The sequence below is a fragment of the Catharus ustulatus genome, chromosome 3, assembly GCF_009819885.2.
Source record: "Catharus ustulatus isolate bCatUst1 chromosome 3, bCatUst1.pri.v2, whole genome shotgun sequence".
Taxonomy (NCBI): Eukaryota; Metazoa; Chordata; class Aves; order Passeriformes; family Turdidae; genus Catharus; species Catharus ustulatus.
Window position 1 is genome coordinate 100877158 of NC_046223.1, and position 72089 is coordinate 100949246.

Sequence of the window (72089 nt, forward strand, 5' to 3'; positions counted from 1 at the left end):
TTGAGTCTCTATACAGAAATAAAATGCTACAGTAGAAGCACTTGCTAAAGTGCAATTTGAAGGGTTTTTAAAATGTGAAACTAGGAGTCCTAGCCATTAGCATTTTGAGTGCTTCTTCTGAAGAATAAATTGGACTGATTCCTTCTTACTTCAAATTGGCCTAATTCCATAGACAACAAAGAGCTGGATTAACATTAGCAGCAATGAAGATCAGTTGCAGAGTTGCAGCAGTACAATGTATTGTGAGTGTGGAGAGGAAATTCCCCATGTACACATCCTTAACATAATTAGACCATCTGCATGTTTTTTAAACTGTTTCTGGCTCACTAAAAGTTTACATGTGTATTAACAATTACTTCATAGTAATTGGCATAAGGTAGATATTGGTAATTGATATAAGCAACCAATGAGTAGGAACATGCTCTGGGATATCTGGAGCTCCTCTCAAGGCTTATTTTGTAATGATACACTTGCAGAGAAAGGAAATAGTTGCTTTCAAGATAAACAGAGCAAATGATGAAGAAAATCAAGCTGAAAGATTAAAATTCTTTTGGATCTCTAAAAACTCAATTTTGAAATGCAGTCTTGCTTAAGGAGCATTAAACTAGCTTTGAAGAGGTACAGGAATATAGCAGGCTTGACAGATACAAGCTGTACGATGGGGACAACTGAAAGTACCATCCAAATAGCAAAATTACACTTGAGGGGATACCTCCAAGTACAAGCACCAAGGATGTAACCATGAGACAGGACTGTTGGGGTCTCCTTTTGACCGAATGGGATGTTGACACACTCAAACACTTCTATAAAGTGCCTGTACACCAACGCACGCAGTGTGGGGAACAAACAGAAAGAACTAGAGATCTGTGTGCTTTGATCTCAATGCAGTTAGAGATGTGGTGGGACAGCTCACAGGAATGTTGTCATGAAGGGTGTCCTGGGGTGGATGGAGAGTGAGTTGAGAGCTCGTGGCTTAGGACAAAAGGGCAGACTAGTAAGGGTGATGCTGTTGTGGGTGTTTGCTACAGGCTGCCTCATCAGGAGTTGGGAGTGGAAGAGGGCTGACACAGGCAACTCGGAGCAGCCTCACAGGCCCTGGTTTTGTGGGGGACAGTAACTTCCTGACTTGGTCTAACCTGGCCAAGGATGTCAAGGACAAAAAAGAAAGTTTTTTGCAATACATTAAATACAAAAGGAAAACGCGGAGCACCTGGAGTGAGTCCAATGGAGGGCTACAAAGATGATTAAGGGACTGGAACATCTCTCTTGCGAGGAAAGGCTGAGGGAGCTGGGCCTGTTCAGCCTCCAGAAGAGATGACTGAGAGGGGACCTGATCAATGCCTGTCACTGAATGAAGGGAGGGTGTCAAGAGGATGGACCAGGCTCTGCTCAGTGGTGCCAATAGGACAAGAGGCAATGGGCAGAAACTGATGCCCAGGAAGTTCCTCCTGAACATGAGGAAGAACTTCTTTACTGTGAGGGTGACTGAGCACTGGAAGAGATTGACCAGGGAGACTGGGGAGTCTCTGTTCCTGGGGATATTTAAGAACTGTCTGGATGCAATCCTGTGCCATGTGCTCTATGATGGCCCTGGTTGAGCAGGGTGGTTGGACCAGAATACCCACTGTGGTCCCTTCTCACCTGACCCCTTTTGTGTTTCTGTGAGAAACACAATACAGTTTGTAGATTTTCTTTCTGTACTGGTAGATACATAAAATTACCAGTATTTTAGGGGTTGGTTTTTTTTCCCCCCACAATGTCTAGCCATAGAGATGGTGTAGCCCTAAAGTTGAAAAATGAGCATGTAAATATACTCTGTTCCACTCAAAAGAAAAATATATTTTTATTCTGACAGAAAATGTACAATTAATGACAAAGTAAAATTCGAACATTTTTAGTCAGAAATGTTAATCTGAAAACCTTTAATATGAGGTATATTTCCTGTCAAATATATTAGGTCCCTTCTTGACTCTTGATGAAAGTTTCTCCCATGGGATACTCTGCACTGTGGCTAGAATGATTCACTCTTTAGATGTCTGGGTCTTAAGCAATATTTCTCCCAGAAGGGTGCTTCAGGGATAGTCTATTCCAAGGATCATTCCCACTACACAGCATGGAAAAGCCTGAACTGGATTCAGGTCGCTTCCCAGGCCCAGGGTCATATTTTCATATTTAGAGCTTTGTGCTCTAAAACACCCACAGGCACATTCATTGACAGTCTGAGGTTAGGTGGATTGTGCCTTCAGTGTGTCATCACAAAAAAATTATTCAGTAGTACCAGGGAGGTGGAGGAACTGGACATTATATGAAATAATCACAATCAGACAATTGGAAATTTTTGCACCCTGGTTGAAACTGACTTGATTTTTTTAATGTCATTTTATATCATATATAGATTTTTGTTGGGGTTTTTTTGATGGAAGCAGATAATTTTAATGATGTTTTCTGATAAAAGAAATGTTCTTGTTTAAAAGTGTTTATAAGCCATAAGTGGTTAATTGCTAATTCAAGAAAATTACATTTTCTGAGGAAATTTTCATGTTAACAGTGATTATGGTTTCATAAACATGTTCCATATTCTTAAGAACTTTTTTTTCAGATACTTAAATTTGTTGTTCTGTTGTTCCAAGTAAATACAGTTATTAAAAGTCATGATCATTGGATGTGGTGCCCAATAATTACATTAACATAGCATTCCAGACCACTTAAAATCTTAGAGGAGTTTGTAAACTTTAAATCTCTTAATCTAGGCCCTACATAACATGAGTAGAATAGAGCCCAAAAACTGCAATGATACATTCTCTTGCCTCTGTCGAGAAGAAAGACTGCTGTTCTGGAATGCTGGTGGTGTTTAATATAGATGCAATTTATTTATTTAAAGTGCAGCAACTTCATTCTTTAAATGCTGAGAGTTGTAGATCTAAAGCCCTGCTCATGAACGTCAGCATGTCAGTGATATGTATTTCCAAAAAAAAGGGAATAGTAAAGGTTTAATTTTCATAATCATGGCTAACCAGTTATTCAGAAACCTGAGGCTGTGAGCTGTGGGCACAAAGGCTGCAGTCTGTCTTAATGACTGGAGAATGGACACCCTCACTATAGTGATGTGAAATTCCTGCTCTCTCCTCAGCAGCATCACTTCAGATATTGCAGGAGAAGTCTGCCTCAGTCAGCTACTCCTCATCCATATTCAGGCACTGAGAGCACTGTATTGTCCTGTGCTGAAAAATCGATACTGTGAATACTGTGTGTGCTGAGCCTATTTGATCTCTATGGTTGTCATGGCTACACTTCAAGGTATTGATTCATCCACAGGGATCTCAGGGTTGGATGGTCCCTGTATTGAGGCAGAAATCTTTTGTCCTGTGAAATCTAAGCACATTCTACACTGAAACCTATTTCACATATGCTCAGACCACCAAAACTGGTTTGCTTTTTTTATCTTCTTTCTCTTCTAGGGTTATTGGTGGAAGAAGCAATTTCTCAAGTATTTCCTGCAAATTCCAGCAGGCTCTATGACGGATGACATTGCAGACATGATAAAATGCACAGTGAAAATTGTATGGATAAAATGGAAGACACTCAAAATACTGCTGTTTTTGCTTCGTTGAACACAGTGAATCATGCAGACTGGGTGTATTCTCAGTGGCTCTTCCTTGGACCATTTTGTTCATGTATTGGATCTACCTCTCTGGTCAACTTAAAGTAAATCAATTGAAAATATTCTGATTAGAAAGGACTGTAATTTGCATTAGAACTCTGTATTAGAAACTGCATTTAATACAGTTTCATACCATTTATTAAGTATTTCATACTGTTTATTCAGTTTCCTTTTTTTTTTTTTTGTAGATGTATATATGTATACATAAGTGTATTTATAAACAATAGGTCTAAATTTGCCTATGAGATACATATGCCCTAATTTTCCCCAATAACCATGGCACTCTATTTAGATGCCTTTTTGTTTGTATTCACCAAACTAGCTGATCCATCTGTATTTGCTATTGGCTTTGATTCCCTGAACCAAGTGTAGCAATTTAGGTAATAATTTCTTAGCCAGTTTTACTGGCAGGGAACTGATTGAACTAATTGGTAACACAACAAGATTTTGTCTTGTCTAACATCAATACACAAGTATTTCAGGTCCAAACCTCCACCAAGTAAACTAATCTCCCATAGTTTTAGATACATTCTATTTTATATATTAGCATTTTTGAAATCAAATTATTAATGGATAAAAAGGTGAACCTATTATAAATTACCAAAAAATGTGGAAGATATTCAAACTGTATCTTATATCCATAATCAAGTGTTAGATTCTACGAATACGCAGTGTTGCCTTATGCTACAGTGTAGATCTTCCTGTAAAAACACATAAACAATGGAAAATTGTGTTGTTTAGCCTATTAATAGAAGAGGTGTGTTCCTAGTGTCTTGTACATGGAGAACACTGGGCTTCTCTCTTCTGACAGCTATGCAGATACATGTTTTGAAAATGTTGGCTTGGGTTTGGGTGAAAGGGTGCCCTGGTAAAGGGTGACATGCCATTCCTATTCACACCATAAAATTTATCAAATGTGAAACCCCTGTCTTGTGCAGAAATTGCTTTCTCAGTAAAATATTTCTATTCATTCTACCCACTGACTAGGTGGAAGTCAATGAAAAATTCTGAGGAATAAAGGGGAAGAAGGTTACCTCAGACTTCTGCTTCCTTTGGGAGCACACCTGAGCTTCTCTGAGGGACCACTGTTTTATTTGACTCTGATGTCCACCTGAATCCCTCTCCAAGGTGTGTCTTTCCTTCCTTCAGCCTTGCTGAAATTTATGGAATTTTTTCTTCAGACTGAGGTACTAAGGCCCCCTTGTCTCTATTTCTGATGTTGATAACAGTAAACTTACCCAGCTTCTGTCATCTCTGCTAAGAAGCAAGAAAAATGCCTTCATGGGAAACCTACCAGGTTTCCTAAACTTTAAGCAGTTCCAAAGAATTTTATACTGCATTTATATGAGCCTATATTCCCTCCTATTCCCTATCACATATGTTATTTTTCCATCTGTGTTTGCATTCTTTGAAATAATTGATGATGTATAAATATTGGAGATGGTTCTATGCATGAAGTACTCCTGAAGATTTCTTCTTTGGTTATCTTTGGATCTACCTGTTTGATTAATGTGTGCTGAATTTAATTTTTTTGTTAGATCTTTCAAAGGTGTTTCTGGAGAAAAAAATTGTTCTGTTTCTGATATCAAGAACAATTTAACCTCTCTTCTTATACACAACTGACTTTCTCCTTCCCTTCCTAGAATCTTCTGTACTTTTTAGCATTGTTTTCTAATAGGGTGAATACTACTTAATGTCTTCAGTTTTGAGCTCCTTTCTTATCTGGGTTTTTCAAATTTCAGTCATTTTCTATGAGATATTTTCAGTGAGAAGACAAAAACTCAATAATTGTTGTTGCCAAAACTATGTTCCTGAAAGAAGACTGACAGCATCCTGCAGTTAATCTCATCCTGACTTGAGCTGTACTATTGTATACATACCATTAAACTCAGAGCATAAATAGTTAGGCTTTGTATTAATGCACTCAGAGCCAGTCTGAGATGTTTCTTTTCAAAGTGTGTGGCTGGAATGGGGTGTCATGGTGACGAACACAGAGAATAAGACACAGATGATGCTGTACAACAAAAGAAACAGAAAACCTCGGACTGAGGGGAAATGAGGTAGCACTGGTTGCTGTGCCTCTGATAACTTCACCCCAAGCTCTGTATCTCCACATCTCTACTGCAAAATGAAATATGTAAAGTCATGTTGGAGTTACTGTCTAGTCTATTTTTGAAGAACAAACTTGGACATCTTGGGTGTTTTTTGGTGTTGTGTTTTTTCCGTTTTGTTTTGGTGTTTTGTTTGTTGTTTGTATGTTTGTTTTTCTTGTTTTTCTTGGTTTTTTGGTTTTTTTTTTGTTTTGTTTTGTTTTTTGGGGGTTTTTTGTTTTTTTTTTCACTTGAAGTACATACTACCAAGAGAAAGCAAAAATAGTTATATTTCAGATACTCACAACGCTCCATCTCTGATTACTGCAGATAGTCTAAAAAGGTTTCTAGGTGTTCAGAAAAACCTGTAGTTCGTCTTTTTGTAGGAGCCTGGGATTCATTTATGGTCTGTTTAGGGCCTGAATTTCAGCAGTAATCTGTTTAGTAGATTTTCCTGTAGCTGATGCATTTTTAAACCCTGTGAAAAGAAGCTGTTTGAGCCAGCTAGTGGCCACTTCTACACAAGTGGTACAGACTGCAATGTGTCTGGAGAATAGTTTAACTGCATGTTCTTTCTTGATTTATGCTTACTTCACAGGAATTAGTAACTTTAAACACATGTGTGCACACATATGCACACTGCCCACAGTCTATGCTGTTTTTAAAAGTCAGAAAAGGTATATCATAGGTGTGCGATAATTCAGTTTTTGTGAGGTTAGGAGAATAATCTACTCCACAGAGAAGAAAATATAGCCTAAACCTTGTTATTGAAGGACTACATGCATCTTTTTTAGCCTTTTGCTTCTCAGGGACAATTCATTATACACTGAAAACTCAGTGCCTGAGCCTATTTAGTGGAAATCCAACCAGATATACAATGCCATTGGCAAATGTCATACCTAAGTGTACGACTGTAAGGAGCAAAGACTTCCCATCACTTCTTACCTGTGGGATAAAAGGTGTAATGTTTTATTTAATACCTCCATGCTATATTAGAAAGTGGATTATGAAGGAGTTGTATTTCAACCAATTTAAAGCAGAACAATATAATTTAGTTTGATATGTGATGACAAAAATAGGCTGTCGCCTCATCAAACCCACCAAAACTTGTATTTTGTGATAATCTAGAGTTAAAATTCTTGCTAACAGCAGCAAGGTCTAAAGAAGAAAGAAATAGCTCTGAGGAACTCCTGCAGATTGGTTCTTCAGTTTTCTTAACAGCTAAGAGAGATATTAGAGTACAGTACAAATACAGTAAATTCATGAATACAAGCCGCACTGAATATAAGCCGCATCTCTGGGTGTTGGCAAATATTTCGGTTTTTGTCCATAGATAAGCCGCACCCGAATATAAGCCGCTTTGTCGTTCGCAGCGAGGACCCGCGTGCAATTAGTAACAGAACCGCGGGAGGGCGGGGTTTACTGGCTGAGCTAAGGCTGTGCAGGCTCGGCCCGCTAGGGGCCGCTGACAGGGCCAGATGGCCCAGCCCGGTGCTGCCACTCGGGGCTGGCCGCCGCTGCCCCTGGGCTCGGTCACCCCGGGTCGGCGCTGCGCTGCGGTGGCAGGCAGGGACGGAGCTTCCCCTGCTCCTACGGCAGCGGCGGCGGCGCCCGTGGCGCCAGCGGCGGGCAGGGACGGAGTTTCCCCGCTCCTGCCGCGGCGGCGGTGGGCGGGGACAAAGCACCCCGTCGGCTCCCCGAGCCACGGCAATGGCTGCGCGGGGCTCCCGTCGGCTCCCCGGGCCACAGCAATGGCGGCGCGCGCTTCCCCCCCCTCCCTGGGCCGCAGCAATGGCTGCGCGGGGCTCCCGTCGGCTCCCCGAGCCGCAGCAATGGCTGCGCACACTTCCCCCCCCCTCCTTGGGCCGCAGCAATGGCAGCGCGGGGCTCCCGTCGGCTCCCCGAGCCGCAGCAATGGCGGCGCCGGCTTCCCCCCCCCTCCCCGGGCCACGGCAATGGCGGCGCCGGCTTCCCCCCCCTCCTTGGGCCGCAGCAATGGCGGCGCCGGCTTCCCCCCCCCTCCCCGGGCCGCAGCAATGGCGGCCCGGGTCTCCCCCCTCCTCCCCGGGCCGCAGCAATGGCGGCGCGGGCTTCCCCCCCCCCTCCCCGGGCCGCGGTAGGGGCGGCCCGGGTCCCCCCTCTTCTCCCCAGGCCACGGCAATGGCGGCGCCGGGCCCCCCCCGTCTCTCCCCTGGGCTGTGGCAGAGGAGGAAAGAGAGCTCTCCCGCCTCTCTCCCCGCCCCCCGTGCTGCCTACAGGGAGCCAGGCTCCACCCGCGGTGCAACAGAGTAGCGATTTGTAACAATCGCAAAATGCCGACTTTGCAGCTGCTCAGCTCAGCACTCTGGCAGGCACTTCTGAGGTTGTATTAGCCGCTCCTGATTATTAGCCGCATTTCCGGTTTAGGAGCAAAATCTTAGTCAAATTGGTGCGGCTTGTATTCGTGAAATTACTATAATTTACTACTCAGATAGTTCATTTGCAATAAACATTTGATTATGAGGAACTGTTAGAGAGCATCTGTTAAATTGTTTTAAAGAACGATGTCACATAAGTGAAATAGCTTCTAGAGCTGTTAAGGTTTCCTTTAGGAAGATTTCAGCATTTGCATCTGCTGAATGATTTATATTCCTGACATTAGCTTAATATTACGGGGGAAAACACAGTTCAACCTCCGGCAGGCTGGCATGAGATGTGAAACTGTTCCAGGTTGAATTTTCCTTTTTAAATTTTTCATGAAATTCTCTCAGCAGGCCACTGTTCAGCTCTGAAAGGATTTTGAACCTAATAACCATAACTGCTTCAGTCCAGCCATCAGGAAAAAAAACAAAGGGGAAAAACCTGCTCCACTGGAAAACAAGCATTTAATCAAAACTCTCTTCCTGCTTTTACTGCACCATAATAACACTGAATAGGTTTGAGGCCATCAATTGTAAAATTATCATTTTTCACCAAAGCAACATTATATTAAATGCTTAATTATTCATTACTAATGCTTGTCATGGTGAAAGATTGGTCCCAGCAATTTTTAAAGCAGTGGGCCTGGGTTTTCTTCCTTGAAGGTTAATGGCTGAGCCCTTGGTTTCATTACCTTTGCTGAATGTATCACACCTCATATGTCACAGCTTAGCTTTTTGCTTGCTCTCCTCTCTCCGCCTTCGTGACTAAAAAGTGGCAACACTAAGGATTTTGTAGGGTCTGTTGCACGACTTTGTTTTGGTGCTTACATTGGGATAAATTGTTCACCCTGGCAGTAAGGATGGGTAACAGCAGAAGTGAGGTTGGGGACTTTGGTAGATATAATCATTCTTGGCTAGGCTGAATCATTCCTGCGGGGGCATTTTTAAAATGGTAGCACTTAGCTTTAAATGGAACAAGATGCACAGAGATTATGAGCAAATTATGCAACTTGCAGAAAGCTATTTACTCATTTGAAATTGCATGCATGAAATATTGATGGTGCATTAGTTACATGATGGCAATAAAAGTGGACTGCATTCAGTCTTACTAGGTACAAGGCCACAGGATCACAGCTTTAAGCTTTTTCTCTGTATGCACCTGAATGTTTAAGGTTTGTATTTAACAGGCCAATTTCAATATAGCCTGGAAATATAGGGTGAAGGTTGTTTGGAGTTTTTCAAAATCTTAACATCATCTAAAATCCCATGTAACAGAGAGGTTCATTCATTTCATGGACATGGAGAATGGTTGTATTTTTGCTAAGGGTAGAAGACATTACTCCTATTTTTTTTAATGCACCTTTACAGGTAAGGAGTTTGAAAAACAGGGCTGGGGTCACTGTATTTTGAGCTTTTCTCCACATCTTTCAAAGGAGCAAGGTAAGCTCAGGTAACAATATTATTAGAAGACTTAAAGAGCGAGGAACTAAAACAGTCACTGAAAATTGAAGAGTGACAAAGCAAACCTAGCAGCACTATTTCTGTTAATAGCTGGAGATTTTATACTTGATGCTAATTATTGAACCTTATTCCTATAAATAAAGCCATCACTGTATAAATAATGAATTTTGAACCTATCCATACATGTACTAGTGTTCTATAAATATAAACGTGGTAATTTTCAACAAAGCTATTCAGTGCACTTTAAAGGAGATAAATAATTAATATGAATTCCATTTAGTTATTAAAGAGGCACTGTCAAGATAAAAATCATTGGAGTTTTTTAAAAAATTTCCTGATTACTAGTAGTCAGATTGATAAATGAAACCAGAATTATTTGAAATATCTAGTTCAGGCCTCACCTTTTCTACCTCTATTAATATCCAATCTTTATATACAATGATGGAAAAGGTATATTTGGCCAGAGAGCAGATGAAGGCCCAGAATTTCCATTTTTTGCTGTTTATGTGCTTTTCACTCAATCTAGAAAAGAAAGTTGTTTTACTAGTTTCATTTGTGGTTAGGGGGCAGGATTATCTTTCCCTTGTTTTCCCCGTTCTTATAATAAAAAGAATAGGTTAGAAATTCAAAGTGATGTAAAGGATTGAAGTAATATCTTCAATTAAGGACATATATATGTTACAGTTATGATATCAGGCACCAGAATATTGTGGTACCCTCCTTTTCAGGAGTGTCTATTTTGGTAGCCTACCAAAAGTGTGGAACTGTCCAGTAGCTCTCATATTTTTAGCTACTAGGCAGTTTCAAGGAGCTGCAGAGGAAGCATATGTAACAGAAATGCAATTTTTTTTTTTAAACAAGTGACACTGGGAGCAGAAAAAACATTCAAAAATACATCTCAGGTTTTCCACTGAATACCAAGTTTTGAAATAAATCTCCTGGTGGTTTTCAGGCAGGTGTATGAAGATCACAGTGATATAATAGACTGCAATTGGAAAGAGCCACTTTCAGCAGGGCAGTGAAGACTTTAGAGCTGGGCATTTGGATTAGGAGTTCAATGGGAGTTCTTGGCTCTGTGCTGGGGTCTTGTTTGCCTGGGAAAAGAGCCAGACCTAATCTGTCCTTCCTAACTATGTGCAATACCACTGGATCAGATTTCCTGTCCTGAACAATCCTAGCCCGAAGTGTGGCTGCCCCTTAGAAAAAGACAGAAAAGCAATTAGGAGATGTTGGAGGCTACCACTTCTTACTTAATTCTTAAAAAAACTTTTTATTTGGTTTTTTTTTTTTTTTTTTAATTAAGACAACCAAGATATGCCTAATTCAGACACAATTTGGACTTCCTATCATATTTTTTAAAATGCTTTATCCTCATACTAGTATTTGGTTCTACTGTGGCAGCACATCAACACAGATCACATAATGAAGGCCTTTTACAGTAATAACATTTAGGATTCTAAATTATAAGTGCTTTTATTTTATTTAATTTTTAACTTATTACATAATATCTGTTTCAGCTAGGCTGCAAAAGTGTTACAAAAATGTCTTCTGAGAAGTTTACATAAGGAAACATAAGCATATTCAAGAATCCACATTCAAAATCAACAATTAATAAAAACTATTTTGAAAATAAATAAGAAAAGGTAGGAGGTGAAAATAATTATTACTGCATATCACAGAGATAGCTGTTGATTTAGCAACTATTGATGATAAAATTAATGTTTACTATCTGATTTTAACTCCTTAGCTACTTATTCTACAAAGAAATGGTAGAAGGGGCAGAGGAGAACAATAGATTATTAACAGCATCCTTCTGCTGCAGCAGAATTCAGTGTGTTGTTGGCCCAGCCATTGTTTCTTTATGAAGGTTGCACAGACTCTTTTGCTTATCCTTCTTTGGGAATATTTATACTTGTATATATGTTATTCACATTGTGACAGCTAAGCAGAATTGAAATACACAGGAAACCTTAGTCTCTCGTACATGTGTGGGTAAAATCCCAAACCTCCCTCCTCACAATATACAAACAGATTTACCTCTAAACACATGAAAATAAGAAATGCACACAAAATACTTAGGGTATTTTTCAGAGCTTTTAAATTAAGCATAAACTATACCATTTCAGTGTGGCATGTTTTCTCCATCTGTAAAGGTTAGGTCACATCACAAGAAAGTCAATAATCTGCCAGCAGCAATGCCTACTGGTTTTTTTTTAGTTGTTCAGCTCAAACATATGTGAAGTACCAGTGGATCCCAAAGTTATTCTGCACATCTGAGAGCCCTGTGAAGGGTTTAAGAGTAGCCTAAGAATAACTTCATGATTGTTGGAAATGGGAGGTAGGGACAACGTACAAAAACTGCTGTTCAGCTTATATTCAGAAATGACACTCCTAATAATAAACCTTGGTTGCTGTACCAGCTGTGAGTTTGTGCCTGCTGTACTCTCTGGGGAAATTTGAGCTGAAAGAGCAAGTTCCAGTCCCAGAAGAGTATTGCTGTACCAGCAGAGATGCTCAGCTCAGCTGGAGCAATGTCATGGTGCAGCAGTGCTGCTGTCACTGTGCCCTGCAGCTGCCTGGTGCATTCCTGTGCTGCTCTGCTTTGTGCAGTGTGCCCTAAGGGTGATAAGGAAGGACCTTTTGGGTCCAACATGATTTTGTTCAGGACAGGTGGGCCAGGGTCAAACAGTGCAATATGTATGTGAAGATTAGGGATTCAGGATATGAAATGAATATTCATCTGCTACATTACCATCCATTCTTGATAAATAACTGGTAGTATACATGGGGAAATATAACTGTGAGTACCATGATTTTCTGGTGTTATTCCAGGAATAATATTTTTGTTAGTGAATTCCTTCCCCATCAGCTCTTTATCTCCTTTCTTTCTTGCTTTCTTTAATTGTGCCTAATCGTCCTTTTAGAAAAAAGGGAATACCATATTTAATATAATATACATACTTGATAAATATCATGCTCTGAATATTTAATTATTTTACATGTAGAACATAATCAGCCATTTGTTTTCTAAACTATTTTGATTAGAGGTTAGTAAACAATATCAACACCCCCCTGACAATTATTCTCTCAAAGGAACACTGTATCATCTAAACTAGTTTATCACTGGCACTGAAAAAACACCTCATGCTATTGTGCTGAACTGACATTTCTTTCTAAAGGTCTATCCTTAGATAGTCAGCACACTGCACTGAGAGCCTGGAGAGTAAGGGATGGATTACATGGATTGTGTTCCTAATGAACACATCCGCCTCCATCTGTCTGCTTTCATTTTGACTGAATGGGTCGGCCAAGACTACAAGAAGAATTGGAGCAATGAAAATAAGTCAGTGTTTGCACAGAGTTTTCTTGCAAGCACGAAGGGAAAATTAGTAAGTGGAAAGTGTCTGTCAGTCTGGAGACTTGTTGTTAATAAAGATCATCCTTCCCAGAGCAGTTCTTTTCTTTAAACCCTACATTAAGACCACAGAAATGCCCTGTTTCCTTCAAAGGAACAAGGTATAGGGAAGATTAAGAGAGTTGTGGACAAACTTTTGGAGGAATTTTTGAGAGAATGTTACTTCCAATTTATAAAAGAGGAAATTTTTTTTTTCCCCACAGACGTCCTAATTTTGAGAACATTATTTGGGAATTGGTTTTGAGATCATGTATGTAATTTCCTATCAGAGCAGAATGGATTAAATACATTTCATAGTCAAGTTGTGAAAACTTTGTACCTGAAAGGAACAGCTGTGTTCAGGCTCCTGATCATGCCCAATATTTCAGCTTCTAAAAAGATGGGTGGTGTGGTAGCACATGAAAATATTTGTGCTGGAGATACCCATGCATATCACATCAACCCAGTGACATTTGGAAAGAGTGGAAGGCAAAATCCAAACGTTCAGGAAACTAATATCAATCCTGGGTAAAGTTCTATTTCTTTTCTTAACTCTGAGAGGGAAATGAAATCTGAGCAAATCAAAATCTCCACTTCTGAAATTCTGTTGACTCTGGGAATTTTTTGCCATAGTGTGAAGAGTTTCTACTGGAAAAGACTTACATTGATCTCAGGCTTGTATAAAATCCTTCAAGGTAATGGAGACTAAGTGGACCCTGGTTTCTGAGCCTTTGAATTTGAAACCTTAGGCACAGAGACATATTTGAAGAGAGGTTACAAAATGATGCTGTAATACACAAGGCACATCTACCATTTATATTGTGGTATTTCTTAAATGCAATGGCAAAATACTCTGGCAAAGACATTTTAATTGGGGCTAGGAGGAAATAATTATTAGACAGCCTGGTAGGTCTTGCAGGAAGGTGGAGAAGCTGAAATACCTGCAGGGGAGCAGGTATTTCTGAAAAGTTCTAATATGCAGAATAATTTATGATTTTCTGTCACAAACTGCTCTAAGAAAAAATTACAGTGTTATGATTACTACAAGGAATAGGATGTGATCATAAGGGTATGAGACACTTTTAACTTCTTTTTCCTTACATTTTATAAACCCTTATGCTTTAAAAACTCTTACGATTGATGTTGTATGCCAACAAAAGAGTCTTTAAAAGAAAGCATTAAGGCCACAGTGTCTTGGCCTAAAAAAACCAGATAGTCAAAGTTCCTTTACCATCCAAAATTATTGGAAATTTTACTTCAAAAAATAGTCTCTCCAATTTTCTTCTTGGTTCTAAATTTAACAGAAGCAATCCTGATAAATGCAATAAAATTCAAAGCCTGGGAAAGATGCCATTTCCCAGACATCACTAAGAAAAATAATCAGGAAATTGTTTAAAATTCTTCACTCCTCTCCCAAGTATCAATAACAAAATGAGTACAGCATTTCATTTCTGCTTGGCTAGAAGTCCTGGATATTCTAAGAGGCTATTAAACAGATAGCTTTAGCACATGAAAAATGCATGCAAGTCGTTTTGTTCTTATGTCAGTTATTTAGCACACTGTGTATAAATCAGCTTGCAAGATATAGAGTTTAATCTTTTCTGGTTTTATTGCTTTACCATTTCACTGTACTTATATTGCATTCTGTGAAGATGAAACTTTGATTTAAAATTTTGCATTTGTAGGCCTGAGTGTCAATACTGCACACACGACTCAGACAATCACTCTGATGGGAATCACACCATTAGGTTTTTACAGCCAACATCCCCTCTGTGAATTACTGTAATTTGTAGTCCCAAATGAGTTCACACTGAGTGTGCATACAGGACAGTAATATCCTTTGGACAAGAGCTACTTCTTGTTGTCTGTGCAATATCAAGCACAGTGTAGCCTTTCATGTTCAGAGCCTCCAGGTGCTATTATATAATTTATGTTCTTTTGTTTTGTTTCTTTTTTCCCCTCTGCTAGTAAAAAATAGTAATTTATTCATCCATTATATAGCCATTTTCTAATTCCTTTCTCTTTAAATACAACATAGGGACTTAAAATGGAATGGTTTTCTTTGGGCATGGAGGCCACTGTCCTCCCATTTTAGCCACTGAGCCCTAGAGACCCCTCAGAAAACAGATCAGACAGGAAAACCCCTTGAGCTCCACCTTGCTGGCAGGCAGTGACATTTACTCTCACTGTAATCTTCCCTGTACTGCTTTTGTTCTACCTTCCAAGTTCATACTTCCTTTTCCTTTTATTATTACAGACAGGTGTCCCTTTTCCAATTTTTCTTTCATTCTTTGTTTCTTTCTTATTCTCAGCCTTCTCCTAGGTTTCCTAGAATTATCTTCTTGTCTATGATGGTCCAAGCACCATCACTTCTTTAATACACAGTGTTTTGTGTTCAGATGTTTCAGGGTCAAAATATCATATCTCATAGGAAAATTCATAATCTTAATTTTAAAATATCCTGCCATGAAGTATATCCACCACTTCTAAAGCTTCCAGCCATTCTCTTTTATTTTAATAACTAATAATGTCTTTATCGCAATACATTTTTGTCATAGCCTGAAATCAATTTTCTCTTTTAAAGTGAACTTTGAATTTTCTGATTTTTGAATGTATACCTTCAAATATTTGGGTTTGTTGCATTACTTTCACGTTATGAGTTGTTACACATGAACATGTTATGTTACATTGCACAAAAGGTCCACAAACACCTTGGTCTGACTGACACTAGGAAAAAAGTTGGTCCCATTTCAAGAATGCCTAATTTCCACAACCTGTCTTATTTTTAAACAAAGGCTGATCTATATTTATACATCTAAATGCATAACTTCAGTGAGTAATTTACACACTCTGAATCCCATATGGCAGACATGCCCAGCAGTCCTGAACTGTAACCTCAGAATCAGACAGACCCTCTCTCCTGAATTCTCTGCCAGCTGTCTGAAGCATCCTGCTCCTCCCCACACACAGTGCAAGGAATTTATATCCCTAACAGCACCATGAATTCTACCCAGCTCTCAGGCTGGCTCTCAGGCCATTAGATTGCTAAGGATTCTACCTCCCAAGCCTCCTTTACATTTAGCCTGAAGTGTTTTTTCATAAGCATGTATTTGGTACAGATGGCAAGCCATAAACCTGTTAGAAAGGTTATTTATTTTGAGGTATTTCATCAGGAAAAACTCACCAAGATGACTCAGTTAATTTCCAAGGCTATCCTAAGGCAAAATATGTTGGTAGAAAAGTCAAATAAATCACACATACAAAAAACAATTAGAAACGGTTGTGATTATTTTGTGGAGAATAAATTTTAAAAGCTGTAAAATAGGAGCTAAAGTCTTCTAGCATTAAAGGTTGCTCATACATTCTCATCCAGGCCAGCTGTTAGCATGCAAAGCCTATTATCTTTCATAATCATTAGCCTGTGCATTGAAACCTAGTTTTTAATACTATAAATTACCAGATCACCCTTTGATAATTATGTATTGAAATATTAAAATTCTGCTAAGACATGCATGTCTCTTAGAGCTGTATTCACCCACAGGAAGGCTGCAGTGGCTTCATATAGAATAGCATGTCAAGGAGATCATATGGGATTCTTGTGTGGATTACATTAGTCTAAACTATTTGAATACTTATCAAATGTTCTTTTCCTGTGCCTGCACTTTACATGCTTTGCCCTTTACCATGCCATGAGAACTGCTTCTTGGTAAATGGCACCATATGGAATATATCTAAGAAGAAATAGGTGACTCACAGGAGATAGATGGACTTAGAGTTGCCTGCCCAGTCATCAGATACCATCTTCAGTAGATTCTCCTCAATTAAACTCCCTGCTCTGTCCCCTGAAATTCCCTATGAATTTTCTTGCCATATATAGAGAGACGTGAGCTTTCCTCACAGGGACACAGCACTACCTCCAGAGGTAAAAGTACAGCTTCTAGATGGTTGTCTGAACACAGAGGTACAGGGAAAGCTTAGGGTATCACAGCCTTACTTATTAAAATGTTTTCTACTCCAAGTGGATTTGAATTTATCCCTTTGTGGTACGTAGTTCAACACCACACAACAAGGCAGCAGAAGCATCGAGGCTATAAGTCAAGACAAGCATTCAGAAAAGCTGAACAGTCTGAGTGAGCAGTCTGGCCAAAGCATCAATGCACCAAAGATGAGTCATGATGCACACAGAACTCACATGTGATTATTATCACATGAACAAAAATTCCTGGTGCATTGTGGAGATCCTCATTCTTTCAGGCATCCTGTTGGGTACCTGTAAGAGTGCCCAATAAAGGTAAGCTACTTATATCAAATTTCTGAGACTCATTTCAAGACAAGAGACATCCTTGTCTCTCTTTATGGTCGTTTGAAAGTAACAGGATTATTTAAACTATGATTTCTAGTTTATTTTGGTCTCTGTGTAAGAATTATGTGAATCACAGTCTACAGCTGCCTGTTTCTGCATTCTCTCTAAATGAAAACTGTATCTAGCTCAGAGCTGAATATTTACACTAGAGATAACTGCATTTGGTGAGATGAATTTAAGCCTTACAGCTTAAACTGAGAAGACAAAGAATAGAATTTTAATAACACGAACAAAACCATGGCTTGCATCAGCATCTTGCAAAACAACCTGAGATTTTTATCTTTGTAAAAAAAGGATTTTCCAGAGGGACTTGGCCTTTTAAAAACATTATTGAATATTTGTTTGCTAAGTACAGGAATAGCAGGAAAAGAAAGGAAAGGAAGGACAGGTGAGGGACTAATGAATACAAGGACAAGGAAAACAACAGGAGAGCGTGCATGATTGGCAGGAGGTCAGCAGTGTGTGGGGCTTGAGAAGGTAAAAACAACAGCCAGGACTTTAAGGGTTGGCAATACCCAGCCAGAACTTCAGCATTGAGCCTGACAGCATAATCACCACCTGATGAGCCCAGATTTGTTATCCTGAGCTTTCACAGATCATGAATACAAGGCAATGACATGGACTTGAAAGACAATATGTAAATTTTCTGACATTTAAAAGCAATAATACCACTACATTTGTGAATCTGACAGCGTCTTCTTGATTTTTGAGCTGTCCTCCAAAACTCAGAGAAGGAATTAAACTCACTTTAGAAAAACTAAAGATCTTTGGGGTGCTTTACTGAGCAATAACTGAGCTTCTAACAGAAACAATAAAAATTGCTGGATTTTTTTAAAAACTTCTAGGAATTAACAAAACACTCTTTCGGATCACACTGTATGCCTGTCCTTCTTTGTTCAAAATTGTAGGGCCTCAGGCCAAAACCTCTCTTCTACTTTTTTATTACATAAGCCTACATGATTTAAGTGATTCCGAGCTGTCATATGAACTCTTCTCCTATTACAACCTTGACAGAAATATCTACCACTTAGTTCTTTATTGGGATGGTCTGAACTGAAAGGAAATTATTTTTCTAGTATTCTCTCCTAGAAGCAACAAAAGATCAGCATTACCTGACATAGACAAGAAACAGATGAGTTGCACAACTATTTCCTTTGTAAGGATTGCTGTCTTTGAATTTTTCCCATGCTTGAATTGAAGGCAACTTCTGCTGTGCATCTGGGAATGAGATCTCATAGGCAACATGGACACTGAAGTGCCTCATGATCACTTTTCCCTTGCAGGCAATTGATACCTGTCCTGAGCCCAGAATCACTACAAACCCTATCTTCTCCTGTAATTAGCAAAAACCACATCTAGATCTCTAACCATGCTCAGTGATCAGATTGTGGGGACAAAGCAAATAAGTGGAGACTTTTGGGATTGCTTAAAAATGTCCGTAAGAGGATAAGATAAAAGGATACCCAGGAGCACAGGGGGTGTTCCAGTACCTGGGTACTTAATTCAGTAGCTGAAGTTCACAACATGAGTACTGAAAGAGCCATGTGGAATGCTTCACAGGAAAGCAGCAGCAGTGAATGAATCAGGCCTCCAGCCACATCTCCTGCCCAGAGTGCAGAATTCATGTGAAAGTTCACAGAATTGAACAAGACAAGGCACAGCCACAGCTGCACACAGGGATGCTTTGGACTACGTTAAAAGACAAAAAGTGTCTTGTTCTGTCTGGTACTCAAACTACAGAGCACATGCCTGCATGTCACTGTCTCTCCCACCTGAGTTAAGCAATTCCTTGAGCAGTGATACTTAGCACAAGTAGCTTAAGAACAGAAATATGCTTTAAACCTTCTTAAACCTTCAGTGTTGAGGTACAGGTACCACAAATATTAAAATCTTTCTTTGTGACAGGTCATTTAAATGTTTTTCATTTCTACTATACCAATATTTTCTTATATTATCATACATATTATAAATTATTTGCTTCATTTGGCATTAAAAATTGTTCGTTTCAAAAGGAATAAAACCCCCAATAATGATTAATTCATTGTGATTTGGAAAATAATTCTAAGGAAACATTTAATTTGAATTTTAAAGATTTATGAAGGATTTTCTCAAATGCAATTTGCATCCCATAGTGGGTTGGCTTTTGTTCCTTGTTGTTTGTACAAAATACAGATCTTGGGTAACAACACAGCTTTCATGTAAACATACATCATGCATCCTGTTTTTTCATACATTCTGGATTAAGTCCTGAAGGAAATAAATGCCACAAAGTTAAACTGATTTACATCAACTGATACGGCAACTCATACTGTGTGATGATTTAGCTTGCCTTAATTATTTTGAATTACTTCAATTTATCCTGCACATCCATGGAAAATTAGAAACACAAGAAGTGAAACTTCCATTTACAGTCCCTTTTAGACTCTTCTGTACTACCCTGATTTGCCTGTAGTGAAGAGGATTATATCAGACAGGCTAAGGATGGATCAATACAGGCAAAATGACAAACTCCTGAATGTTTCATTCCCACAATGTTTGACAGTTCTGTGTCACATATTTTTCCATGTCCCCTATAAGGAAGCATAAGAGATAACTGTGAACCACCACAAGAAATTAACACAGCAGATTGTTTTTCTCAAGATTTTCAATATTAAAAAGTGGAATGAAATAAGAATATATTGGTTAGTCACTTGTGTGGTGTAGGTCAGTCTACCACCTTTAGTTTTAGTGTTGTCTTTTCAATTTACATCAGAAAATTATTTGTCATTGGAGAGTCTACCTAAGGAATTTAGATTCTTCTAATAAGCTTCTAAAGAAACTTCAGTGGTAGAATATTGACAAATATTTTCACATCAGAGTAGCACTTATTGCATAAATCAAAATTTCATAAATCAACATCTGCCAGGCTTCTGATACTAATCAATATGGCTGCTATATGAATTTTAATAAACAAATAATTGAATTAAAATATTTTTACATATATTCCTAGTTTGGGAATAGATGTGAATGTCTACATAATTGCTCAAGATTCTTCATGGCAGAAGAGGACAAATTTACAAATCACTACTTGTGAAAGACACTTCACCCCCTAAAGGTATTCAACAAATTTACATACAAGACTCTTTTACATATAACAGGATTGACAGAACAAAGGTCATCTTCTGCCTCTGAGATAAACCATTCCTGCCTCCACTTCCTGTAATTGGTCTGGTTCTAAACCAGCATCTCCTCCTGCGGCCCCGTTCTCTCTAAACTGTGTCACCAGTGTTGTCAGTCAGGAGCTGCCCATTGGTTAACCAGAGGTGAAAGAGATGAGGAGCAGAGGGCTTAAACTGAAGCAAGAAAGATTTAAATCAGAGAGCAGGAATAACATTGTTGGGGTAGGTTCAAAAACAGGGCAAACATTTCAAGAGCAAGGTTAGATAATTGCTGCAAAAAATATTGCCTGGAAGAAACTATGAAGTCCTCGTGCTTGGAGGTCTTTAAGAAAAGGCTACACAAAAGTCTCCCAGATATGAGAGAGATATAGCTGATTTGGCTTTGGGGCAGGTCATTAAAATATCTGTTAGCGTCTTTTCAGATATTATTTCAGATATTTTGATTTCTGAGTGTTTTGCTTCTTTTTCTGGACAGGTTTTTCAGGTTACAATATTTGAATGCAGCCAGACATATATTATCAGTCAGAGGTGACTGTGACAGCCTCTAAAAATATTATGTAAACTGGAATCTTCATTTGCAGGAAAATTCCTGTAATCGTGATGACAATGTAGCTGTCTGAGCTGCACTAAATTAGCAAAATTCTGCCAATCATAGAAGTGCAATTGCATCCTAAGGCAGTAGAGATGCATGGTCATAACTGATGGCTGAGATTTACTTATGTGTCCTTAGAATCTAGTTTCTGCTGGATGGCACAAAGGGAAAAAAATCTAATATTAATACAATGCCATATTCCATAGGAAAAAATTAATTTATTGAAAACTAAATACTCTATGTGGAGTGTATGTGGAAATACATTGTTTTCCTGTCCTAGGTTTTAGACCTTTGAAACTGGAACATATTATTTTAAATATTCAGGTAAATTAAAAGTTATTTATGTTGAAATGTCAGACAAAATAATTCTGCATATTTGCAGCCTGGCTAGAATACCCCCAGCTTTGCACAGAAAAGTACTGTTTCCAACACCAGTCTACTGGAACTGAGGGTCTTGAACCTTTGTAAGTCAAATTTGTTTGAAACAGAAATGTTTATTTTGTCATACAATCACATATTTTGATTGGAAGAATCAAAGAAACATTTAGCTCCAGGGAAATAGTGGTGAATTTGGATAATACCAAATCCTAAGTTTGGACAGGGTTACTTCAGAATCCAAAGCAGGCACAGGGAAGATGAAAACCACTGGTGAAAGAGTAATGTGGCTGTAAAAGGTCAAATTAAAATGCATATTGAAATCCACAAACCTGTAACAGTCAGCAGAGTAAAGTAGCTAAGGACATTGCTATCTAAAGTCACTTTGATCATATATTTGATACCACTGGCATGAAAGCTGCTGCTGCTGTCAATTTACAAACAAGGATATGAAAAAAAGTCTTCATTCTGATGAATTTTTTTAGCTGTATATTGAAATATTAATCTCTGATCAACTGCTTATCAGCTGAAATTTCAGATAGCATACAATCCACTTTATGTAATGCTGATTATATAGACATTTGTAGAAGCTATACAATATTGAAATGCTGACAAAAATAGCTTTCAATTTACCTGACTCTCCTTGTCAGACTGTGAAGGTGAATGCTCTTTTACCCAAACTGGTTCTGATCAAAACCAGGCTGAGGTCAACTGTGGGACAGGAGATTGAATGGGTTATCACTAACGTCGATTGAGAGTGATTTGGTTCAGCTGCTGCTGCATTTCAAAGGAGCAGCTGGTGATTGTGCAACATCAAAGAGCAGGAAGAAGTTTTAAATGAAGCTGTACCTCTTATAACCTTGCTAATGTGACCACACTCCATGTTTTATAAACAGAAGATGCCTCTGTGTTAAAATATCATGTATTAATGGTATTTTTGTTAAAAGTTCACTTCAATATGACATGACTTGTCACTAGTGTTTGCCCAATTAAACATTGAATATGGGAAAATTTTAATATTTGACCCCTGATATTGCTGGTGACGTGCCAATAATTTAAATGAACCATAATGTAGAAATCCTCAGTCACCATTTCACTGTGCAGTAGGTGGATCAACATGCACTCTGAAATTATGAGTTTTCTATATTGTGTATAGAAATAAGATACTTTAGTTTGCATTTAGGTATATCAACCATATATTGAAAATAATGAACTCAGAATAGCATGAGATAATGAGAAATATATATTTACTTCATTATATTCAATTTCCTGTCTCACTGTATAGATATAGGAGTTGGTGATTTATAGGCTTGAAATTGTATTCAGAGGAAGTTTTAGTATCTCCTATTTTATAATGCAGGAAAGAATATGTTGAAAGAAAAATTATCTGGAACTGAGCCTCATTTCCAATAAAACTATTAGTGAAAACCTAGTTAATTATTTATATTTCACATTTTAATTGGGTAGAATAGAATTTTACAAGTGTATATAGAAAAATTAGAATTTAGTGCCATGAATTTCGATTATGATGCTCATGTTTTCCATTTTGCTTGAATATCTTTTTCACAAATACTATGTTGAATTCAAGATAGATACAGGTCTTATTAATAAACACTGTGCCTTTGAATTTATGGACAATGATTTTGATCTCAAACTTCTTTTTCCCCCATTCATCAGCCATTCTACTACTACCAGTTTATCCTATTCTTTGCATTAATATCTGAAATAACTTAGGTTTTAAATTTAGATTTTTACTTACCTGTCTTATTTGTTAAAACATCAGTCATAAAAAGTCTTTGTTATAAATCAGTCTTTGTTGCATTGCATGTGAAAATCAGTGTTTGGGCTGTAGTTCTCTCCTTTTGTTTTGAGGAGAGCATTTTTGATCCTTCCTTCTACTGCTTTTCCCGGTACAATCTTCCTGAAGCTGATGGCATCTAAATAAAATAAATCTCATTTCATCTAAGCCAAGATGTAATGACTTTGCTCTCCAAATGAAGCACATGGAAGTAAAAGTACACTACTACCCAAATAACACTCTAGTGCTCAATTCATTGCTTCTTTCTTTCGGCAGATTTGTCAACTGGTGGCAGTACATTCAGTCTGCCAGATTCTGTCAGTTCTGAAACCATCTATTAAAATGGAAGAATAAAGAAGTCTTTTCTCTATGGTTTTCTAGTAGATGAATCAGAGCCCTTCCCAGAACACTGTGAGGCTCACCTCCACGAGCCTGAGTGGAGTCAAGAAGGAAGACATTCTTCATGCATTATCCTTATTTAGCTTCTTGCTTGATAGCAAGGGAAGGATTTGCAGTCTCAATCTCTTTCTCTGAACCACATAATTTGTCTCTAGAATTAGAACTATCCTGCTGTTTTGCTTTTTTTTCTTCTCAGAAGTGAACCCTCCAGTTATGGACAGCTGAAGTCCTAGACTTCCTGCAGTTTCTCTTTAATATGCTGAGATTAGGTTGCCCCAGAATAATATAAACCACATAACTCTCATCTCATTGCCCTTGATTACTAACCCTCTATGTATTGTGAAAAAAGCCAAACAAAACCAAATACAACTACTGCTTCCAAATTCATGAATTAATAATGATTACCCATTTTTCAATCCCCTCAACACAGTTTCTTATGTTTTTTGATATGGTTTCTTATTCGCTAAAATATTTCTCAAGATTATTTCTCTCAATAACAGTTCTTATTTTAAAATATTTTGTTTAGTTTCTTATGTTGTTTCTATAGCTTTAAAAATCAAGAGAATTGGGTTCCTCTTTAATCTTTGAAGATTCTGAACTTTTATAATTATAATTTAAAGGTTCACCAGTTTCCTAGAAAATATCTGATTGTGTTTATTGATGCATAATATATGGTCCTGCAGCTTTGTCTACTTTAAGTACACCTAATACTTATTCAGCCAATTCTTTTCTATGTATACTTCTGTTCTAATGACCTAAAGGATACTGATTCCTGATTGGTTCGTTACCAACTCCTTCTTCTGTAAAGACATGGACAAAACAGTTGCCCAAAAATACTGTGAAACTCAGCATTGATACAAGCTCTACACCGCTTTTTAGAGGCACAAAGCTTTTGTTGCTAGGCCTTTGAATAGATGTTACTGTAAATTAGTTAAAATGAAGAATCATAAGCTGGAATCATCAGCTCCTCAAACCCCTTTTTTGTATCTTGTTTATCTTGCACTATTTGGTTGTCCTAAAAGTTGCCAGTCCTATCCTTAAAGTTGCAGGGAATGCAAGACAAATTTGCAAAGAGGGCTGACTCTGTTGCAAAGAGGGCTGACTCTGTCTAAACTATAGACCATGAGCATCTATCTTAGTCTAGCCTATCACTTTTCTTTAACATTTCCCTCTGTCTTGGGAAAATATTTGCATACGATTTTTTCAAGTTTCGAGCATGCTAACCACATTTCATCTAGGGAGAAGCAACTGTATTTGACCCTATAATTTCCATACTGTTATAGCATCTGTTATGACGTTAATGTAACTTGTCCGTTTCTCTAATTTTACCCCCAGCCATCTTTCCTCAATTGGGTTTCATACCAAGGCAATTTGGTTTGAGTTTAGGAATATACATGAAGACATCACCTTGCTGAAGCATGAACTGAAATCTGTTGTACAGGGTGGAATATATTCTGAAATAATGTTCTTGAACTACTAGTGACTTTGTGTGACTCTATAAGGCTTGACCAGACCTAAAGCAGCTGTGCTGTTTCTAGAAGCTGCAACTTCGAAATCTTCCAACAAGGCTAAACTAAAGGTATTCAAATCTATACAGGTATCTGCATTTTAGGAGCACAGTGTCTTGTGCTGTTGGTATACTGGTAACAACAGTAATGGAAAAGGTTAAATTTGTCTTTTAAAACATCCAGAGAACAAACTCATTACTGAGAGACTCTTCTAACAATGTATGTTCCTGTTAAATTCATATAACTTACAGCATGGAAATGAACAATTACATTTCTGTTGCCAGAAAAATCACACACATCAGTTTTTGGTTTTTTAAAAATTAGATGTTCATACCATAGAAGAATAATTTTTATCTGCTCAGAAAGTGATAGATGCACCACTGTTATCTGTTGCCTTCAACATGAGTCTTTAGAAATGGTAAATTAGCTGATAAAGTATGCTGTAACTTAGCAACCTTAATTTTTAAACTGTGTTTTACATTCTGTATATTAATATCTTATCACAGGAGAGAAACACTAAACTATTTAGTCTAAATGCCTGTGAATTATTTCTTAAGGCAGTTCAGTTTATGCTAACAGATGTGATGAGCATTGCCTTCTGTTGTCTCCTTATAGTCCCACGTTTCCTTTTTTTCCATGCAGTGATATAATCCTAATTTGCAGCATGTTGTTTCTATGCTTTAGTATCTTAAAGTGTTCTCCATTATATACTAGGGTTTTTGATAAGTAGGTCTCCCTGATCATCTTCCCTGATGAGTTTCATAATAGTCTTGATTCTAAATTGTATTTATTTCCCCTTGTTTTAAAGAGTCTCATGGATTGTAAGTTTTATTTTAACTGGATCTTTTAATTTATAGACTTTGTAAGTGACCTCTTGTTTCTCATTTGACACTGTCAAGGATCAGACCTTGCTGCTGTCTTGGATCCAAGAATTTAAACCTACAGTTCACTTTTCTCAAAGATGATTTGGGCACAGTGAAGCCATTTACAAAGCTCCTGCTAATGACCATTGTTTGTGCATTAAAAAAAAAAAAAAAAAAATTATGTTCAGTACCCTCTGATTCTGTAACTCATCTTGGCCACAATAACAATATCTGCTTCAATTATAAAAAACAAATTATTAAAACAATTTAGGAGTAAAAACTGTTAAAATATTATCTTCAAATCTGCAAATAACTATTGAGAGTTGCATAAACATCAGTCTAGCTTGCATAATGCAAAAAGAAATAGGGAAAGCACGGCACCTTGATATGTTCAAGATATAATATTGTTTAATTCACACCGTGCCATCCAGAAAAAAGCTATAATGAAATATCTGTACATTTTGGATTCAATTTCTTATTAATGACATAATGCTGTTCTCTTTTTTCACAGTAATAACTGCATAATTGTGAAATGCATATGCAATGTGTCTGCTGTAACTCACACAGCACTTACACTTGTTATTGCTGTCCAGTTGGGGAGAGAACCCACAGAGAAGCAAACTGAAATTCCCGGTCAACATGAAGGATTTTACTGATTTATAAATTTCCTGATTAATTACAGATTGCAGTGTTTGAATGGCTATTATGCTTTGGTAAAATCTATTTTAGTGTTAAATACTCAAGTTAGTGTTATGTTCTCATGATTCCCATGATCTTTCAAAAATAAAGTTCTCAGTGTGCAGCTGATTGCTGTGTCAGTGTGGACTCTTTGAGGTGCTTCTGAGAAAAAATGGATTGGCAAATTCTTGCTCCTCAGAGGCTACAGGTTAAATATCAGAAAAAGATTCAACTACTGTTATGATAAGTCAACATGTATCAACTTTTAAACTATTTAATTAAAGATCACTCTAACAACATATTCAATTAAAAAGACAGTATTCTTTTAGAGGCGTATCACATGTATGTTGGAGGAGAAGAGACTGGTCCATGGTAGCCCTTTGCCTGCCTTATGCCCCTTTGCCTCTTCCCACCATTCCACAGCTTCTGAGAATGCAGCTGTGCTGCAGCTTCCGTTCACAGCATAACAAAAACCAGAGATATCATCTTCTTCATACCCTTGTATGATTTCAGAGTTTACTCAGCTTATTTGATTTCCTTGTCAAAGGTCAAATATATGTAAAAGTCCTGAGTTATCTTCTAAGAGATTTTTCTGTTTTTATAACGGGATAGTAAGAAAATAGTTTAAAAAAAATTTGTTTATTTTAGATTATAGCTTTTCCAACTTCCTGTAGCATATGTAGGGTGCTTATTCTTATAAATTTCTCTCAAATTTTAGCCACCTAAATAGTTCAACATCTAGGAAACTCATTGTTTATACAGTAATAATAGTAAATATTTCTGAAAGAAGAAACAGGTATTTTAAATTAGAGATTCTCTTGCCTTTGTTCATGATTTTAGAAAAGAATATTATCTTATATAAGGTTACTGATTCTACAAAATACTGATGAGCTAATGGAGAACACTAAAACAAAATTTGGAAAATCATACTATTTAGAACGAAAATTGTATGTAATAAGATATCCATGATCCAAAGATGACTTTTGGTTCCTGGGTGAATCATTAATGGCGAACGTGCCAAATCCAACCAGCAAGCTACTGGCAGCAAAGAGATTAATGAAGTCTAAAGACAATTGACATGTGTTGAAAAGATAGTGCTTAAGCAGGGGCATCTTGGAAAATGTAAGCTGTATGTAATGTAATTTGCTTCAAATGATCTGATTACACCTTAAAGAAACTGTGAGGAATGGAGAGACTTGTAAGAAAAGAACAGATTTCTTTAGTTTATCAGTTATTGTACCAGTTTGCTAATGCTTTCCCAGGACTTGTTTTTCATTTATGTCAACATGAAGAGAGCTGAAAGGAGTTAGTGACATTCAGGGTTGAAAACAACCTCTTGTGTTAACCCCAGTGTGATAGAGGTGAAGCTCTTGAATAGGAGTCTGCACAGGTGAATGAGATGATCCCAAGATTTGCCATACAGAATTGTTGATCTAACTATGTCTTTAATATAAAAAAATCAATAAGCATGTTTTATGTGGATATAGGATGGTGAATAAACCATACAGTAAAGTGGAACCTAATACTTACTGCAGACATGTACATTTCTATCTTGGTATGCAAGATGCTAAACAGCAATGAAAAAGATGGTATGTATGAAACAAATCAATAAAATTATCTCAAATTCCACTCAGTATGTTCCTTTGCACTGTGACTGTGGCTTTCCTTTCCTTTTTTTTTTCTTACAGAGATTTCATGTTGAGGTACATACAATTATTTGATATTTTTCCTTCACACAAGGAAAATTTTTTTCTTTTCAGACAACCTTCAAGATAGCAGTCTGGTAAAAACAGCAGAATGCATTTGATTAATTTTGTGGTGTGGGTTTTTATTAAAAAAAACCACCAACAACAAAACAACAACAACAAAAAAGCCTACTACATCTCTAAGTCTCTTGTGATGGTTGGATTGTTAATGTGATCAACTTCTTCTGAAATGAATGGCAGACTAATGACTAGAGATGTGTTCAGTGACCCACAAATAATTCCAGCCATTAGTTAAAAAGAAGAGGGCAGCTTTTTCTGTGGGTGAACCAGCAGTAATTAAAAGATGACAAATTCATGTAAATAACAGTGTAAAGGTTAATGCTGTCCTCGAACAGATCTAAGCTCAGTACCAGGTCTTTTGGAAAGAGGAATATGTTTTTATGTACCCAGGTCATTTGTACATAAAGCAAGGAAAATGGCTGTGAAATAGTTCTTTTGGGCCATGGGGTGCATTGTCTTCCATCTCTGGTTGAGAATTGTTATATACTGTTAAACAGGTAGTTGGAATGTTAGCTACATTGCAGAGTGGTGAGCACACTCAGGTTGCTAGGTGGCCAAGGAAGTACTAACCTGGAAGGGATATGGCTGGGGAAGTGCAGTGCTGAGATCTGCTGAAGTGTAGGATGTGATCGAGAGCACCCACTGCTATGGGAAAGTGACTGTCCTGCCTTTAAGTCTCACCTGGTTTATCTTCCCCAGGCCAGAGGGTTGGTCAGCTGAAATACTTTGCTGCCATGTGCAGTCTTCCCTAGTCCCTGCAGAGAAGAGGGCTAATGGGGGTCTTCTGGGCTTCTCATTAGTACACATTAGTACACATTAGCCAGCCAACCCGAAATCTCCCTAAGCACATCTACTTGGCTACCATCCATATTCAGATGAATCTTGGCACCCTTCTGTAGTGCAAACCACCTCTTTTTCCAAGTGTCCCCAGGAATTTGATCCAGTAACTGTTAGCAGAACTTAGCTGTCAGTGTTAGCTGTCCAACAAGTGCTGACAGGTCTGAATCAATTCAGAATGTGTGGTGGCAATCATTGCCAAGTAATCATAGCACTCATGCTGGTAAAGGAAAACCTTATCTCTCTTATCTCTGAAGAGATTTGAATCCTGTAATCCTGTTTCCATTTAGAAAGCCCTAATCACTACTTCTGGGAAGAATACTCCAATTCTCCTAGCAGGTAAAAGCTAGGCTTGGCTCCTGTCTGGCTCAGTATTAATTTTCTGAAATACTTTAGGAGCCAGAACTCATGTTTTCTCTACCTTATGCTATGCAGACATCACCTACTCATGTTCTCTCTTGTGGCCTCTTTAATTCCTGGTTGCAATTTGACATCGTTTCAATATGAGACACGAGGAATATTCTTATCAAGGATAGAACCTGAGGTTCAAGGATGCTTTCCTTGAATGTGTGATTATGGGAGTGGGAGGATAAGCTCTAAACAACCTGAAGCTGACTTTTATTTGTCACCTTAGGGAAATGCATACACCTTCAAGTGCTCACGCAAGGTGTAATTTTACACCTCCATAAGGAAGCCTGACCATGGCTCAATGAGGTACTGATTGCCAGGTTTTAGTTTCAGGACAACTGGGTTAGGAGCACTCAAGAGACAGAGAGGTGAGGGGTTTTTTTGGTTTTTGTGGCACTGAGGCTAAGGGTGCCAGTTTAGATGGTTTAGATCAGAAAAATATCCAGCAGGTCTGTAAAACCAGAGCATTTTGTCACGTGCCATGATTGTAGAATTATTCCTAATAAAAAGTTTGTGGTTTGCTATGACACTTAGTCAGTTTTGTATCAGCTACTGAGAACTGTTCAGACTTCTGCCAGGGACTGCCTGGAGTAGAATTTCTACAACAGTAAGCAGGAGCTAGGTAGCGCCGGTGAGTGAGCCAGAGCTGGAGGACTGGGACAGTTTGTACCTGGTGAGAGAATAACCAGGAGCAGCAGAATGGTGGGAGAGGAAAAGGGAGAAGGAATTTATGACTTGCTTTCCAAAACAGTAGCTTAAGCTAGTGCTTGACATGCTGATAGGATGTGTTAGATAGCACGGCAAACCTGAGTTACTGAAGGAGGATTACAGTTTCGGGAATTCCTGTTTGGTGCTAGCAAGAAAAAAACTTAGGTGAGAAAAAGATTGTTAGTAGTTGGAAGGGAGGAATACTAGGAAGGGACTGGTCTGCACATAAAACTAAAATAGATAATACCCTCTCATGTACTCATTAAACAACCATCTACAAAATACTTGTCCATTTTCTATATTAATCTAATTTTTTGATGAAAGACGAACGGTTTAAATTAGTTGGCTTAGTATCCTCAGGAGTCTTTGTCTGAAAGCATCCCCTTGTAGCAGCAGGGACTATTTCTACCTGGTCAGTTCACAGAAGTGCTCCAAAGAGAACAGCAGTGAGCAACTCACAGCTGGCTTTAATTTCACCACTTTAATGGTGGTGTAGATGCAGCTGGGCAGGTCTTAAGCTCCATCTCATCTCTGCAGAGTGGTGCAAGACATATTGGTGTCTTCACACTGAAATGCTGTTTCTCAGCTGCAGGGACAGGGTTTCCTTTTTTAATTTGAACTGTATCAGCATTTCTTGCTGTTATGAATATTTCTGCATGTGAAATTAAAATCGTCTAACACACCAGAGGGCATTAATTCTGGCCCTCAGTAAAATTAGATGTTACTTTTCAACAGAAAAATCTTTTTTCTCTTAAGGTGTTTTTTTGTGTTTCTGTTTTTTTTTTGTTTGTTTGTTTGTTTGGGGTTTTTTTTGGGGGGGAGGGGGTTTGTGTTTGCTTTGTTGTGTTTTAGTTTTTTTTTTTTTTTAATTCATTAATTTAGTAAAAATCTACATACTAAAATAAATTTACAGGATGTGCACATCTAGTATTTCTTACAGTCTACCTAATGGTAGCTGGTCTATTTATGCTCTTATTTATTTCTTGTGTGGGCAGGTGTCCAACTTAATATTGGTGGGAGTGTAAGTGTGCATCAACAGAATTCAATGTAAATGGGCAACTGATGTCACTACAGAAGAAGTGGATTCTCAGATATAACTTTGTGGATTTTTTTAAAAACACTAACTCATTTTGAATGACCTTTACTGGTCATTTATTCTGGATGTTTTGCTAAGGCACTCCAAAGGTAGCAAAATCAGACAGCAAACTGCAGGAATAAATACTGTTTCCCTAATCAGCCCATCTGGTCAGGACCTGGCATTTCAGTTCGGAAAGAAATTCTGACTTCCTTAAAATTAATTGCATTATGAATCAAAGGGAAGCAGCAATCTCAACTCCCCTCTCAGCTTGGTGACCTTACAATATGTTGTTTGACAATGTTACTTCTTGAATTGGTTAAAAGATATTTTAAGCATATTATTTTTATTCTATTGACACTGCAGTAATGACTATACAGTATATATGAAGGTTAATATAAAGATTGAAATGAACCACATAGCCTCAAAAAAGAATGACAGTAATATGTTATTTCAAAGTTTTTCTTTGAAAATTTTATTGTCCCAAAAAGTAAAATTTAATTAAAGCTTGATGTGCTGATGCTTTTGGAGGAAATTGTACTATTGAGGGATTTTCAATCAGCAACAACTACCTATTTGGACACCCTTTGTTTATTTATATTCCATTTTTTTTTAAGATATAAAAACCACAAGGAATTAAAAAAAATAGGTATGTAAATTATATAAAGAATGAACACAATATCATCTAATGCAGAAGCAACTGGAACACAGACACATTATTATTAAACAGGCTGTTTGTACCAGGGGACTGAAATGGACTGAATTTTGCTGCAAATTTGCATAGAGTGTATGATTTCTACACCATTGAAGGGTAAAAAATCCCCTATCTGGGGGTCATGCAGAAGTGGGTGTAACCAACTCTGAACAGCAATATTATTTCCTCCACACTCCCGTTTGCAGTGGTAAACAGCAAGGACAAGGGGTGGGAAGAAGCATATGAGCCCTCTCCCCACTGTGTTTAGCAAAGTGAATTGTCTTCTCAGGAGGGGTGCTCCTCCTGTGGCCTCCTCTGGACCTGCTCTGATGGGTTTGTGTCCTTATGCTGGGGGCCCTGGGCCTGGATGTACTACTTCAGGTGGCATCTCATGAGGGCAGAGTGGAAGAGGAAAAATTCACCTCCCTGGATCTACTGACCACAGGGTTTTTTATGAAGTCCAAAATGAAGTTGGCTTTCTGATTTGCAGGTGCACACTGCTGAGATTTTCTGCCAAACTCAAGGGCGTGTAGCCCCAAACACAAGGCTGTAGTTGGCCTGATTTAGTATTAGCATGAGTCCCATTTCCAGCAAAAATATTATTTCAGTGATTGTGACATTTTCTTGAAAGGGATGTTGTATAACTCACGTGGAAAAAGTCATAAATATGCCATTCACTTCCCCTAATCTTCTTCCAGTTGAGGAAGAAGCAAAATTATGGGGAATCTTCACTTTTCATTTAGGCAGGCCTTAAAATTTTGGTGATTTTTGTTCATTAAAAAAGATTTGGTTTCTGCATCTTTGAACCTTAAGCTATGGTCCGTCTGAATGATGACAACTTCTTAGGGGCCTAGCTTAAGCAAACAGGAAAAGAGAAGAACGAAGAATGTCTTACAGAAGAGACACTTGTAGCTGGTGATAATTTGTTGGATTCCCCTTTCTGGGATCAAGGACAGAAAGAAAGCAGTTTTCTCTGTCTAGTCAAAGATGCACCTAGGAATCAGTTGTAGTGGTAACAGCTAGCTTTGTGGAGCCAGATCAGACTGCCTCACCCAAGGTCACAGTCCTGAGCAGCTCACATGGAGCAGTAGCCATGCACCGTTTGCTTCAGAACTCTTACTTTATGCTAACAATTTTCAAGTAACTGTCTTCTAACTGTTGTTATCATGTGTCTAATAGCACGTGATCCAAAGCACACTGAGATTGATGTGAGTTTTCTCTCCAGCTCCTAACTGGTTTTGGGTTTTGTACATTATATGTGTAGGAAGTCACTCGATTTTGCTCTCAGTGTAGCACATTTTTACTCAAGAGTTTTGAAGCTTGGGGGTTTTTTTTCCAGTATCTGTTAATAAAATGTAGATGCTTGGTTTTGCCAATCTGTTTTTGTAATGGGTTGGATTCAAATTATGATCAGAGTTTGAAGATTTCCCTGGTCGTTTTGAAATACTGCTGGGAAATCTGTCAACTTATCCTATTACTTTCTTGATGATTATTGAAGTTTAGACAAATTATGATTTCAATTTATGACTGTATTACATGACTCGAAAAAGCTCTTTCATGTTTTAATCAGAATCACCATGCATAGTCTCTAGGTCATTATCATGAAAATCTGGAGCATTTTCTTGACCAACTGGGATTTTTGCTTTTCTTAGAGAAGACTACACTGAGGACAAAATTGTTTGCTTTTCTTTATATCCTATTCCAGATATAATTAGAATTCTGTATTCTCTTCATTATTAGTGCTACCTACTAGACAAAGTAATGGACTATAAATTTGATGTATGAGTATGTTTCTGTTAAGAAGAAACATGCATACAAATTATTTCGCTGTTAATTTGCATTTAATGGTATCTTAAATACTTCACATCTCTGTCTGCAATATTTGGAAAATTTATTGAGCAACCCAATAGTAAAAGTTTACTTTTTGCAGGATTGATTTTTAAATTCATTTCGTAATTAAGTTAATCATGTGTGGCATCTGAATGCTAAATCTAATTACATAATTAGACATCTGCATTATTAACTGATCTGCAGTGACATAATAAATATATCCTTTGAATTCCCTTGTCTTTATACATTTGATCTACAAGTTATTTGGTGTACAGTTGATACAAGAACATATATTTCAACTGCTTTATTATTCCAAATTTATGAAGTTGAGATAAAAATGAATGATTTGACATATGGTTATTTAAGCAAATATAAGCTAGCTACAGATGATTTGTAGCACATTTCTTAAATATCACTGAAATGCAATGAATTACTTTTTGTATGAAAGCATTACATGTGAAAATTCCTTCCAAAGTTAAATTATTATAGACTAGAAAAAATGATATTGATAGAAAAGCTGAAAAATTCAGGTTAGGCTAAAATGCATTTAATTAACATTTAAGAGTCAGTAGAGAGTTGATGAACTGCAAAGAGATATTAGTCAGCTATTTTTTAGATCAAAGCAAAAATGATAACACATGATGACAGAGAAAGACTGAAAATTTTGGACTGAATGTGGAGAAACAAGCACTTAGATCCATGAGATGAATTATAGCAGTGGCTTTTTTAGTAGCTTTGTAATAATACTTTATAAAATTGGAGATGTCTGAATGGCGAGCAAAAATTGTCACCCCATGCTCTTTTTTTCACAAACATCCTGTGTATTTAGGTGTGCAAACCAGGTTAATTTGAAAAAAAATCAGTGATGAAGGTTGGTTTCTAGGCCCACATAAACTTCTAACTGCTTCAGTATTTAGCACACTAATATGGAATGCATTTCTCTTTATGGAATGAAGTATATTTATTCGTGCTTAAAAATGATGGTATTAGACGATGTAGGACCTTCAGAAATCTGGCACTGAGGCACCAAATAACTGTGTTGGACATTAACTACTTGGAAGAGGAGTGCAAAATGCTCAAATGAAAGATCACAGAATCATAGAAACAACTAGGTTATAAAAAGACCTTTGAGATCATCAAGTCCAACCTATGACTCACCTTGTCAACTAGAGCATGGCACTGAGTGCCACATCCAGGGCACTTAAACACCTCCAGGGATGGTGACTCCACCGCCTCCCTGAGCAGCCCATTCCAATGCCCAACCACCCCTTCTGTGAAGAAATTCCTAATGTCCAACCTAAACCTCCCCTGGTGGAGCTTAAGAGTGTGTCCTCTTGTCCTATCACTGTTTGCCTGGCAGAAGAGGCTGACCTCACCTGGCTACAAACTCCATTATGTAGTTTTAGAGTGTGAGTTTCCTTTTTCTCCAGGCTAAACAACCCCTTAGCTCTCTTAGCCACTCTTCACAGGACTTGGATTCCAGACCCTTCACCAGGCTTGTTAATTTTTCTGGATATGCTCCAGCAGTTCAACATCCTTGCTAGATTCTGATATCCAGAATTGGATACAGAATTCAAGATGCAGCTTCACCAGTGCTGAGTACAGGGAAAGAATGACTTCTCTGCTCCTGCTGGCCACACCATTCCTGATAGAGGCCAGAATGCCGTTGGCTTCTTGGCCACACAGGCACACATTTTTGGGGTCCTTTCTTCACTAGCAAGGCTGTTCTGCCTATGGAAACATTTTGACCATCAAGTTTCTCCTATATAGACATTGGAACATCAATGTCCCTTACGTGGGAATTGTGTGGCAGAGATTTACATCCCAAGTCTCTAACTAAAGCTGAATTTTACATACTTTATAAAATTTCTATGCCTCCTTTTGTCTCTCTTTTTTTTTTTTTAATTTTTTTTAGCTCGATTCATTTAATATCACAGTAAGTGAATTATATTGTTATATAATTTATTAGTGGATAAGACACAGTCACCCAGCTAGTCTTCATGTTCCATCTAGATTAATTTGCTAGGTTTTAATGCCAATTTGAACAAATTACGTAAGTTCCTGCACCCTGGGAATTTTTTTCTTTTTCCCCCACAATTTTTAGTACTCTAGCTGTTCATGTTATGATAGTTTTAGAGGAGAGGTTGTCTATTTCTGCACTTCTGTCCTTTATGTGGAAGAATCTTATTTGACCCTCCAGGCACTAAAAATGAGATGAAAATTACAGAAAATTTACAGAAGAATAAGGGGAGCACAGAAAGACTATTCAATATATATATAATTTTCCAGAAAATTCATAGCAGTAACAAAGCAGAAATGGAGATTTTCTAGTACTTTTGCCCATCTTTTTAATGGTTGTGCTACACATCCTCTGAGGAAAAGCTGAACTCACAGCAACTATATGCTGAGAATCCTGGCTAATGGATTGTCAGTGTAAAGGTGTCAGAAAATTAAATTAAATAGAACAAAAGAAGAGTCTTTCAGAAAGAAAATAATTTCCTCTAATAAAATGTTTCACATTTGACATATACAAGTTCAATAAAAGTCAAACATTAAAACCATTTTCCATGTTTATTTTTACCTCCACTACCTTGGATATTCTTCCTCTAAAATTCATATCTCCTGTTCCAGGCAGTTTCTGATTCTGCCCCAGAAAAGCATGATTTTGAAATAGTAGCCATTTTCATGCATCTCCCTCCCTCCCGTTCAGTCAGAGCAGATGTGTCGTTGCATACCAACCACATGCTGGAAATCTGGCAAAGCTACAGCACAGATCTTAAGTCAGCCTACACAGAGACAAGAATCTCTGCCTATGCCCATGAATACTCTGGGTCTCTTGCTTCTTGGGCCCAATGGTGCCTTCTGAATGCAGATCAGCTGTGCAAAAAAGCTTCAAGCTACGAAATAAGCCTCAAAGTTGGCTCACCTCCAATACCATCTGTGCTTTTAGATCTTAAACATCTATTCAGATGTATTAACGTGTGAAAATCCATTGTTTATTTTTATAGTAGTTAAAGACAATGAAAAATAAAAGGGGAGAAAAACCACCTGCAGCACGGAAACTCCTAATTTTTTTTTCTCTATTGAAGAGGATATGGGGACAGAATACTACTTCTGCTGTTGGCTGTACATGCTGTATTTCCTGGGTGAATGATGTGGAGGCTGATACTGTGTGATGTATAATGACTGAAAGGGGGGTTTTGCATTTAAAAGATGTTATTCTGAAGTAATAAAATAGTTACATGGCATAAGGGCAGGCAGTTAATTTTAGGCCAAGTGTATGCATTTTATCTTGTCATCATGGAAAACTACAGTAATTTCACGAATACAAGCCGCACCAATTTGACCAAAATTTTGGTGGAAACCCGGAAGTGCGGCTAATATTCCGGGGCGGCTAATCTATTAACAAAATTCTAAAAGCTGCCAACACGGAAGTGAGAGCCCGCGGCAGCCCCAAGCCAAGCTGGAGCCCGGCCGGCCCCGGCAGAGGTGGGAAAGCCTGGCAGAGGCGGGGCCAGCAGTGTGGGGGCGGGCGGCAGAGCCTGAGCCAGCAGGGCGGGGCAAGGAGGGCGGCAGAGCCTGAGCCAGCAGGGCGGGGGAGCCCGGGAGAACTGGGGTTAGCAATGCAGGGGAGCATGGCAGAAGCAGGAAGGCCGGCGGGTGGGGCTGCCTGGCAGCGGGGGAAGCCCAGCATAATCGGGGCCAGCAGCGTGGGGGAGCCCGGCGGTGCGGGGGCCTGCAGTGCCGGCCAGGGCGAGGAAACGCGGCGGCGGTGCAGACGGGAGGGGGCGGCCGGCGAGCCTGGTGGCGGCGGCGGCAGCCCTGCCGGCGGGGCGAGCGAAAGCGGCGCTCGCGAAGCGCCGCCGCTCGCGAGCGAAGCGCCGCCGCCGCTCGCGGAAGCGCCGCCGCGGCGAGCGAGCGAAGCGCCGCCGCGGCGAGCGAGCGAAGCGCCGCCGCCGCTCGCGAGCGAAGCGCCGCCGCCGCGAGCGAGCGAAGCGCCGCCGCCGCGAGCGGAAGCGCCGCCGCGAGCGAAAGCGCCGCCGCCGCTCGCGGAAGCGCCGCCGCGAGCGAAAGCGCCGCCGCCGCTCGCGGAAGCGCCGCCGCGAGCGAAGCGCCGCCGCCGCTCGCGAGCGAAGCGCCGCCGCCGCGAGCGAGCGAAGCGCCGCCGCGGCGAGCGAGCGAAGCGCCGCCGCCGCTCGCGAGCGAAGCGCCGCCGCGGCGAGCGAGCGAAGCGCCGCCGCCGCGAGCGGAAGCGCCGCCGCGAGCGAAAGCGCCGCCGCCGCTCGCGGAAGCGCCGCCGCGAGCGAAAGCGCCGCCGCCGCTCGCGGAAGCGCCGCCGCGAGCGAAGCGCCGCCGCGGCGAGCGAGCGAAGCGCCGCCGCGGCGAGCGAGCGAAGCGCCGCCGCCGCTCGCGAGCGAAGCGCCGCCGCGGCGAGCGAGCGAAGCGCCGCCGCCGCGAGCGGAAGCGCCGCCGCGAGCGAAAGCGCCGCCGCCGCTCGCGGAAGCGCCGCCGCGAGCGAAAGCGCCGCCGCCGCGAGCGGAAGCGCCGCCGCGAGCGAAGCGCCGCCGCCGCTCGCGAGCGAAGCGCCGCCGCGGCGAGCGAGCGAAGCGCCGCCGCCGCTCGCGAGCGAAGCGCCGCCGCGGCGAGCGAGCGAAGCGCCGCCGCCGCTCGCGAGCGAAGCGCCGCCGCCGCGAGCGGAAGCGCCGCCGCGAGCGAAAGCGCCGCCGCCGCTCGCGGAAGCGCCGCCGCTCGCGAAGCGCCGCCGCCGCTCGCTCGCGAAGCGCCGCCGCGGCGAGCGAGCGAAGCGCCGCCGCCGCGAGCGGAAGCGCCGCGGGGCGGGCGCGGCGCTCGCGAGGCGCGGCGCGGGGCGAGCGAAAGCGGCAGCGGGGCGGGCGGCGAGCCCGGCGGCGGCAGCCCTGCCAGCCGGGCGAGCGAACGCGGCAGCGGGGCGGTGCTGACGGGAGAGGGGGGCCAGCGAGCCCGGCGGCGGCGGCAGCACCACCCGGCCAGCCCCGCCGAGCCGTGGCGCTGAGCTGGGCCACCCGGCCCCGTCGGCAACCATGAGCGGGCCGAGCCTTCCTGGCCCCGCCCCGAGCCAGTAAAGCCCGCTATGCCGCGATCCTGTTACTAATTGGCCAATTTGTGAAAGCTGCGCACGGATTCTCGCGACGAACGAAAGTGCGGCTAATATTCGGGGTGCGGCTTATCTATTGACAAAGACAGCAACATTGTCGAGGCACCGGGGGTGCGGCTTATAATCCGTGCGGCTTGTATTCGTGAAACTACTGTAATTTTTATGCTTCACTTGGTAGATTCTGAGGTCTCTCTGATATTCACAGATAAAATCCTAGATGGTACAGAGTACTAATGCTACTACTAGTATAGTACTTATATTTCTTCATGAAAAGAATTCATCTTGCAGAGAATACAGATAGAAGAGCCACACCTGTGTGCAATACTGTATATATGTAAGAGATAAACATCCCTCTGGAATGCAAAAAGAGTATCCTATTTCCTTTAGAGAGTTTCAAATTTATATAAAGACTCAGTCACATGTATTGTGAGTAGTTGAACACTGTGCCTGTTTTCATTGTTTTTATAGTATGCATTAAAGTCACACATAATTCAGCAGCTAAACTCCCCATGTTTGGTGGGAGTCTTGGCACTGGCTACTATAGGCTCTGCTAGTGACTGTCTCTTCACTTTCTGTTCATTTAATTGCGTGTTGCTTTACAAACACCTACATCACGTCAAGTCAAGTGTGAAAGAAGATATAATAGCTACATATGTTTTAATTCTACAAGTTGTCATTAGGTGGAATGCTACAGCTTGTGCTGTGCAGGCAAGCAGAAAAGATGATGAGAGCAGTCCATTAAGACTGACTTTAAGAGGCCTTAAAATCTTTCTAGGACTTCTGTTCCCATTTTGGAAAATGCCCTAAAATTACTGACCTTGCAACAGATTCTGGGATGAAGTTTTTCACATTGGAGCCTTCCTATTTTTAAAGTAGCACTCTCTAATAAATCCTTCCTTGATGCCTTATTCTACTCTCCCACAATTATTTCAGAGATATTCCTGCCAGTCACTTGTCAATCCAATGTCCATTTCTCTGGGAGTATGAGATTGCTGCACTGTACCTCTATCACTGTCAGAAAAGTTGCCAGTGATTTTTCTTTTGTGATTTTCAGTGGCTGGTTCCCACTTAGGCACTCTACAAGGAGTAAATACAAATACCTCTCAATATTTCCCCACTTTTCTCTTCCCCTATTTAATTTTATTTCTTGTTGATTATATAACAACTACTTCCCACTCCTTCAGGCTGCTGGATTGGTGGCCATCATGTCTGTACATTTGGAACCACCAAACTCTTTGATGCTGCTGAATCCTTCCTATATTGGATTGAGACAGCAGAGACAGTTTTAAATTAGCAGTTTCTTAGTCTGGCAGTGAAAATAATCTGAGATCATAGAAATGCTGCTGGAATTTATATGCTGCTCCTTTGATGGGACTGTCAGCTTTCTTGGCTCTTTGAAACAAAACTTTCGTTTTAGGTGTCCAGATTTTGCTTGAAATGGCACCAAGTTAAATGGCTTTAACCGGGTTTAAAACTGCTTCCTCCCCTGCCTCACAACTGTTCTCTGGGCATTTACAATATTTTGAGGTGGAAGCTGGAGTTAAAAGGCTTCTGAGAGCATACACACAAATAGGAGGAAATCTTTGTCATATAAGTTACCATAATTAACCTACTATTTTTTAGAGATTGGATGTATAATTAATGAGAGATAAGGTCTTTTAAATCCATTTTACATTCCTTTTCTTTCTCTTTGTAAAAACTTTTTGACAGAACAAGCAATTAGTATTAGTTCAGCTTCATTCTACTTAACCTGGGAAGTAAAATATTACTTTCTCTTTATTGACAAATGACAAGCCTGAAATAGTAAACTTTGATGGCAATTTAATGTCAGACCTTAACTTAGAAGCATTGCCCTGTGACCACAAAAAAACTTTCCATATTTTAACATTTAGATTTATAATTGCTACTTGCAAGTTCTATTTATTTTTGAAAGAGATTAATTTATTCATTTTTAATTAGTATCCATTAGGGGTGATACGCTCCAAACAGTGAAGATTTGTCAAAGGCTTTTCTTGCACAAGAAGTCTTTTTTAGCAAAGAGTACAGCCTACAAAGGAAACCAAGAACATCTGGAAGGCTGGCAATGTGTGTCTTTCGTCTATGATACATGTGTATTAAGTAGTTTAAATGGAAAAAGAAAAGAATCTGAAATCTACATTTCTGCACCATGCATCTAGGGTCTTGTATATTTCTGTCATTGCTTATTCCACGATAGAATGCATTAGAAACAATATACAAGTACTGGAGCAACACTTACCAATGTTTGCTGTTAAAATTTTTTAACTTCTGCTTTATTTTAGCTAAATACACATTAAGTCTTTGTGGTCCTCCACTGATTTCAATAGGCGTTAGTTACAATGGACTCACAATGCCTTGAGGAAATTTCTTCTATAACATAGAATTCATATCCTGATATCCCAAGTGCACCTTCCCTAGGGCAGTTGTCTCATAGGCACTGGGCACAGATCCTGTCCGTGTAAAGCAATTAGACATCTGGGTTTAATGGTTTGATGGATTGTCTTTCCTCTCCCTCTTGGTTGTATGCAGGACCTTGTGGGAAGATAGGCTGTAAGGATCGTGCATAAGGTAATTTTCCTCAATGAATTACAGCTGCAATGATTATCAAGAAGTGGAGACAGCCTTGCCTGCCTAATGAGGATGGGGGTTATAAAAGAGTGGGCTACCTGGCCCCAAGTTATAGTTGCAGTTTGAGAGTCAAAGTCTGCTGGGGTTTGGGATGGAATCTGCTGGCTGCACCGTGAGGCGGAAGGGATGTGCAGTTATGCAAGGGACAGACAAGGTAAGAAGATGCTGTGTGAGGGACAGATAGGGCTAGACAGCCAGGCAAGGAATGTATTGGGGTCTGCTAGTCATGTAGAAGGAAACTTGCAGAGCGGAGAGAAGGAGTCAGTGCTGTGTGGAGCTGTCTGTAAGAAAAGGAGCCGGTACTGTGTGAAGCAGCTAATGAGGAAAGGAGTCAGAGTTGCCTGAAAGAAGGCTTGAAAAGTTTTTAATAAAGGAGTGCTGATGATGTCAGTCCAGTCTGTCTCAACTTAATTGCTACAACACCTTGGAAACCTGAACAGAATAATTTCTTAGTAGGGTCTCTGCTTCTAGATAATATGCATCCTACTCCTGGTGTGTAATCCCTGTTTTTACTGAGGATCCCAGACCTGGGTGCATCTGTCTGAGGACATATCAGGGCTGGCCCATGCCACTTTTGATGCAGCCCAGGGTATGTTTGGCTTTCTGGGCTGCAAGGACATGTGGTTGGGTCATGTCCACTCACCCATTGACACCCCCAAATACTTTTCAGAAGAGCTGCTTTTGATTTGTTCGTCCTCCAGCCTCAGGCAGATACTAGGGGTTTCACCAACCCAGGTGAAGCATCTTGGTCCTTTTAAGCCGCATGAGATTCCCATGGGCCACTTTTCAGGCTTGTCCAGGCCCCTCTGGAGGGCATTCTGTCCTTCAGGAGTGTCAATCACACCACTCAGCTTGGTGTCATGCAAATTTGCTGAGGGCACATTTGATCCCTTTGTTAATGTTATCAATGAAGATATTAACACCAGTTCCAATACAGATTCCTGAGGGACACCTCTTGTCTCTGGTATCAGTTGTGACACTGAGCCATTGACCACTATCCTTTTGGTGTCCAATCAATTCCCCGTGCATCAAATCCATCTCTCTCCATTGAGAGAGAAGGATATTGTGGGGATCTGTCAAAGGCCTTATAGAAGTCCTGGTATTTGACATCTGTAGCCCATTTCCATGTCCACTGATGCAGCTGATCTATCATATTTATCATGCACATATTTATTATCACTGTTGGCCAACAGTGTATACTGAAAAAGGTAGGTGGGGCAGGCTAGAGGAAATGCATTATTGAAACTTAATATGCGGTGTGAGTACTTAGCAAATAATAAAGAGAAATATGGGCCAGCCATTGTGTTGGGTAGTTTGTTGTAGATGCTTCAATGTGTGATGATGTGATAATGTTGGCAATGTGTGGCATCTGTAGAATGAGAATGAGGGAGTTAAACTATAAGACTGGAAAACACTGGAAGTTTTATTCCTGATCACTGGCTCATTGTCATACATGTGTTATAGATTTGAATAAACAATTTTTGCTTATCAGAATGACTTTTAAAAAAGCATATAGGCAGAAAAATTTTACAGTAATGTGGCTAGGGATGCATGTAGTTTAACTGATAATCTGGACTGCTAGTACTTACAAAAGGAAGAATGTTATATATTCTAGTATGTTTGTTACTGAATTGGACGCTAGTTCTCCTGGTGTCCTCTGCAACTTGTAAGAAATAAACAAATAAAGTATGGTTCCAGACATATTGTAACAGGGAAGCAGTCTCAATTTTAGAAATGGAGGTTTGTTAATCTGAGTAGGTCTGCATCTGAGTTAGACTCTTATGTATTCAGTTCTGTTCTTGCCGTGGTTTTTTTTGTCTGTAGTGCATCAGGATTCTAAAATTATCTATTAACAAATTAGGCTTGAATTTTCAGGTTGATAGATACTTAGATTCTGGTTCATAGAAGACCTGTAGATGGGGAATGCAATTGCCTCCTTAGTGCTTATTATATGTAGTAAGACAAATTGTTTCTAGAACACCTATGAGATGGGAAACTGTCATAAGAATCTGCAGGTAAAAAGAACAAAAATCACAGGTTATGAAATGACTGTTTACTTTGAGGTACAAAACTCCACTTGTAAGGATTGGAGGCTAATGTTATAAATGCATTTTTTTACATAAATAACTTAAAATATACATTTACAGCATTTAAGAACATAAACTTTAAAATAAACCATTAGCTTGAGTTTTTTCAGTTTTTTTTTTCCTTCTAGTACTCGCTGCTTTTATGTGAAAACCTACATGGCTTTGAAAATTGTGGCATTAAATATTGAAACCATCAATACATCTCACAACTTCTTGGAATTTTTAGGCTTTAGAGTAAAGGCTAAATTGAAAGAACACAGTGCTCACCAGCTCTTACAATAAAGGCGTGCCTGTGCCTCACACCAGTGTGACATGAGATGGATGAGATGACATGACATTCATCCTGGGGGAATACATCAGCTGGCAGAGACCCTCACCCACATATAGGTCAGTTCTCTTTTGAACGGATGTGAGATAATTGCAAGAGGTGTGAGAGCCTACATAACTGGGTCAGAGGGTGAATCTGCTCCCCCATCAATGCAGACTCTCACCCAGAGTAATATATACATGTGTGGGACAACAGTTTGACCTGATGGTTTCACAATGAACAAAAGGGATGGATTTGGCCTGGCGTCTTTGCTCCTCAACTGCCTGTGAGCCTAATTGAATTTTAGCATAATTAAACTCACCACGTAGTGACAGCTTGCATTTCACACTGCCTCCCGTACTGTGGCAGGGGAAAGGAGTGCTTCAGGTGCTATTGCCTTTTCCCAAGGGCCTGAATAAATGGAGTCAGGAGGGGGAGCTGTGGGAACATGAAAAGAAAGGGAATTATTACTTTGCTTTCAATAAAGGAGGAAGAGGAAGAATTTCCATTTGTTTTAACCTCACTTCTACTCACCTGAAAGACAACGTTGTTTGAGCTAACAGAACAGGGACTAAGAAGTCATAGGGTGGCCAAATAAAAATATGCTGGGCAGAGAATGAGACACTATTGACACGTGAACAACTGAGTGTAAATAGCAGACAGGGATAAACACAGACTGGAAATATGAAGCTTTCTAGCTCATTAGAGCAACAATTTGTGCCTCCTAATAGGAGGAAGTAAAATTTAAAGCACTGTTAAGGTAGAAATTGGTGAACTACTGAAATGTTTGGTGACTGAATACCAGGGAATTGAATTTGGAATTCCAAAGTTCTCCTGGGCTTTTGTGGGTTTGAGGAAGGAAAAAGTAAATCTAGTTTGGTGCTGTAAACATTCCTCTAAGATACCTCAGTTTCTATAAGAAAGATCAGATTCACAAGAAGAACCTGAAAAGGCCCCAAGGTATTAACACAGTAGTTATGGAGGGGTGACTCCTGCTTGAAATCTGTGTTCTGGCAAGGGAGAAGATGGGGACCTGTGCCTTGTACATGTGCTATAATTGCTCTGTATGTTGACCTCTGAGAAGGGAAGAGCATTGCTGTAGAAAATGCCTGAAATACCCTTGTAATCAACTTGTAAAGGAGGCTGCACAGCTGTGACTCCTCAGAGGAGTTAGGTGCTTCTTTCTGGCACAGTTAGCTACCTAAGTGTGCTAGGAGAGTAGTCTAAGAACTTGCCCAAGTGCTCTTAGCTGTCCCTGCTGCCCAGCTTAGATGGCTCTCTTGGTTTTACTCTGCAATATGCCCACATTTAAAGCTTTAACTGTGATCTCCAAAGGTCTCCATGGAAACGACTTCAGCTACCTAAGCTAGCACACCTGTCTTGAGTGTGAGCATCAACACCTGTCTTTGCCTGGAGAAGGGAATTACCAGCCGCAGTGGGAGTTACCCAGAATATGTAGATTGTGCTGCATTCCAGCATTGAATTCATTTCTATAGTTTGTCAGAGCAGCAAAAACTTCAATACTGCAAAGAAAACCTGCTCCAGTCATACAGTAGATAAAACAAAAAGCCAAGTAATTTCTCGCCTGGTGAGGGACAGAAAGAAATATGAGTTTCTTCTGAAATTACTAAGGTATTCATGTCCTACTGTGCTACAGTAAACCTTCCCCCAAATGCAATATATGTAAAATAAGTATAATGTTCCCTACATTTGCTTAAGAGGATGAAAGAGTAAAATTCAATATATAGAAAATGCACTACAGACTTATGAATTGTTCTGTTTTTGTGATGTGTTTCTTTTCCTATGGTCCTTCATCAGATCTTCAGTCACAGTTATTTTGCTGTGATTTAGTGAATATTTCCCCTTTTAATAACTGGTCATGTGTCATGTAAATCAAATTCAGTGAGGGTTATGGTGAAATGACCAAGTAAATGTATTAAGCAATATAAAACAATATAAACAATTAAAATTATAATTCAGATATTAAAAATAGTTCAGTAATCAGTGTTGAGAACATTTTTTATTATGTTAGCGTTATTACAATGATAAGACATTATCTTAATGTCAAACTGAAATTTCTTTTTCTTCTCTATTTAGACCCGTCTTGCAATGCTACTATGTATTTTATTCTGTATAATTTAGGTATAAAGAGTGTACCCATGAATGATCGGATTTTGAAGAATAATAGTAGAACAGTAATTGAAAATGTTATTTCTACTGCATAATACAACTTGATCTGCTTTTGTTTAATTCACACCATAGCTAAATAATTTCCTCCTTCTAAGAGAAACATTTCAAAATATTCTTATTCTAGTTGCCCTATGTCATTTGTCAGTAATTGCGTGACTACCCAAAGTGAGATGTTCAGCTAAAATCCCTGTTGTCTCTAATAAATGGGGTAATTTTATTCATTATTTTATTATTGAATTAATAATTTTAATGCTTAAATGGGACCTTTAAAACAGCCACACAGTTAACCTGGTTTTTATCTAGGGACAAAAAACAAAACCTACCTCTGCCACTTTCTCAACTAAGGCTGTAAATCTGCATTTTTAACATGACTGTGGGATTCAAAACCCGCTGTCTCTGCACACAAGCTCAAAACTCTTTTTGGTGATCATGGTTGTGCTGACAAAGCTAAACTCATGCTTTCCTACTCTTACCCACTTTGTCCAGGACTGAGTGAATGCTAGAGCAAAAAACAGCTACAATAATTTCACGATTACAAACCACACCTGATTATAAGGCACATGTCCGGGTGTCGGCAACGTTTAGGTCTTTGTCCATGTATAAGCCGCAACAGAATATATGCCACATTTTTGTTTGCAGGGTGGACCCGTGTGCAACAAAGTAATGAATTAGTACCAGAATTGTGGGATTGCTTGCCCTGGCCCTCACTGCCCCACGGTGCCGGCGGGAGGGAGGCACGGAGCCCGCCTTCCCCCCGAGGTGCGGGATGGCAGGAGCATTGCCGGCACGGAGCCCGCCTCCACCTGCCACGCAACAGAGTAATCAATTTGTAACAATTGTGCAATCCCGGGTTTTACTGGCAGGTGCTTGGCTCAGCACCTCATCTCGCACTTCCAGGTTTGGAAATTTCAGAACTTTTTTCATACGTTGACCGCTCCTGAGTGTAAGCCGCATTTCCGGGGTGGAATCAAAATTTTAGTCAAAATGGTGTGGCTTATAGTCATGAAATTACTGTACATAAAACCTGCATGTACATGGAGTGGGTGCAACAAATAGAAGACACAGCAGGGGAAATTCAGGCTGAAGACATGCTCTTAATTGAGTTTGTTGTGACTTTCTATGCTCTTCTCAACAGTTATTGTTGCCAGTGTACCCTGATGACTGAGGTTGGTAATGATATTAATGGGACAAAGCCCATTTTCTTATATATTTAAGAATTTTTAGAATAGAAGAATTTTCTTACATATTTAAGAGTAACAGAGACACAGACTCTTATATGATAATACCTGTAATGACAAATGTTCACTCTTTCAGGTGTTTTTCCTACAGTATGACCTTCTTAAGAGAAGCAACTTTTCATTTACTAATTTTTCATCATAGGACAGAGGCAGTGACAGTTTTGCCAGACAGTAGGGCTTCTCTGCAGGAAGTTCGTGAAAGATTGGAACCTGCCTTCTCTCTGGGATGATTTGGTTTCTTAAGTGTTACTAAAACTGAGTTTGGAAGAGAGAGAATGAGGTGGCTCACAGCTACTGCAGCAGTTCTGTGAGAGGCCCTCCTGTGATTGTACATTTGTATGGTTTAAACAGAGTCTCTTAAAATAGGCTGCAGAAAGTTTCCTCTTCAAGGAAATGAAGTATTTATGAATTGTGCAGGAGAGCTGTTGAGAGGTAGATGACGCTGTTTAAATGTCTTCCTCTAATGATGGAGGAATTCTATTAGACGAAAACCATCAAGGATTAAAAGATGCTGAACTACTAAAATGCTAACTGCTATATTTAAAGACAAATAAAAGCATCTAAATAAGAAATAACGGGAAAAAAAGTCTCCCAGAAAAGAAGAAACTTATCCTGGTTTATAGAACTACTGTGAAGTTTTGTTACACCCAGTTTTTCTAATTTAATGCCTGAGCCTTATGAATTTATTTTAATGTGAGCCATACTTAATCCTAATGCTAAACTCTGGTTGTGAAAGGTCATTGGACAATGAATTAGCTTGCATCTACCATAATTTTTAAATTAGCAGTGACAGGACCCATCTGAAGATGAGACAAACCCCTTATGAAGAAAAAACAGGTATAATGAAAGTCCTCTAAATAGTTCAATGTCCTTTTAGTAGTATTTTAGAAAATGCCTACTTGCAAAAGTAACAGCATTATTCCATGATACTGAGTGCTCTGATGCATCAGATTCCATTGATTTCTGACTCTAATTCTTTAAGAATTGTTTATCAAGTTTCTTGTCACATGCTTTTCCTTTTGACCAAACTTTCCATGAGATAAACTTATAAATGAACCCATGCTGCAAGAATAAAAGATTGTTCAAGACTCTAATAGGCCACAAATTGGATTGCTGAACAATCCTCTAATCTGTTGTCTCTGTTCTTCTTTCTCTATAACTAAGACTGGGGGGGAAAGCTATGAGCTGCTGTCAGTTGTAATTATTCCCAACTCAGATAAAATGTCCTGACCTGTGAGAGGTAGGTCAAATGTCAGAGAAGGCTTATGGGAAACACTAGAAGGGTGAAGGATTCTAAATAAGCTTTGCAAGTATTTACCCCTTTAGTAGAAAATAGCTGTGAATTTCAAAACCTGAAAAATAATAGAAAATGTCATGACATGTCTACAGTGACCTTGTCTATAGTAATCTCTTGTCAGGCATATTGATGAGTTAAGTGGCTTAACAATAATTTTGCTATCAGAGATGACACACATTGATGCTTCTTCAGCAGACACCATTTTATATATTTTATGTCGGGATTAGAACAGCTTAAGTAGTGATGTTTAATGTTGTCTGTGTATATGCATTAATAATAAAACTTGAACCAACATGTTCTAGTTTGGATGAATTTGTGAATCATCTGGGTCTACTAAGTAATTCATTGTACAGGCAACAAATTAATAGAATTCAGAATTTTTTAAAAAATCATTTTAAATTACAAAAAATTAGTACTTCTCAGAACTACATTGTTGTATGTTTAATAGATCATGATGGTATAATATTTATTTTTTGTTAGCTGCAGTAATCTACTGTTTATTTTTTGTTAAATGTTAAAGTTCAAGCCACTCACTGGAGAAGTTACTTGAACTAGCCACTTGTTTATGAAAGGAGATGATTGGATGAAATGGTTGCTACCAACTGATAACTGAAGCATCAGACCCACAGTTCTGTGAATATAGCCTGAAATTTTTTGTTCATGTTGGACTAGTCACTCTTATGCATGATACAATCATTTTTCACTATTAACCCCCCTGATTTAGTACATAAATACAGCGGAAACAGTGTGCCTAGCATGAAGTGAAGGAGGTTAAGTGTGGAGAATAGGGAGCATGATCACCACTTACAAGTGCTCCTGACTGAAGTAATTATCTTTTATGTATCATTAAATAGGATGCAAAGTCAGAAATATGTGTCAAGTAGTGAGAATCAGGATATTCAGTCCAATCTGTAGTACCCTTTATCTTGTACATTAATATTATTACTCTGCTTATTTATAAAGCATCAAATGCATATTGAATGCCTTTAAAGGTGAATAGGTTGCTGGTTTGCAAGCACAGAAGAGTTTTGTTGACTTGCGGAATGAATTACTACTATCCCAGTTCTCATGCTGCTTCTGTAGCCCATACAAAATATCCTTTCCTTGGGCACTCTAATGGAGAGGCTACTTCGACTGAATTCACCTCCTCTCTATTCTGTACTGAAAGGTTGCCCCTATGATGTGCATCCAGTCTAAGAGAAGCAGCTGTTAGTTCCCGCCTGGAATCATTAAAGAATATTAAGCTGCTACTTGATCAGTTCACCTTAATCTGACTCCACTGAAGTTTTAAGCAAAATGTATGCTATACTGAGATTCTGAGGAGAGAATATATTGCAAATAAACAATTGCTGATTATTTCTCCCAGAATTTTAAAATATAAATCAATTTTCTGTTGAGTCATACCAAGATTGTTTCAATTTTGCTGCTGCTTCAAATCCATTTTAAGTGACCTTAGAGTTCTTCTTGTAGTGCATAATGTATGGAATCACTGATTCTTTTAGAAAAGTACGTAAAAAAGAATATTCAATTTTAAATAACATAATCTATACAGACATTAGTTTAAGTAAATGGTAATGCATCCCACAGTATTTTTCTCCTAGCACTAAACCACCCTTGTGTCAGGCACTTCCTCTTTCTTGTTTCTTCAATGGCCTTTTATCTTTAATGTTTTAACTGACGTATTTTAGATTAAAACAACATATTAATGCTTGAAATGCAAAAGTCAGGATTATGTAGAAATTTTATAGACTTTTATACTCTGTAAAGTTGTTCTTTGGAAGCCCATAATTTGCAGGCCATGGTTAGATGTCTGTTCAGATGAGAAAAAGCATGGTAATGAGTTTCAGTAGAATTAGAGGGATTGTTGTATCGCACTTTTGCTTTACTGTTAAGATTATACTAATTCTAGGGGATGAATAGGCCAGCTCTGGCTACATCTCAGTTATATGGGACATTTCCAGATATGAGAGGTTTCATCAGGAATATTGGTCAGGTCAATGGGACAGTTTTCCCAAATGATTTAGTGGAATTTGAACAGGGCTAAAAAAAAAAAAAAACCAACAAAAAACAAGAAACACCCCTCCCCCCCCAAAAAACTGGTTTCAAAATAGAAATATTGTTTTGTTAGCTATCCACCCATTAACAGTCTTGAATATTAACATTAGTCCAAATGGTTCATTTTTTCATTCCATACTTTCCTACTATAGCTATTACAGTCACAGAAAGAAGCTCGTGATCAATAAACAGAAACTTTCATTTCAGACATCAATCCTTTACTCATACATATCCAGATTTTCAGCCTTCTAGTACTTTTGCTCACAGTTCTTTTTTTCTTCAATACATAGTAGAAATAATTGAAGTCACTTCACCAGACCTTGATGCACCACAAAACTAGGAAGCAGAAAATACTGCATATCACAAGAAAGTGTGATATTTGATGCCTTTTCTGAATGAAAATAAATATTCCAAACTATAAAGGGAGAGAAGATGAATATAATATAAATAGATATAATATCTATCTAAAATACTATGTAGTAAATGCATTAAATAATACATGATTTTGCAAAATAATATTCTAACTTGTAACCAATTTAAAATTCTGTGTGTGGTTAGGAGATTTGACAGGATAAATATGTATTAGGCTGGAGCAGAATATGTAGTCAGGGTCTAGCTAGTCAGTGACAGCGTTCTGTTTCAGTCTAAGTTCTGAAAAACTCAGGAGAGATGACAATTTAGCTGCAACATCAAATTAAAAAAGAAATGGTACAGTCAAACTTTCTTCAAAACAATGTGTCAAAAATTGGTTCTCACTTTTTAAAGAGGACTTACTCCTAGGGTGATCTTATGATTACAATTCTTGTTCCATATCTGCATCTTTTCTTCATCCTCTTCTCACTCTGCAAGATAAAAATTCCCTATAGGTGCACAAATGGAGTAACACCCTAGCCGATGGTTATGTTTTGGCTCTCAGGATGGCTGGAGATGAACTGCTCAGAGCACAAAGTAATAGCCAACACCAGTAAGAGCCACTCTGCAGTTAAAGTGTAGAACATGTGCTTTTGCCAGCCACATGATGGTGAGGCTGAGTTAAAGAACAGACAGGCCAAAAACCCCCTCAAACCCTCCCCTCTGAGAAATCAGAATAACATTTCCCTGATCAGTTCCCATCTTCCCTTCAGACTGCATCCCAGAACATTCCCTAGGTTGTCACAGGGTCATTACTTGTATGACAATATATAATCTCTGTGTTTTTAGAATCTGTCATCCCCTGGCTGAAGAGTTTCAGTATGAGGGTGAGTACTGATAAGGATGTGGAAGCTGCTGGGAAATTCCATGCAGAATGAGGGGATCTGCTTTAAGCTTGCAGCAGCTGCATAGTCTCACTTCCACCTGTCTGCCAAAAAAGGGATGTGGTGAGGCACCTCACCACAAAGGCTTCCTTACTCTTGCAGGCTCATCTAGCTGGATAATTCTGATGGAAAAAGCAAGTTCTCATGGACTCCATACCAAAAACCGAACAGAGAATGGCCTGACCTTAGTATACTGCATTTGTGTACTTCATTAGTATACAGAATGAATTGATTAAGTTAAGGAAATAGTACTTAATGGAAAAAAACACCATAAACCTCCCAAAACAACCCTGCCCAATTTTTATGTCTGACTTCCTGGCAACCTTTGATTTATTTTTCTATTATTAAGAAAAAAATCTAGATCAGAACTCTGATGATAGCCATCATTTATTAAATGGTTATTAAATATTTAATTGATTATTTTCTACCTTCTAATTCTGATTCTTACACTTAACATCATATTGTTGGGTTTCACAAAGGTCCCCTTTTTTAAATCTTTGTGTTTTGAAACTTTCTGTTTAGATTTATCATCCAGAAGGGTGAAACCAAAGGAAGAGGAAGGGAGGGAATTGATTCCTTTGCAGGCTTTAAGAAATATTAAAAAGCATCTTTAATGAATGAATTTTTTTCCCAAATTTTATATTTTAGCTGTAATACTAAAATTACTCATCATTGTAAGCTAATATTGGAATGGGAAAAAGTCCACTATGTGATATGCTTTTGTGTTCCCTGTGATATGTGCATATACATAAATCAGAAATGTTATACTTTATATTATTTTGATTGCTATACTGTGTAATTTGTGTGCTTTAATTAAATCTACTACAAGCTGAATTACTTAGTCTCCTGATTTATTTTAATATCTCACAAGTCAAATAAAATTTCTACCTATTTATTTCAAGAAAATACAAAGAACAATGAAGGGATTTTCTCTTTTGGGTAATATTCTTTCACAAAGGTTGGCATTTCTTAAAGGACCATGGGCCTGGTTTTACCCTTTTTTGCATATTCTAATATCTATATATTCTTTAAAATCTAAATGGATAAAACTTCATAGCTCGAGCCTAAAAATGAAGGTAAAATACATCCATTACAGTGAGAAGAGCAAAGCATCATTTCTCAGAGAGAGAGAGCCTAGTTATTTTGGATTTCATGGAACTATTATTATTAGTTATGGTAATAAAGGTCATGACTAGAAATTCCTGAGAATAAGACCCTTGTATATTAGTTTTTGTCAGCACAGAGTGCCCCGTAGGGAGCACAGTTAGGCAGGACAGATTTTTGGTGAAAGAAATTGTCAGAAGCCACATGCAGGACTGACCACTCTGAGAGAAGTAAATAATCTGGTAATTTTTTTCCCTCTCTTTTTATTTTTTCTCAGAACACTATGAGTTAAAAATGTGGCATGAAGTCTGGGGATACTATTCTATAATATCCAGATCAAGGTGTCCAGGTTAGAATCAATTAGGATCAAATAATAAAAAGGTTCTACTTCTTTTTGCCGTATACTGTCAACTATACCAGAGACTGCTTCCTCTGTTTAACTGCTAAAGATTTTTAAACTTATACTTTCCTAGTCCCAGCAGGTCTGGGAAAGTACTTTTCAGCAAGTTATTTATTTATAAGTACGGTTGACATTGACCAAAAATATACTTTCAGGCCTAATTTCACATACAGTATATTTCAGCTTTCCTAAAATCACTCACATACACACATATATGTGTGTGTATACATATATATTTCTCCATCAATATGTTTTCAAAAAGTGCATAAGAAAAGGCTGATTTCTTTTAGAACATGAAGGAAATAATCCTTCCATGAATTCTCTTCCTCCTCAGTGTTCATCTTGTTTGCAAGTTACTCTCAGCTCCGTTCACTTTCCGTGACTTTGCTATCTTCCTCTGCAGCCAATGCTGGTTATGTCTCCCACACCCTGGCCCTGTTTAGAAGTTTACTGATAGCTGTTTTTATTATTGTTGCTTTCCTTTTACCTCTCTGGTTTTAAGACTCTCTCTTCCTTAGCCAGCTTTATTTTTCTAATTCTCTCCATGCAACTTCATGGCTTTGATTCCTTTCCTTATTTCCAGTCAGTGCTCACACTTATGAATAAGGAGCTAATTTTTGCAAGACTTAAAGGGAATGAGCTGTCTATTTGTGACATCAAAGACTACAATGGGCTCCCATTTGTTTGAACCCTTCAAGTACTATTAGACCATGAATTAAACTTTGATTTTGGTTATAATAACAATACTTACAGGCTAGGTAAAGGCATAAATAACAGTCACCTTCCTCTGGACGTTAAATTAATCACTAAGGGAACAAGTATGGAGTGTCCTGGAGTGCAAAAGGCTTTCCTGGAAATCGTTGTACAATTGTAAGATCTCATCCAGTTAATACTTTCTGGGCAGTGCATAATGCCTATAAAGTTCATGAAATTAGCAATATTTTTTTTCACATAATTTGAATTTGGGGTCCCTTGGAATTAAACTGTCCCTAAAAGGAGAAGATGTGCATTAATATATGTGTAATTACTTTGAATAAAATATCTTCCAGGCTTGTAATTCTACTTGTATTCTACTTGTAATAGAATAGAAATCTTGACTTCGTAGTAGAAAAATAGCATTCTTAATGATGTTAATAGTTTCTTGATAATACTAATTAAATTCAATCACAGATAACTCTCAATTACTTTTTTATTAACATGCAAAATAATCTATTCTAACAGTCAGGTTATTAATATATTTTATAAATGTGTTGAGAACAAATTATAGCATACAGTTACTGAATATACTATTACCTGTGTGCTTCATTTAATTTGTAAGTCAGATGACCTTAAGTGAATGACCAAGTTCTTTATAAATAGTTACCCAATTCTTTGGAGAGTTATGATGTAGTTAATTCACTAGTTATAATGCCAGATACTCTATTTATACTCTTTAAATACAAAAATAGTTATTATCCTTTCCTTTTTCCATAGAGATTGTGGATACCCCACCCCTGGAAGTGTTCAAGGCCAAGCTGGATGGGGCCCTGAGCAACCTGATCTAATAGTTATTGGTGGGTGGCAGCCCTAGCCATGCCATGGGATTGGATCTAGGTGGCCTTTTAAGTCCCTTCCAAGTAAATTTTTCTATAATTGCATAATTGATAAGGGCTATAGTATGGTTAAAATACATCTATTCTTAAATAGTGTTTTATTGTTAAGATAATCTGTATTCCTTTTTTTTTGTTTGTTTTTGGTTTATCTCATGATGCTTTATTGTCAGTAAGACAAGAAGTTAAGTAGATATTACTGCCTCATGAGATCTCTGCCTTCTAGTCAATACTCTATTTAAAGATTGCAAAAGCAGTCCCTAATTACAGTTTTTTTGTATTTTTGTTTCTGATAAAGTCAAAACCAGAAAACAGGGTAGTTACTGGAAATTGAAGACAAACACACCAGAGAACTGGCATCTCTTGAAACACAAAACACTCAGTACAAAGGGAAGATAATATGCAAGTTATTTTCTTGTCATTCAGACCACTTTGTTTGTTGTTGGTTTGGATATTTATAATGAAAAGTGCTAATACCTTGGCATCTGCTAGTTACAGCTATTTCTAGTTTTTCACAGGAGAGATACAGTGCTGAATGCTGTCAGGATGTTGCAGATAAGATGTGCCAAGGGGCAGATGCATCTGTGGAGTTCATGGAGAACCTTCTAGAAGCTTTCACACTGCATTATTGTCTTTTGCCAAATTTGGGGGAAAATGAATAAGTTTACAAGCTGGAACTTCGGTTAGAAAGAAAATATTTTCTGCCTTATTTTCTAAGTACCACTTCCTAAGGGTAAACTCAGCAACTATACAGTAGTCTAGAGATCCTAAGGCAAATAATTTTTTTCTTAGGAACTAAGTTTGAAAACTAAAGAGAAGTGAGTTATCTTAGTGAGAACTATAGCTCCTTCATTCAGATGTTTATTTTGGGTTTTAAAGGTTTTTGTTGCTGATTTGTACAGAGTAGGTTAGATGTTTTATCAAGTCTGTAAAATCCTGATAACTCCTGAAATCCAACAGTATTTTTGCACGTACTCATATACCTGTACTCAAATCCAGGAAGTATCAGGTTTCTTTTCAGTTTTTTGAAACTTTGATACTTAAATAATCTTGATTTTTCCAATTCCATAAGGTAAAGTAAGGTGGCTACCATATGAAATATGAATTGCAACTAATCAGTAATGTACATAATTAAAGCTCTAACTTTGTCCACTTCAAGTTGATAGCTATTCTTTTGGGGGAACCCAATATAATTTTATCAAGGCAATGCAGTAATTCCACTGGCTTTCTTCACTGGTTTGCTTTTAAGCAATATCAATTATAGTTTATTATTAAAATCTTTGGCAGAGGGAGAACTCAATTATCCCAAAGCAGAAATACTTTTGGCTCTCTCTGTGAGGTAAAACGTTTCCCCAACAGAGGAATACAAGAAAATATAAATTAGTGTTACTTGGACAATTCAAGTCTGAGCTCCCCAGTGATGTAAGGATCATGGGTGTGAAGTTTTATTCTTCCCTCGTGCACAAATACAGGATGCTTTTTCAAAGAGCGAAATAATAATTGATAAGAGCTGCTCTCTGATCCTTTCCTTCATAAAGTCTTGTAAATAATCACTTTTTTTTTTTAAGAAAACTTCAAGCAGCCTTTTAAAACCTGATATAAAAAACAAATCTTGCTTTTAGAGATAATCCCCAGTGGAATGACTTGCAGCCAAATAATGTTTTGTCTTTTTATTGACAGGTCTTAACTTCTTTATGTCTTTCTGTTTGCTCACATCAACCTTGTTATTTTTTACTTTACAAGAAAGCAAACAGTCTGCAAATCTTTTCAACAGACAAGTCAATACATTTTTATACTTTCTGGTGTTTTATTTTCAGGGAAATTCACATGGAGAAGTTGGGCATGAAGCCAGATGTCCTGGAGATAGTTCCTAGAGCTTCAGCAAACTGTCCACTGCTTTGAACAAATACTTCCCAATGGCAAGCTCAGTGGTGCTTGTCTGTTGACCTGAGTTCAAGAGAGAAGGCTCAGAATCTGTTGTTGCCTTTGTCTGCTGATCCATGCTCTGATTGGAGAATGGAAGAAAGTTTGAGGAAGGTGAGTGAGGGAAGGTCTTGGTATTTTGAAAGTCTGAATGTAAATTATATTTAGCAGGGATGAGCAATTTGAGTAATGCAGTGATATGCTGTAATGAAAATTTTTAAAAGGCAACAATGATTAATTTTAAATACTGAAATGTCTCCCTATTTCAAAAGTTTCCATATCAGTATGAATCACCTTAGAATACCACTGCATTGGTGAGGTGAACAAAAAGCTTATTCTGAAAATATTCCTGCATAAATCTCTGCTGCCATATTATGGAACAAGCCAGAGATTTCAGCCAGCAGGGGGAACTGCAGAAACAGTCAAAGCTGTGCTGAAAGGGCTAGGAACAAAAATGCCCCTGTATATTTGTTTGAAGCCTTCATCCATATCTCTCCACAAAGTCATTCTCATAAGGGCACTCATAAGATGCTTCCTTCTGTCAATATCACCTGACGGAAAAAAGACATTGGGAATATATTGGAAGTAGCTACATATACGACTGTGATCTGTTGCAAGAATGTTCTAGTTTTCATGCTTTCATGGATGATTAAAGCCAGATCTTATCTCTTTAGCTCACTTGTGGTAATGTCACAAGATGGGGTGTCAGAAACCCTACAAAAGTTAAGATCTATCACAACCACTCATTTCTCATCACTCACTAGTGAAGTTACAGCATCAAAAAATCCCTGTTCATCAAAAAATACCAGTTCATAATAGTTGAGTCTTTTCATACCTTATCTTATTCACCAGATGTTTACAAGCTGGTTTGATTCAGAAACTTTTAAGCCACAGTACTATAGGATGAATTTTCTAGTACCCTGTGAATTTGAACCTTACTTTAAAAACTAGCTATTTCCTCTTTTTTTGGCCTCTACACTACAGATTTCTTAAAATTAATTTTTCTAAGTAAGCAATTGCAACCATCTTCTTGGATGTTTTTAAATCTCCATGATGTTTTAACCAAAGCATTAAAATACGAGCTATTCCTAAGGTAAAGGATTTCAATTACTTAGAAATCACAGCAGCAGTTGAGTTTGATAGAAATACTCAGTGCTACCAGGGGAGTTCCTATGCATTGAGAGAGCTGAGTGTTATTTTGGGCTTGAAGAAGAAGGATTTGGAGAGCATCAGACTTCTTAGATTTACCTTGATCCTTGAGAAGGTGGTGGAGCTAATAATGTTGAAAACTTTCCAAACCATGAAGGACAAGATAATGGCTGGAAATTGTCAGCAGGGGTTTAGGAAGAAGTTATGACTGATGGCCTGATAACTTTCCAGGACAAAATCACCAGTTCACTGGAAACAGGAGAAACAGGATATCATTCAACTTGACTTCAACAAGACTTTGTACACTGTCTGCCATAACACCCTCAGAGACAAACTGATGAAGTATAGATTCTGTAAGAGGAAAGCAAGGCAGGCTGAGAAGTGTCTGAACTGCTGGCTTAAAGGATTATGAGTGCTGATAAAAAGACCAGCTGGATGCTGGCCGCTAGAGGTAAAGCCCAGGATTTGGTACTGGGCCATTGCTGGAAATCAGGAAGCAAGTGAACTGCACGCAGTTTGGAGTGTTTCAGTGGGAGCACTAAATTGGGCAATACAGCTCCTAAACCATGGCACTATTCAAAATAAAATTTATTTCTAGGACATCCATTAAAATGAAGGATGAAATTAAATAGATTTCAGTGTGATAATTCCTGACAAAAACTTACTGTTTTTCAAATAACAGAAACATAACTTTTGACTCATTAATCTCTCTCTTTTTGTGTGTATATGAACATTGAGATATGCCAAATCTTGGGAACTTCGGCTTTTTCCTCACTCTCTGGCAATGTGATGATAAAGCAGTTATGTCAAAACAGAAATTATTTCATTCTAACATGATTAAAGGGAAGTGCAGAACACTAAGGCATTAGTACTCAAAAATGTCATGATATACACGAATAGCACAGAGAAAATGGTGGCATGACTTCAGAAGTGGTGACAGCAATTGGATTCAGTTATTCATTTCTATCAAAGAAGTCAGGTGCCAGGGAAAGAATCAGCTGTGATCCCTGCTGACCCCTGTGTAGTGAGACACCCCATGCTGCAGCCCTGGACTTGAATTTGAAGGGCTGTTAAGATACTTATTGGTGTTGCCACAAACCTGTCTTGCACAGGTGGGTACCAGAAACTGAAATTTCTCCTTGACTGCATGGGCATCTATTACCTGGGCTGCTGTTAGGACTATCCAAATGTCCAGAATCATGTTTAAATTACAGTAGTTTCACGAATACAAGCCGCACGGATTATAAGCCGCACCCCCGGTGCCTCGACAATGTTGCTGTCTTTGTCAATAGATAAGCCGCATCCCGAATATTAGCCGCACTTTCGTTCGTCGCGAGAATCCGTGCGCAGCTTTCACAAATTGGCCAATTAGTAACAGGATCGCGGCATAGCGGGCTTTACTGGCTTGGGGCGGGGCCAGGAAGGCTCGGCCCGCTCATGGTTGCCGACGGGGCCGGGTGGCCCAGCTCAGCGCCACGGCTCGGCGGGGCTGGCCGGGTGGTGCTGCCGCCGCCGCTGGGCTCGCTGGCCCCCCTCTCCCGTCAGCACCACCCCGCTGCCGCGTTCGCTCGCCCGGCTGGCAGGGCTGCCGCCGCCGGGCTCGCCGCCCGCCCCGCTGCCGCTTTCGCTCGCCCCGCTGCCGCTTTCGCTCGCCCCGCGCCGCACCTCGCGAGCGCCGCGCCCGCCCCGCCCCGCGGCGCTTTCGCTCGCCGAGCGGCGCTTTCGCGACGAGCGGCGGCGCTTTGGCGAGCGGTGGCGCTTTGGCTCGGCGAGCGGCGGCGCTTTCGCGGCGAGCGGCGGCGCTTTGGCGAGCGGCGGCGCTTTCGTTCGGCGAGCGGCGGCGCTTTGGCGAGCGGCGGCGCTTTGGCTCGGCGAGCGGCGGCGCTTTCGCGGCGAGCGGCGGCGCTTTGGCGAGCGGCGGCGCTTTCGCTCGGCGAGCGGCGGCGCTTTGGCGAGCGGCGGCGCTTTGGCGGCGAGCGGCGGCGCTTTGGCGGCGAGCGGCGGCGCTTTGGCGAGCGGCGGCGCTTTCGCTCGGCGAGCGGCGGCGCTTTCGCGGCGAGCGGCGGCGCTTTGGCGAGCGGCGGCGCTTTGGCTCGGCGAGCGGCGGCGCTTTGGCGAGCGGCGGCGCTTTGGCGAGCGGCGGCGCTTTCGCGAGCGCCGCTTTCGCTCGCCCCGCCGGCAGGGCTGCCGCCGCCGCCACCAGGCTCGCCGGCCGCCCCCTCCCGTCTGCACCGCCGCCGCGTTTCCTCGCCCTGGCCGGCACTGCAGGCCCCCGCACCGCCGGGCTCCCCCACGCTGCTGGCCCCGATTATGCTGGGCTTCCCCCGCTGCCAGGCAGCCCCACCCGCTGGCCTTCCTGCTTCTGCCATGCTCCCCTGCACTGCTAACCCCAGTTCTCCCGGGCTCCCCCGCCATGCTGGCTCAGGCTCTGCCGCCCTCCCTGCCCCGCCCTGCTGGCTCAGGCTCTGCCGCCCGCCCCCCACACTGCTGGCCCCGCCTCTGCCAGGCTTTCCCACCTCTGCCGGGGCCGGCCGGGCTCCAGCTTGGCTTGGGGCTGCCGCGGGCTCTCACTTCCGTGTTGGCAGCTTTTAGAATTTTGTTAATAGATTAGCCGCCCCGGAATATTAGCCGCACTTCCGGGTTTCCACCAAAATTTTGGTCAAATTGGTGCGGCTTGTATTCGTGAAATTACTGTACTGTGGAACATATTTGTCACATGAACAGTGCATTTGCTTTTATCCTAAATTAAGAAATGCTTTTTTGCTGGTTGAATGTACACACCTGCAAAGCTCTTCTTATTGACAGAAATAAAATTCCACCACAAGTTTGCAAGAAATATAGGCAATAGTTATGGCATATGTTTATGGTACATATAATGCTGAAGTAATCAATTTGCTTTAATTGCATGTGAAGATACACTATGCACTATGAATTTAGAAGCCTACACCTCTTGGATCCCTTTGTATTCTGCAGAGCACCATGAGTGGTTTGGTTCCTGGTCTTACCTTACAATCCTAAGTGGGCAATGAAATTATGCAACAGGGCAACACTACAGCAATGGTAAGAGGGCTCCCAATCTTGGTGCTCCTGTCTGCATAGGATACCTCATGAACATCCACGATTTTCAAAGAAGATCTTTGGAGATCTACCTTTGTAGATCTTACCTGTCTTCAAAGTTTATTTATATTATACGTCCTTGTCCAGCCGTATGTTCACCTGGAAGGAAGAAAACCTGTAAGGAGGATTCTGTGCTCAACTCACATCAGACACGATGACGCCAGAAATTCTGGAGACAATCTCCAGTAGAAGATTATAAAAGATATGTCAGATGCAAGAATCATTATTCACAGGCAGTATATTAAAATATCTGAGCACATCTATTGTATATGCTCTTCTCAAACAAATCTGTTAGGCAAGATATTACTGCTCAACTTCATTTTTCCACTGTGATGTGCAAAAACCTCAAGAGGCCTCTGTTTATGATGCAAACCTAAAATATTCTGAAAACAGTCAGTCACAGTAGAACATGGCCCAGTGTGGCTAGTTCAAAGCCAAACATCTTTGTATTCTTTTGCTATTACTCTGTCAGTGGGTTTTAAAATAGGGTCAGATTTTAAATGTAGTTTTGAAGTCATCATTTTGACTTGAAAAAAGAAAGAATCCCACAGAAGATGTTACTTGTTCTGTCTTTCAAGGTAGTTCAGGTCTGCTCTTTCCTCAGCACTCATTTGACTATAATACCTTAATTTGCTATGTAGAAAGCAATCTAGAAGTTTATGTCCAAGACACCACCTCAGAATTGCTGTGCAGCTCCTTGCATCCCTGATTACTGCTTTCTACAGCAGGTATTTCCACTCACATTATATCTGTTGCCCTTTTCTGGAGGCGGAATTTCAGAAAAGGCAAAGTGGAGTTTGCTGTGCTTGAGACAAGACAAAGATGTCAATCACTGTCAGGTTTTCTAAGCTCCAGTGTCTCAGGTGTAGAAGACAATATCTTTGGTATTTTTTCTGCCAGATTAAGATTTTACTAACCACTGTATGTAAGGATTCCCATTTTTCTGGGGCTTGAAATGAGCTTGGAATGGCAGACATTTTTGTAGTTCAGCGGGACAACATTGCTGTGTTGTGGACACTGCAATTGAAATCGGGAACATCAGTCCCAGAGAGGATGTGTCTGCTGCTGTCAGCAGAGGAAGAGGGAAAAACTACTCTCTAAGATGCAGGAGAAGAAAAGGCAGGACTAGGAAACCTTAAATTAAGGCAACTAGTGTTTAATAATCCCAGTTTCTGGAAAAATAGACCCTGTTACCTGGGCAGTCAGTCTAAGTCTTGGTAATTCCCAGGTTCCCTCACCTGAGCACCAGTCTAGCTAGCAATAAACTGAGTAATCTCAGACATATCCTGTGAAGAGGTGTGTACCTCTGTGCAGTTCCAGTGATCTCAGGGTTTGCTATGCTGTGGTGGATGCCAGAGCACCGTGTCTCCTCCCTGGAGTACTGGAAAATGCTGCAATTGCTAAATTGGCATCCAAGGAGGGCTGCAACTCTTCCAGGAGGACTCTGACGCTCAGAAGCACTGAAGAAGCTGCTGAAAATGGCACCTGGGTGTACACCTGTACTTTGGCATATAGCATGGGTTATATAGCATGGCTTGTATAGCAGAGGAGCAGATCTCTTCATGTGAAACCGGTCCTAAGTCTGTTCCCAAACTGCTTGGGCCAAGTACCAGGAGACTCTTCTGTCCTGACCCCCTGAGGTTCACTCTCCTGAACAGCAAATCTTTTGATATCCCTATCTCATTTTTCACTGGGAATGAACTGTGTATTGATTGTGGCAGACAGCCAAAACTCTCTAAGGTGACTTGGTGAGCATGAAGAATAGTGCTGAGAATTGTGTGGATATATGAGTGGGGAGAAATACAGGGGAGAAAATGGATGGGGAGCTAGTGTGTTTTACTTAGATAAAAGCACTCCTGTAGCTGTTCAGTCTCTATAAGTAGGTGGCTGCTTTCACACCTATCAGAGAGCAGAGCTGTGGGTCTGATCTTTACAGCTGATGGGAGAGGGCAAAGAGGACTGAGCAGGCAGAGGATGCATTGGGATGTGGAAGCAGGTTGCAGTCAAGGTGATGGGAAAGTAGCCTTGTGGCAGTAGGCAGAGCCCCTGGTGCAACTGGTTGGTGTTGCCCTGGACTCACATGCGATACGTAGAATTGATTGTTGCATCCTGTTTTTGGGTTACTGCTGCTAATGGCAGTGGAGGCACTTTCTGGGAGTGCAAGCTGTCCCTGTCAGCCAAAGAGTGGGTGGGAGGTAGATGCTGTATATGTTGGTAATTTGCCTGAGTGACTATTGCACCAGCATGGTAGCTCATCACTGTGTCAGTGAAAGCCTGGCTCTTCCAAAGCTGGAGCCATGCTGGAGATTCCTCTGTGGTGTGAACATGCAGGGAGTGATGTCTTGTGTCAATGCTAAGGCTACTTCAGAAGGAAGAGCCCTGACCTTTTTATTGCTCTGCTAGTAGTTTCATCCAAAACCAATGCAATGGCTTAGGAGTTCAGTACTATGTGGATCTAAATAGGAAATGGGTGTTTGAATTAGAAATCAGGCCTAAAATTGAAATTTGGCACAAAACTTGCTACCTACTCTTTTTGGCCTCTTAATGGTAAAAAAATTTTGGATGCAATTTTTAGTTTGTTAGGCTGGAGCCAAAAACCAGTGATCTAACTAGTTTTGGATCTGATGAGAAGATGGTGAGGTTCCAGGTTGTTGTGATGCCTGTCTGTGCTGTGACAAAGGTACATCTGGAAAGGATCTCCACAGATACAGACTAATGGAAGAAGTCCTTACCATGCCATCAGCATCAGAGAATGCTTCTTTCCATCTTCAGATGTTGCCATACTTGAACAATGCCACTGATAAAGCAGTGTGAATTTGATAATTTTAAGCAGAAAAGAAAAAGTTAAATGAAGTAAATGACACCATAGTAAATTGTGGCACCGACTACTGAAGCATTATTTGATTTTTATCTTATACAATTTATGATTTAATGTGCAAGAAAAAAGAAGTTTTACAAATGCTTTAAATCCCATTGTGAGTTCATTACTCAAATGAGAAAGCAGTTGTAATTTTGAATAGGAATCTTTATATACCATCGCAGCCTGGAGCTGTAAACTTTAAATCCTTAATTTAAGTAAATTAATGGCTGCTGTAGCCATTAGGCTGGTATATATTCTCAGATAAATACTCAGGTAATTTGTTTGCCTCCCAGCATTTCTGTAGTATAGAGTGTACAGTATCATAGAAAAGGTGATCAGTATTTTGCAAAATAAACAGATTTTACTGCTTTATGATGATTTCTTCAATTTATTTTCTTATTAGGATTAAATGGTTTATCTGAAAACCAAGAAGTTAAATTATCATGTGTGTGAAAGTCTTTCATATGCAGATGAAACAAGGATAAAGATGCATGAAAGTCATTATTTTCTTACACATGCTGTATGTATGATGAGTACACTGAGGTTCTGCAGCCTGCATTTTTTTTAAAGTAGGAGCAGGTAATCAGAACAGTTCCTTCTGGCCTTATGATGAGTACAGCTATTTGTGCTTGTGTGTTTAGTGGATAGAAATTAGGATAGACTAGATAGTACTTATTTATTTCTTTATTCACTCATATTTCAAACAGATATTAAATGAAAATCCTTTCAGGCTCAGAACACATTTGCAACTAACACACTTTCATTGCTGTTTCGCTACACTGTGATTGGATGAATTTGTCTTTCCTCACACAGATTTGGTATCACACCATCTTCCTGATTACCGATTTTGTAAAGTTATAGTTCTTTACATCTTGACATTTTAATGTTAGTTAAAGTCCTACAATGACAGAAATTTCACTTGTTCTACTTTCTGTGTATATTTTCCTTTTTGCAATATTTTCATCCATCATTTTACGATATAAAATCTCATATATTTGTGACGCATTGAATACATCTTCCTTGAAAAATGTCAGTGATACTCTAGAGATGGTGATGATCAGTTTAATTTAAAACAGAAGTCATTACTTGTGATTTTTTTTAGTTGTTCTAGGAGAGAACAGGTGCATACATTGAAAGCAATTAAATATCTTGCATTTCACTTGGATGACACTAGATGGCCTCCCAAATATTTTTTTGGGCAGCTGATCTATACCATGATATATGGAGTACTATGGCATACATAAACCTCAGACCCAGAGTATTGCCTGCTGACCTGCATTTGCTCCTTACTAGTCGTGCTTAGTTTTCAGAATACCACAGAACTTCACAGCACTTTTGGTTGTCTTCTGTAGTAGTTGTTTATTTTTGTAGATGGCAGAATTTCTTCCTTTCAGTTTTGAGGCAGGAACAAATATTAATGATTATCTGTGGTGGCTAGAGAGGGAAGATTTTTAATAAAATTAATCTTTTTTAAATTATATGATTTTGATATTGTGAATTATATTAACAAAAATGTAAATGAAGTGAGATTTTGTCAAGATTTTTCTGAATATGACTTATTGCCAAATTAATCTTCCACTTCCAGCCACAATTGTTGTTACTGTTAACTGTTTCAGTGATTAAAAATCCTGATTGTTCCAATTTAGCTCAATCCAAAGTGAAGCTCTGCTCACTTCTAGTTGGACAAACTCAATTTCAGTACTAAAACTGGTATGTGAATAAAAATCACACTGAAACTACCTGATCAATAAAGTGAAGGTACTCTCAAACTGGAACAGGCAAAGTTCATCCAACCTAGAGGAATAAATTTGTCAACAGCTAGCAAATTTTTAGTGCAACAAGTAACTTATTTTACTTTGTAAATCTGAATCCCTATGTCTACAGCTTACCAAATGAGGCTTGCAGTTTATTGAGACTCGTTTCTCACTGTGTCTTGTCAGAATGCTTGTAGGACATCTTATGCCCATTTTCCCCTTGCAGACTCTAATCCTTTAATAATTTTTCTTATGGAGAACTTCTGCTCACTGCAGTATGCTTCTTATTGAGGATGTGGGCCAATTGTCACTGAAGAAAGTGGAAAGAATCTCACTGATGAGCTGAAATTGAATCAAGCCCATGGGAAGATACCAGCACAGCAAATATGCACATACTTATCCCATTACTGTGTATTTGTGTCTAGGTAAACAGAGTACCACCAAACTTGCAAATTAAGCTGCCTCGAAAAGTTTTCTTACTTCTCAAATGTTACCAGTATAGATTGACAGCACATGAAAGTAAATCAATGGTGACATCAGACATGTGCAGTCAGTGTATGAAGCACCACACTTAATTTGGCCCCATGCTGCTTTCCCTTTCATGTGAGCTAACAAGACTGATGACCTCACGGGTAGCAATTTGTGCTAGGCTACCATGCCTGGATTCTATCTGAAATAAGGAGTTTAAACATTAAAGTTGTACAAGAATAGCAAGAAAATTACTCAGGGAGGCAACTACAATTATTCATGTGTTAGTTCTGATTTTAATATTCATTTTCCTTCCTCGTTTTTATAAAATTTATGAAACAGAAGTGATAGTAGATTAAATTCCAGTCTTAGATAGTGTGTAGATAGGAGAGGAAGATGATGCAATATTTTGTCAGCCTTCTGACTCCTGGGAGTTTCCAGTGGCAGCTACTTAATTCAAAGTGTAGGTGTGGTGAATTTCCAGTTTCTGTGATGCTGATTATGAGGAGCCAGCTGTATTGTTTTTATTACCAATTCATAGCTCTATAGTTTGCTAAAGACTGAATTGTACTGGTTGAGGTAAGCATAGGGCTGTAGGAAGATCAGATACTCATTTAGCTAAAAAGGTGCCTTGATGTCAAACACTTTTGTAATCTGTTGGGTTTTCTTTCCACTGAAAAAGGTAATACTTTTATATGAGCTACATCTGGATTGGAAAAGTAATCGAGAACAGGCATGAATTTGATAATTAGCACAGGGCTGACCCTATGATCTATCTATTAGTGTGCTGCTCTGGCTCTCTCTCAGTGGCTGAGGAGAGAAAGGAGAATAACGTTAGAGCTCAAGCCACACTGTTTTCTTTGCTTACAGGCAAAACAGTGGGCCCTAGACAATTTTATTTAGAAACAGACTGCATGAGAGGCTCAGAGAAGATACAGATTCTCTCACTCATTTAATTAACACTTAGCATGAATTCTTGCGTGGTACTTTCAGAAACTGAAACTTACATTGGATGTTTCTGTCAATGTATTTTCAACGGCTTGCACTCAAAAAATAAGTGAAAGCTATCTAAAGCAATTTGGTTATTGTCTCATAATCTTGGGAAAAACAATTTTGCAGATACCGAGGTCAGTGCAGAAGGAGGGCACGAGGTGCTCCAGGTGCCAGAGCTGGGATTCCTCTGCAGTCCATGATGATACCATGGTGAGGGAGCTGTGCCCTTGCAGCCCATGGGATCCATGGGGGATGCAGAGATCCACCCACAGCCCATGGGGATCCGTGGGGATGCAGAGATCCACCCACAGCCCATGGGATCCATGGGGGATGCAGAGATCCACCCACAGCCCATGGGGAGGTGCCCATGCCAGAGCAGGGGATCCCTGGAGGAGACTGTGACTCCATGGAAGACCCATGGAGAGGGGACCCTTCTTCCAGGCTGGAACAGCCTCTCCTTGGAGGACTGCACCCCGTGGAAGAGGGGCTCACACTGCAGCAGTTTTGGGAGGAATGTGTGCCCTTGGGTGCAGCAGATGTGGTTTGGCTGCTGCTTGTGAGAGTGGACCCATGCTGGAGAAATTCACAGAGAACTGTCTCCTGTGGGAGGGACCCCACCGTCTCACAGGGGAAGGACTTCTCTCCTGGAGCAGTGGAAGAACACCTTGGGTGATGAACTGACCAAAACCCACACACCCTGTCTCCCTGTGCTGTGGGTGGGAAGGAGGGACTGGGGGGAAAAAGGTGTTTTTAAGAGTGTATTTTACATCTCATTATTCTCCTCTAATTCTGTTCATAATAAATTCACTTTGCAACCTTATATTGAGCCTGTTTTGCCCTTGAAATAGCTCCTTCAAGTTTTTGTCTCACTCATGAACCCTTTGTTAATTTGTTTTCCCTTTCTACTGCTCACTTGTGGCAGGGGAAGGACTCTGGTGGGTGCCTGGCATTGGGCCAGTATTAAACCATGGCACATATAAACTTTTCTACACCATAGTTCAGTTCCAGGAGGAAAATTTTAAGGGCCGCTTCAATTTTAAGGCCAACCCTTTCAGAACAAGCTCTAAGTTCTTTCTTTGAAGAGCTTTGATTTTGAAGCATGCCACTCTTTGGACTATGACATGTTATAAATGAAGATTGAGTAAAATATACAAGATCATAAGTGATGCTCAGAATAACACCCAGAAAAATAAAGATCAAGTTTCAATTCATGCACTTAAGAGAACAGGGATTGTATGAAGATTGTATTGGGAGCAAATTGTATTGGGACCATCTACAATCTCTGCCTCTTCCTCTGAATCACTGTCACTTCTATCTACTATAATCTATTTTATTTAAACTGCAACTAGTTTGTAACAGCAGTTTGCTTATATTTTCATAGTGTCCAGTATATATGGTTTGTGGTCTATGACTAAGAAATGAACTAAGCAGCTAATGAAATAATAATGCATCATCTGCATCATAAGTCTCATCAAAGTTGTTGCTTGCCTTACTCAAATGCAGAACCAGAGGTGAATTCCTATAATGGTTATTCAGTATTTGAATCATATTTCTGATTGTCATAGATATGAGCAGTAATATTTTACATATCCAGTATTTCTCAGCAGCATCACCCACCAGAAGATTGTGAAATTCTGGTCAAACTCTCTGTCTTATACATAAAGGCTTTTCTTGCTTCACAACTAGCTTTAATCACAAGTATGACGTCATTTTTTCAACAAACCATCTCTCTCAGTTCAAGGCTGGACATAACCAAAACTTATCAGAAGAAGGGCACCCATTGGCATCTTTTCCACAGAAGAATACCAGCAGCACTGGAATTCTTTTGGATACACTTGAAGCAAGATGATGATTTTCATAATGCTGCATCCAACTGGACTGTGTAGAGCAGCACAGTCCTAAAACTGTGGTCTGAAGCAGTGGAAACACCTGTTCTCTCTCATCATATGGCACTTCTCATATGTTGCCAGCTTGTTCTTATGAACAGTTATGCTTAGATTGGCAAGCAGAGACCTTGACACCAGGAAGGACAGCAGCAAACTGGTGAATGAAGCCAATTTTATCAGCCATAGCCAAAAGATCCAGGAAACTTTTCCTTTTTTTGCAGTGAGGTTACTTGCTCCCTCTTGTTGGACTGCTAACAGCAGTAGGACTGTGTCTCAGCTAGTGGATAGTGTGGAGCAGAGGTTGCTCTCTGCCCCTAAGATTAAGTGCCATGATCAGGTTTACATCTATGTGGTTAAAATCTTTCCCCCACCTGAACATCATGAATTAACCTATACTGCCCCTTGTGAATGGTCTCCTTATGAGCCATTTGCTCCTGCTTTTTCACAAGTTATTCCTCAGTGCCTGGCATGTCATGTTCCACATCGATGTGAGGAATTCTGCTAGCGATTGAACAGTATGGATGATGACAAAATAAAGCTCAAATCTATGCACTGTTCACTGTACTATGGATGTCCTAGATATCTTCAACATCAAACTCCCTTGAATTAGAGAGCTGGAGCTGTCAGGAAGGGGCCCTGCCCTCACACTTGCTAACCTCTGTGCTGTGCATTATCCCAGCTCTGGAAGCTGAGCTGGACAGTTGACACAGAGATGTACTTTGCAGGGATGAAAAAATTTAATGAACTATGCAATAGAACGGGGTTACATCACTTCCAAGCAGCATCTTAGCAACAGTGTAGTGTCTTCTCCAGCCCAAACACTAAACTCTACCATGGGAAAGTCTCTGTATATTGAATAAAACCTGTGGTGAAGGATATAACAATTGAGATTAATAAAGATATAGTCACCAATACAGTGTAATTTGTACAGAGAAGATACTTTTGTAAATGAGGAAAGTGATTAACTTCTAATTGCAACCTCTGAATATATTTGAAAAGAATCAAACTTGAACTTCAGTGAATTTTTTAAAAAACTAAAAGAGCAGTCACAGAGAGAAGAAAATCGACAGATGGAATCTGTTGCTAATTTCAATACATCCATTTGAGTGTTCAAGATGTTGATTCAGGTATTAAACACATTAGGTATTTAACATCCCCTTAGCATAAGTAAAGTACAATTAATAGTTTGAAAATTTTATATTTCTATGTTATTTTGCCTGTACACAGACATATGTTAGGTCTTACATCCTCTTCAATATTCCTTGCAGATATTCCACTTATATTTGATTTATTTATATTAAAATGTAGCAATTTCTTATTGAGTCTGAGTTCTCCATTACTTGTGTCTATATATTTATTTTCCTTTTAGCTTTAGAGAATAGCCATTTCTGTGCAGTTTTGATGTTACCCTGAACAGTTCCCTCTGTGTTTCAAAGATAGTATATCTGACAGTCATTTAATCTTATTTATTATCTTTTAGCAAAAAAACGACTTAGAAACAATGAAACAAAGCTTTTCATTGTCAACACCCTGTTGGTATGGCAGAGCATGGTGGTCCTGGCTGTAGCACCAGGCTAAAATGATTTAGAGTCTCTAATCATGTTAGCACAAGTGTCTCTTTGCCATTAACGAAAAGATGCTGGTAAAAAATGTAGTAAAGTCCGTGTCCACAGTGTTAAAATCTCTGCAGTTCCGAAGCAGGTTTCTTGTACCCAGACTATCTTTTGGGAATGGTCCCTGTCTGGGGATATCCCTGGCCCTCACTATCAAACTATGCCAAAGAACTGTTTGGGTGTGCATATACCAGCATGGGCCAAAATTCTGGTGGCAGCAGTTTAACAGCAAAGAAAATCAGTGGTGAGGATAGGTCTCCAATACTCTTTAATTTCCACATACAGATGCAACCATTCCCTTCCACATGGTCATGCAATAGCAGCAAACAGTGTGTCAGTAGTTTTACCATGTTAAAACGTGGCAAAAATTCTGACAGGTAATCTTTTGTCTCCTTATGCAACAGAAAAGATGTGGCATCGCACATGCACACAGGTAGTCACGTGGGCTGAAATGAATCCATCCTTGGGGCTCTTTTACCATCACATTTCTGTGCTCTAAGTGTCATTCTTCTTGATAGACATTGCCAATACATACTGTAATTTTTAATGCCTTGTTAAAAACTGTATCTATTTTCTGTTATGTGAAAGACCTGTGTTTCATAAAGATCTGATTCCTCATTTCCTACATTCTCTCTGATGCTTTATTTCAAGAATATTTAATTTTTTATACTGTTCTTTCTGAAATACTTGTATTTTACTGGATTATTTTGTTTCTGAAACACTCAGCTGAAATTGCATTTGTTTTCATAGTCAATACTGGAAATCTCTGATCTCTCAGCCTTTTGCAGATTTAATACATGTGTTATTTTATATTTAATTAAAGTGCCATTTTAGCATAAGTATATTTAGAAAGGTTTCAGGGAGAAATGCTCCTATGCTACCTAGACTGAAATTCCTTCTATCTTCATTTTCTTGAGAAGTGTTCTT